The sequence below is a fragment of the Pagrus pagrus genome, assembly GCF_965226575.1.
Source record: "Pagrus pagrus genome assembly, chromosome: 22".
Lineage (NCBI taxonomy): Eukaryota > Metazoa > Chordata > Actinopteri > Spariformes > Sparidae > Pagrus > Pagrus pagrus.
In genome coordinates, this window is record NC_140204.1 from 24693702 (window position 1) to 24765790 (window position 72089).

Consider the following 72089-nt stretch of genomic DNA (forward strand, 5'->3'; position numbering starts at 1 on the left):
GAGCTGTTCCCGAACTTGTTTGTTGTGTCATGCTGAAGGGATCTGTTCCTCTTCTCTCGTCGGTTGTTGTAGAGTTGTATGGTGGTGGAGCTGAAGGATGGGAGGGTGGGTTGCCGTCGAGGTCTGGGTCCAGCTTCAAAGCCGCCAACTGTGGAAACAAAGAGGAAGAAACCTGCGAGTCTGATGTTCTTTGTGTGTGTAAATCTTGCTTTTCATTGGTTTCAGTTCTTTCCAGTGGGAAAGGAAGTTGTTTCTGCATTCTTCTCCTATTTCTTGCATCTGCTTCCGTTTTCCAAATCTGTAAACATTCTCTTTGATCTTCTATAGTTTCCACTTTTTTTTTTTTTTTTTCTTCAGATAATTTCTTTGTCCTTCTCATGTCTAGTTCTTTTTTCTTTAGTTTTTCCTCTAATAGTAATATAGTTTTTAAACTGAGAGATCCCCCTATTGGGAATCCAAACTCAGCTGTCCAGACATTTAAATATTTTAGAGTTTTATCCCCATATTTCTTTCTCATTATATCCACAATTGCCCCCTCTGGAGGTCCCGCCTCAACAGAGCCTTTACTCCCCATTCCAGCTGTGGAGGTTGTGCACGACAATTTCAATACAGACGTCTCCGTAAGGACCACTTCGTTACATATATCAATATAATAAAATATTAATATACCCCGCACAAGTGATAAAAGCGAAACCCAAAGTATTTAAACTTTGATCCCTGAGTCATGGACTCAGACACAATTGTGGATAAAACGAAAATTAGAAATATTATGTCAAATTAAATCCCAAATTTTAAGAGAAAAGGAGTTAGAATGTCAATATTTCAAAGCTCACCAGATAAATTTCGCTGACTTGTTCGCAGAATTCCAGCGGTGACGATCTGGGGCGTCTGCGGACAGTCCTCCCTTCTCAGAAGAGATTTTGAGGTTGGAGGCTGGAAAGCTTTTTTCTTCCAGGATGGCCTGTCACTGTCCGCGTTCCGTCCCAGACGATCACCCGAGGAATCCCACTTCTGACACCAAATTGTCGTGGAAATTTTCTGCTCTTGGTGGGGAATGAAATAGAGACTTCTTGCCGGCCGACAAAGTTTTATTTTCTTTGCAAAGAAAAGGTCAATCAACATGCGAGTGGTTCAAAATGAAGAAAGACCCTGAACATCAGGAAACTTGAACATTTATACCTGAGGAAAAGCCCACCCCTTGGGTGTGTTTTACATCCTTTGTCTGCTGTGGGGTCGGCCCCCTACTCAGGGTGTCTTATCACACTTTTGTCTTTCACAGGTATAGGCACTGACATCCTAGAGTGTGATTAAGAGGTCTAATCAACACAATTTCAAATACAAAAGGGTTTGAGTATATCATGAGAAAGTGAGAGGTTGGGTGTCTCAGAAACTTGAAATGCAATCACAAGGTCTAGACATTAAAATACACAAATGGGTAGTAAACAAAAGAGATCTGATGACTTGGGGGAAGCAGGGTGTGGAGTCGTCTCAAGTAAAAAGGAATATTCAAATTTACCACTACAGTCTCAAACACGGTGTGTTTACTTCGAAAATCCCGGAGATTATCTCTCTCAGTTGTGGGAAAGTGGCGGAAATATCAAGTTGGATAAAGGAACAAGCAGCATTACACGTCTTACGACAATGAAATAGGAAATACCCCCCCAAAATGGGATGTGTGTTGCGTTGTCTTCTGTTAGCAGGCTCCCAGCATTCCCCGAATTTTCAGAATATCAAAATAACAAAACAATAAACATCAAAAACTTAATTTTCACGTTATTCTGTTTTTGTTTTAAAACAGAATGACAGGCAGAAAATGTGGTTTTGTGTTATTCTGTTTTTCCCTGTTTTTTCGTTCTGGGTTTAAAAGAGAAAACAAACTTGTTTTTCTGTTTTTTTAATTTGGTTTTGAAACGAAAAAAAGAACGTTGGGTACATGGATTGTGCTCGGCCCGAGACTTTCGGAAGTCGATAATCATCTCCATCGTTTTGTCAGCATTGAGCTGCAGATTATTTTCTCTGCACCAAACCTCTAGGTGTTTAACTTCTTCTAATTTCTTCTTCTTTTTCTTTTAACTTCTTTTAATCACCCGCTGCAGAGCCTCCCTGTCCTCGGTTGTGCACGAATCATGCCAGTTTGTGATGTTTCCAGTCAGAGTGCTTTCTCTTGCTCCACTGCAAAGTTGTCAAGAATTTGGCTTCGAATTCAGCCTTCTTATGTCTCCGTAGGAAGCAGAGCCTTTTCTGTGCCTTTTTACAAAGGTGATGATATTGATTCCCAGAAACCTAGAACTGTTCACCTGCTCCACTGATGTAGACAGGGGTTTGTGTCTTTGCCTCCTTTTTTCTAAAATCAACAATCAGCTCCTTGGTTTTGCTGACATTGAGCAGTAGATTGTTCTCTGTGCACCACTCTGTAAGATTGTTGATTTTCTCCTGACATGAACTCTCACCGTTGTTTATAAGGCGGCCGATGATGGTGGACTATACAGACGGCATACTTCACAATAGACTTCTCCTGATGTCTGGGAGTGCAGTCATGGGTTTACAGTGTAAACAGGAGCACACAGTCCTGGGGGCTCCAGTGTTCAATATTATGTTCCTGCAATAGAGTTGGCTGCAGTTTCAGGACTGCAGTTCTAAAAGCCTGCAACTCCCCTTCAGTTAGTTAGAACTGAGGAAGCCTCTTGGATGAGAGGTGAAACTTGTCTTGTGTCTTTTTTCCTGTGCATGAGTGTAGCTTCAAGGAAACATGGCCAACACTAAGACATTAATGAACACCTAAGCAGTGCACTGGTCTCTGCCACGTTATTACATTATCATTGTCCAAAGACATGAGAATTTCATTGTGCACATGAGCACGAATGCCTCCAGATGCTTCTGGGTTAAAGTGCTCCTGAGTCAGTTTTATGAATTTGCTGTTGAGAAACCTCTCTCACAGGCTACTTGTGTGATGGAGAGCGTTAATAGTAACTTGTAGGCCAGTCCATCACATGGTAGGCATCAGTTAGGATATTGTACAGGGATGAGATGAACAAAGATGACATAGTTTTTACACCAAACAAGTTTTCCTCTCTAGTTCCACATCCTGCTGTCCATTGGAAAGAACCTCATTATGTCCATGTGGCATCTCACTGGCTGTCCTGACAGTGTAAACCTCCAGAGGGGACATATTTAGTCTGTCCCATGGGGATGCAAGGCTGCACAGTCCACCACATAATGTGCCAACTTTAGCTGCACTTGGCTTTGTGTACCGTCTTCTACAATGGAGTCTAAAATCATGTGCACGTCAAAAAACAGGGATCCCTGAGGATTGCCGAAGCACCCAAACAACACATTGCAGAAGTGAGAAGAGATAAGTCAAGACAAGCATGACAGACAACTATGCCATACGCTTGTATGACTCTCGAATGAAAACTGCTATATCAGTAAGCAGAGAAAAAAGGTGATGCATTCTCCACAACAGTCTGTTGTGTCTGCCAGTACAAGATTCAAAAGTTGTGCATTACACCATATGTGAATCTGAGGAGGAGACTGCTCAGAGAGTGTAGAGTACCCCCAACACTGTCCCTGCATATTAGCTGCATCATCCGTTGAGTTGCCCACACATGTGCAAACGTTTGTATTGAGTTTCACTAATACTTTATTTAGCAGCTCAGAAAACTGTTGCCCTCTATATGATGCACAGTCCCCTATAGATATTAGTCTTTCATGAATGACATCTGTGACATACAGTATGTTAGCATGATGGAACACTGGTCTTTGCAGAGGATATCTTGAGTCATATGTAGTTGGACTGAAAACATACCAGCCTGTCTAGCTTCCTCTGCAACAGTCACCTTAATCAGTTGGCTGATGGCATCCACAACTTTGTTGAATGTGTCTTTTGATGGCAGGGTAATAAGTGACCCTCTGCCCTTTGTGCACGTGTCATGCTGCTTCTAACTATTTTCTACGTGTTTACATGCTGTTGGAGGCAACTGTCATATTTGCTCGAGAGTAGAATCACTTCTAGGATGTTGCCATGATTAAGAGCAATGTTTTCCAGGCTACAAGCAGCCTCTTCTTCATCTCCCCTGTAGCTAAAGCCATATTTGCCTATAACTTTAATGACATCCACTATGCACTCCATCACATGATCATTCTTTTTCACTTGCTTGGCACAGAATGACATTCGGTTGCAAGTCAACAGACTTGAAAGTAAGCATCAGCACTATCTTTGTGTGTCATACGTTCCACTATCTTTTGGTGTATGAGTTTCCAGGCTTTTATGCCTCCGTTTATGAAAAGGCTATCACTAACTGTAATATTCAGATCGTGCCAGTCGTCTGAATTAATGTTAATGATTACCATAAGCTTGCACATACTGCTTATGTCGTTACTGTAGTAGATACGCCAACCAGATGTGATGTCTTAGGGGCGGGTTCTGTTAGTTCGGGAGCAATAAAGCAACATAATGTGAAGCTCGGTCTCTTCATTCTTTAGAGTAAGCTAAGTAAGCGCTAACGCTACTCATAAATACCACACTGTCGACGAGGATCCAGAAGAACTACTACACTGACGTTTCCCCGGAGAGTGGAATACTGCGTGCGGAAAAGTTCGCAGCGAGAGAGACTACGGTAACAAGCTGCTAAGTGTGCTAGTCAGTTAGCAGCCAGACAGTCAACAGGACGTTAGCACACGGCCCGTCCATACCACCGTTTGACACCGAGAGCGAACCTAGCTCTATCGGACCGCGATGGACTAAGTGGCTTCAGAGATTCGAGAACTACATCACGGCTATGAATATAACCGGAGATCCACGATTGAATGCCCTTCTACTGCATCTAGCCGGCGAAAGAGTGCATGACATTTACGACACGGTGGCGGGGGAAGGAGACAAGTATGGAGACGTGAAAACGAAACTCACCGACTACTTCTCGCCGAAAAAGAATGTCCAGTACGAGGTCTACGTTTTCTGGAAAGCCACACAACTGCCTGGTGAGAATTTAGATGTTTATAATACCAGACTTCGAATGCTAGCAAAACACTGCGAGTTTGGCGATGTGGACAATGAAATAAAATCACAGATCATTCAAAGCTGCACGTCCTCCAAGGTGCGCAAATACGGTTTGAGGGAGACAAATAAGACTTTAAAAGAACTCCTTGAATACGGCAGGACTCTTGAACTGTCTGAATTACAGTCAAAAGGAATTGAAGAGGGTTCCAGTCTCGCTGTGGCAGTGAATCAAGTGCATAGACGACCCCAGAAGAAGGCCTACCAAAAACGTCCAGCAGGTGGCAGCAACACCCTATGCAGGAACTGTGGTGGCGAGTGGCCACACAGAAATGAATGCCCTGCAAGAGGCAAACAGTGTAAAGCGTGTGGCAAGCAAAACCACTTTGCAAGACAGTGCAGGTCGAAACCACAACACACTGAGCAGAAAACAGACACAAGGACCTACAAGAAAGACTACGGGAAAAGAGTCAACCAGGTAGAAACACAAAATGAACCAGCTCAGCGTGAGTTATCCTCAAGCAGTGATGAATGTTATGCGTACACTGTTTAAAGTAGTAGAGACACTAAGCAGCCACTGACAAAAATCAAGCTGAATGGAGACACAGTGCCAGCCCTGATCGACTCCGGTGCTGCAGTAAACATTATCAGTGAAAAGACATTTAATAAACTGAGTATCCAGCCCCGCCTCCTGCACACAGATCTCAGGATACTAGCCTATGGATCTTAAGACGCGCTGCCCATCCTAGGGAAGTTCACAAGCAGCGTGGAGGCGAGGAACAAGAACAAAACAGATGGAACGTTCTACGTGACCAAAGGCAATGGCTGCTCCTTACTCAGCTACCAGACAGCTGATGAACTGGGTTTGATCAAAATTGTACACTCTATCAGCCCTCCCCCAATGAGGCTCACAGTGGCGGATGAGGTTGTGAACAGCCACCCTGAGCTGTTTGATGGCATCGGTAAGCTCAAAGACTTTCAAGTCACACTGCATATCAACCCAGACATACAACCAACATGTCAGCCGCATCGCAGAGTCCCTTTTCATGTACGTGAGAAAGTTGAAGCTGAGCTACGTAAACTCGAAGCAGAGGACATCATTGAGGAAGTCACAGGCCCAACGCCCTGGGTCTCGCCCATCGTAATGCCACCAAAGCCCAAGGATCCAGACAAGGTGCGCATATTTGTCGACATGCGCCAGGCAAACATAGCCATCCAAAGAGAGCGTCACCTGACTCCTACTATGGATGACGTCATACACGAACTGAATGGAGCAACTGTATTCTCAAAGCTGGACCTGACGTCGGAATACCACCAGCTGGAACTACATCCCAATAGCAGATACATTACCACATTCACAACGCACCTGGGACTGAGGAGGTACAAGCGCCTCAACTTCGGCATCTCCTCAGCTGCTGAGGTGTTTCAGAACGCCATCCATCAGACACTTCAGGGCATCGCCGGGGTGAAAAATCTCAGCGATGACATCATCATTTACGGGGCAACACAGGCTGATCACGACAAGAGCCTGACTGCCGTGTTCCAGAGACTAAAAGAGCGCGGCCTCACACTGAACCGTAAGAAGTGTTAGTTCAACAAGACTCGACTAGAGTTCTTCGGGTTCATATTCTCAGATGGCGGCGTCTCAGCTGACCCGAAGACGGTTGACAGTATACGCCACGCCGACAAACCCAAGGATGCAGCAGAGGTAAGAAGCCTTTTTGGCATGGCAAACTACTGCTCACGCTTCATTCCCGACTTCGCTACAGTCACGGAGCCGCTGAGAAAGCTCACAAGGAAGAACACTCCCTGGCAGTGGGGTGTGGAACAGGACGCAGCGCTGAGCACACTGAGAGAGAGTCTCACCAGTGAGACCAAAATGGCGTACTTCGACCCAAACATGGAAACAGAGCTCATTGTCAACGCTAGTCCAGTAGGCCTAGGCGCAATACTGCTGCAAAAGAACAAAGAAAAGAAACACATCATCGCATATGCAAGCAGAGCGCTGAGTGATGTAGAGAGGCGCTACTCTCAAACAGAGCGTGAAGCGCTTGCAATCGTATGGAGCTGTGAACATTTTCACCTCTTTATCCATGGTAAAGAGTTCACTATGGTGACGGATCATAAGCCACTCGAGCTCATCTGGAACAACCCGAGGTCCAAGCCGCCCGCCCATATCGAAAGATGGGGACTTCGACTGCAGCCGTACAACCTCAAGGTAGAATACAGAAAAGGGTCTGATAATCTGGCAGACTACATGTCCCGTCACCCAATCCCAGCACAGGCACCTACCAAAAACACCCGTGCAACAAAAGTAGCTGAAGAATACGTGAACTTCATCATGCATAACAACACACCAAAAGCAATGACTCTGGATGAAATCAAATGTGAGACACTCAAAGATGAAACACTACAAAAGGTCAGTACTCTCATACGCAGCAATACGTGGCACACAGTCACAAAAGACACTGTACTGAGACAATATGAACATGTGAAAAGCGAGCTTACAGTGTCATATGAAAATGACATGATACTAAAGGGTTCCAGAATCGTCATTCCCTCCTCACTCGAGCACAGGGTCCTCCAGCTCGCAGACGAGGCACATCAGGGAATCACAAAGACAAAGGCACTCCTGAGAGAGAGGGTGTGGTTTCCAAACGTCGATCGACAAGCTGAGACGATGGTGAGAAACTGTATGGCATGTCAAGCTAATACACCAGAAACACACAACAAACCTCTGCAGATGTCAGACCTCCCAGACACAGTCTGGCAAGATGTCAGTGCAGACTTCTACGGCCCACTGCCGACAGGTGAGCATTTGCTAGTTATCGTGGACGAGTACTCCCGGTATCCTGTAGTGGAAGTCATGCACTCCACCTCTGCAAATTCCGTCATCCCTGTCATGGACAAGACCTTCTCGATGCTTGGCATCCCCAGAACGGTGAAGACCGACAACGGCCCCCCTTTCAACGGTGAGCAGTTCAGCAAGTTTGCAGCCTACATGGGGTTTCAGCATCGAAAAATCACACCACTATGGCCTCAGGCAAACGCAACTGCAGAGAGGTTCATGAGAACACTTGGAAAGTGCCTCCGTGTTGCCCACATGGAAAACATCCCCTGGAAGCAACATCTCTACACATTCCTACATGAGTACCGTGCAACACCACACAGCACAACAACATCACCCGCTGAGTTGCTGCTCAAACGCAGGATGCACACAAAGATACCTTCAATGAGCACACTTATCAGACCAGACAAGGATCTTCGCAGGAGAGACCGCAAGGCCAAAGCCAAAATGAAGGCGTACTAAGACACTTGCCATCACGCTGCGCCTTACCCTCTCCAACCTGGTGACATGGTGCTGTGCTCTCAACCCAGACACATAAACTTACTTCAGCCTACAATCCTAAGCCGTACAGAGTGATCACCGTCAAAGGCTCTATGGTCACAGCTGAGCGGACTGGACACAGAGTGACAAGAAACTCCTCCTTCTTCAAGAAGCTCAGCCATGGCCTGCGCGACACATCTGCAACGGAAGAAGAGGATGAAGAAGTCACCGCTGACACAGTCAAAGTGTTGGGAAGGTACCCTGCTAGGCACCGACAGCCTCCACAGTACCTCAAGGACTTTGATACGGCCTAAAAAAAAAAGAAAAAAAAACAAAAAAACAGGCAACATGAAAAAGAAATGGACTGTGAAATGGACTGAATTTGCTAAAGTTCGTAAAGTGCACTCCTAGAGTGCTCAAAAAAAAAAAGAGAAAAAAAAAGAGAGAGATTTATCTCTAGACAAATTTTGAATCTGAAAGTGTTTACAAAGTTGATCCTATGTTCTATATGTGAAATGACATTTGAGAAAGCACTTATGTGATGTATTACACCAAAGTTACAATTGTTTGCTTAATGGTTTATTGTTGTTTACAGACCAAGTGGATGTTTAGTTAATGAATATTCAAAGTAACCAGAAGTGGAAGTAACAGACAACGTTGAGTTCAGGTAAAAAAAAAAAAGAAAAAAAGAAGTGATGTAATATTCAGATCGTGCCAGTCGTCTGAATTAATGTTAATGATTACCATAAGCTTGCACATACTGCTTATGTCGTTACTGTAGTAGATACGCCAAACGGATGTGATGTCTTAGGGGCAGGTTCTGTTAGTTCGGGAGCAATAAAGCAACATAATGTGAAGCTCGGTCTCTTCATTCTTTAGAGTAAGCTAAGTAAGCGCTAACGCAACTCATAAATACCACACTGACCAAAAGGTGCAAATGATTCAAATCAAGCTGCGCAGCAAGGCATGCACAGTGGCATAAACAGGCTTCTTCAGGGTTTAACCCTCAGCACACAGTTTTCCCTTTTTGTAGACAGAAGATAATTGCAAACACCTGAGCAGAAAGCAAATCAGGTGAGTGTGAGTATGTGTAGTTTCCTTTCATGATGTGATTATGTTAAGTGTCTTTAAGTATCATGTACAGTACTGTATAAATAAAATGTCTTATTATTATTATTATTATTATTATTATTATTACTACTACTACAAGTAAAAGGTCTGACCACCAGATGGCTCTTCATCATTATAGAGATAAGAAAAATTAATATAGAGAACAAAATGAGAAAAAAAAGATCTACAAACAACACAAGACAAAACAATGACTACATTTATATCAAGGGTATAAATTAAGTAATGCATGACACAAGATGATTTGTATAGTTAAAGAATGGATCTCCCATAGTGGCCATGAACTTCAGTTGTCTGTCTTTGCTTCTGTCGGTTCCCCTCACTGGATCTGAATCTTCTTCAGCTGCATACTTCTGTACTGTAACATTTAGAGAGATGAGAGTGAGTCTGTGTCATCCACTGCCTCTCTTCATGGATTTCTGTGGAGGCAAACTAAACATGATCCTCAGTTGCAGGAGTTCAGCAAATGTCACAACACAACAGAAGCCTTAGGACTGTAACAAAACAAATGTCTGTGCAGGTGTGTCATGAAACTAATGGTTTCAGGTGCCCCTCTCTACGATTGGCAACGGTTGCCACAGTAACAGCAACAGGCCTTTTAATCCATGATGTTTTATGCAGGATGTTTGGCATACCAAACCATTATGAGCTCTCCCTCTCTCTCTCTCTCTCTCTCTCTCTCACACACACACACACACACACACACCCACCTAATATCACATTAAGCACCTAGTTACCTATAGGAAAAAATATAATAACACTGTTGCACCTGCTCAGCTCAGAGGTGAGCCATGTACATATTATAGCATTAATAACCATACCACTGTGCAAATGCAATCTGACACTGCAGGTTTTATTTAACATTCAATTTGAATCACCCAGAAAAATGTTAGAAATACACAATATTCATATGTATCCATGAGAGAGCAAAATGTTCTGTAATTTACAATGGAAGTTGTAAACAAGCACAAGATGGTGCAGAGAGAGGGATCGTTCAGCAAGGTGACAGAAGAGTATGGGAAGCCGTTTAGGCCATAACCACATACTTCACTTGCACATACATACATGCTATACTTGCACATACATATATACTGGCAATGAGCACTTGCACATACATACATACTACACTTGCACATTAACTATAGTCCATTCCTAGATTTAAGAAGAACAGCAACACTGAATACTGCATAACAGGTAACATTGGGCTGATCTAGAACACTCTTAAACACAGTTACTCGGCTTTCAGTCCAAAACGCATTGCCTCAAGGCATGCCCACCTATTCCCCAACTGCGTCGAGTCTCAATGTAACCGGATAATGATGATGACATTGGAGGTCATCAACCGGAACTGGAAGTTGCATCTTGGCGCAAACGTGAAGCATTGCATGTCATTTTAATAGTTTGACTAGCCTCTGTCACAACGCGGTGAGGGGTGTCTTGTCCTGGTTTTTCTGTCTTGTCATTTTCATGTTTTATTTTGAAAAATAACTCTCTCGTTTCAGGTCACTTGCCCTTCCTCTTGTGTCACCGGTCTGGCGTCTCCCCTGATCCCTGATTGTTTCCACCTGTGTCATCCCTCCTCATGTGTATATAGTCTTTGTCTGTCTGCGTTGCCAGAGTGTCTTGTTTGTTTCGCGTGCCTCAAGCCTCACAGTCACAGTCCAAGAGTTGATCCGAGCAATCACGTTTGTATTTCTTTGTTTCTCTTTTTCCCTCGCAAGTAGAGTGATTTTTTGTTGTAAGTTTTTCCTGTTTTAGTTTTGTTATCTACCTTTTCATAGCCCTGTTATCCTCCCTTGTTGGAGCGTCTTATTTTCATAGTTTTTATAGTCAAGCAGTAGTGTAGTTCTTTGTGAAGTTCGTAGACAGTTTTTTCATAGCCTTGCTATCCTCCCTCGTTGGAGCGACTTTATTTTCTTAATTTTGTAGTCAAGCAGCAGAGTAGCTTCGTTTTATAGCACCTGTTTGTTTTCCTCCTAGTGAGCGCTTTTCTTTGTATTTTTTCATAGTATTCCTCTAGTAGAGTAGACAGGTTAAGCCTTTTCTTTTCCCTCCCAGGTGGAGCGATTTTCTGTTTGTGTTTCTATTGTTTTTTAGTCATTTTGAGAGTTAGCGTTTATAGCTGGATTTGTTATCACTCTGTCTTGGGAACAAAGAAGAGAATTTCAGAATAAAAGCCTGTTTGCCTTTTTGAAACCTCTGCATCTGAGTCCTCATTTTGCCCAGGCCTGACAGCCTCCAAGCAGTGTGCGAAATACGGGGGGGTCCGGGGGGGCTTGACCCCCCCGATTAACCCATGAGACCCTCTGAAAGCCTCAAAAGCAACATTTGAAGGGGGTCTCAAATTTTGTCAAAAAAATAAAAAATAAAATATTTTATTGTCACTAAATGGTCACTAAAATGTGTTTAAGCTCACCATGTCCAGTATTCAGAATCCAAAACATTTATTCACAAATATGCTGTATTTGCAGCCAAGCGGAGCAGCCGGTCCTGTGCACGTATGCAAATTAGCCATGTGTGCCAAACAGAAGAAAGAGGTAACATTGAGAAGTCATACTAAAAATGGCTAGCAAGCCAAAGCTAAACCAGAGTGTATCACTCACACACTTTGGGCTCACATCCAAAAAGGTGGCACTCAGAGACAGGCATGTGCACACATAGGGCCCAAGGGGTGCTTGAGACCCTGCCCTTTTTGCCTCGTATTAAAAAGTGCCCTTTTTGTGTGTTGTGCATAGGGATGTAAAAGAAAAAACGGCGGTATAAAAACGCCACGTTTGTCTACCTTACGCATTTCCTTGTAATACGGTGTTGTGCCTGTGTTGAGCCTAAAGCCGCTTCTCTGTCCACTGCGGCTCCGCTCCGTCTCTCACAGAGGGGCGAGAGAGAGAGAGAGAGAGAGAGAGAGAGAGAAGCTCGTCCTCGTCCAGAACATGCACATAGATGAGACGTGACAGTGGAGCGACTTGAACCTTTGTGAGTTATAAATCCATTAACATAACCTCCTTGTGGGGGCTAACAAGTCGCCCTCCACTTATTCAACATGCTTAAATATGAGTCATATTTCAGAAAAGCGCCCATTTGTGCTTGTTAAGCTAACTGCTTGTTAATGAGAGTTAAGAATAATCTAATATGTCAGCTGTCTGTGTAGGCTGTTTATCTTGCCACAAATCTTAAACTTCTTCCAGATATTGAGTTTATTGTGACTTTGCTGTTGTAAACATTGCTGTTCCTGCTAACATTCACAGCAGTCACAGTAGTAATTTCTTGGTTTTGTCACATTTTTAGATGTGTAGTCTGTATTTCTAGTTTGCACTTACCCTCCCATGATTTTCTTTTTGTTATGCAAGCTGTGTTAATGTGCAACCTTGGAAAAAATATCATATTAGTCTTAGCCTACCAGTTCGGACGTCATGACTCGTTTTCGGGAAGTCGGGAAATTGGTCTAGCTTATTGTCTAGCTAATATAGGTCTCAGGCTACGTTAGCTATGTGTGTGTGTGTGTGTGTGTGTGTGTGTGTGTGTGTGTGTGCATGTGTGTGTGCGTGCGTGCGTTCGTGTGTGTGTGTGTGTGTGTGTGTGTGTGTGTGTGTGTGTGACAAGGCAGTAATGATGCTGTACCATTTTATATGCTGGCTTACTGTAGGGTTGCTTTAGTAGTAGTAGCATTAGTAGTAGTACTAGTAGTTGTAGTTGCATGAATGCCTCTGCATTTATGCAAATACAACTACTACTGCTACTACTACTGTAGGCTAATAAAATAATAATAATAATAAAATAAATGATTAATAAACCAGTTTTATTGCTTTTAAGAATTGCAGCTGAATTGCATGTCTTCCAAACCTGTCTTCCGAAGCAGGTGGTCGAATGGAAAGACCGCAAGTTATGTAGGCCTGGTGGTTGGTTGTGGTCTTAGAGAGAGCACCCTCTGTGGTGATGTTTGGCTTGTTGTATCTAGCTCAGTTTCAGCAGCAGCAGGTTCCTCATCCTCATCTCATCCCTCATTAAGTGGTGACTGAAAGTTATTATTGCAAGTAATCGTTTCACATTGAGGTCGCGGACCTTGCGGTAAAAACAGTTCAAATTTGGAGCGCTATTTAGCTCCTTTCCCAGTAAGCTAGCATGACATGTTTGGTATCAGCGGATTCATTTCAATTTCAAGATTTCTATGATGGTCATGGCTTAAAAACATCTTTAAGACTAAGCCCGCGACAGCCTTCAGAAGACAGTAATGGTAATGCCAGATGATTCACCATCATTTTCAGAGGGTTAAAAGTAGGCCAAGAAAGCCAAGAACTGAGGTGGAGAATAATTCTAACTTTAAGATCATGGTGATCAATGAGGTAGAGTATAATTAAGATAAACATGTCGTTCTGTTTTTCACATTTGGATGGTTAAATTATGTTAGAAAATAGACCTACCATCAGGCTGCAGTTTAATTTCTGGCCTATTCAAACAAGACAATTTCATTTAAAGATATCGCGTTACCTTGTTTTTTCAGTGTGTTATTATTACTGGTGAATTCTAGTCAGATTTAATTCTTTTCTTTATAAAAATAAGATTTAGTCTTCAAACAAATGTTTCAAAAAGAGAAAAAGGGGGGTGTCTCATAATCAAGGTCTATATGTTATATTATAAGCAGGCTAAGAGGTTATGCCAATCCTGTATCACAGCTTGCTAACACTGTTTAAGACTGGTTTAAAACTAATATTGGTATGTTGCTTTGGAGGCAGTCAACCAGGATAGCTTGGAGCATGTATTTTTGCATAACATGAATTAATCAGCATCATAGCAACAATGTCATGTAACATTATCTATCAATATTACCTAGCAAAGCTTAACATCATGAACTACATGACCCTCAGTTTCAGAGACAGCCAGGGAGAAAGACATGCACATGCAGACTGTGTGACTCAATACAACTCTCAATTAGGGCTGCCACAAACGATTATTTTGATAGTCGACTAATCACCGACTATTTTTTCGATTAGTCGACTAATCGGATCATACGTAAATTGAATGTATAACATACAGTTTATCGCACCAGCATGCAGCTGCTCTTATATAACAATCATTAGCTTTCAGCTTGAAGTGTTTAAGGTATATGCTAACTAAAAATGAAGACAATTAAGATGATAGTTCATTAAAACTTTAATGAAATATGCTTGTAGCAACAAACAATTGTAGCATAAAGTGCAAACAGCTGAGTAAACGGATAAGGCACTAGCTGACCTAAGGAATTATTGAAGTTGCATACATTTTGACAGCTCTACTTTACACTGTTTATTTGTATAATCCCAACAGACATGTCCAGTGATTTTCAGCTTTCTGTGTTTACATGTGTCTGTTTTGATGATACAAGTCAGCTCCTGAAATGTGTGTTTCTCTTCTATAAAACACATTCTACATCGCGGAGGCAACGTCTTTCCACTGAGGGCTTCCTTCACCTTTGAAACGGGGCAGAGCTCCGTGGGAAACACCTGCCTGACACAGCAACGTAGGGAACCGTGCACGTCCGTGGAGCTGTGCACGGGGGGAAAAAACAGCGTCGCTGTCGCACCGAATGCACGCGGCTACGCGCCGCTTTGGGTTGTGGCAATCATGAATGAGTTCGCCTCAGTTTCACGTGATTTTCACTGTCAGCCTGTTAATTTTACTGACCCGAGCTGAGACGCACCCCCCCAAAACAAAACTCTTCGGATCTGAACTATTCACACAAGTCACCTAATTGGCCACGAAAAAAGCGAGTTGCGCTTTTCGGCGCGCTGTTTGCATCCCTGAATATAACAACAGTGCATTTTGTGCTCAGTGCTCACAACTGTATTCAACTTTACTACACTCTGACTCTATATAATCCCAAACTGCACAAGGCTCTTGTTCCTAAGGCTAATGAATCAAATCGTCATCGCTAATGTTAACGTTTACAGCTATCAATATGAGTAAGTAGTAAGTTAGCTCTGTTTACACTAATGTTAGCAGCTAACTAGCCAGTTAGCTTAACGAGACGACGGTCCCTCTTCATCGTCGTTGTCAGCCACAACGTGCTTCCTTTTCAGGAGCTCGTGCATCGCACTTGTGCTGCCGTGAAAGGCAAGTTCTGTCTTGCAGATATTGCATTGCACACTTTTCTCTTTTGTTTTCTTAAAATGCTCCCACACTTTTGAGCTCCATTGCCGCCGGGTAGCCATGATACCAGAGAGCCCGTCTGGTGTAACTTCAGGTGACACCACGGCTGACCCAGATTACCACTACTGCGCATGTGTGTCAAGGACAGAAAGGCAGACGCGGCAGTGGAAGGTGCCGCAGCAGTTTTGAGAGAGAAAACAAAGTTTAAAAAAAAAAAAAAACGACGCGTCGACTATTAAATTAGTTGTCGACGATTTTAATAGTCGACGTAATCGTGATTAGTCGACTAATCGTGGCAGCCCTACTCTCAATACAATCAGAGAAATGTTTATATTTTCTTGAAATCAGAAGATTAAATCGCAATGACCATATAGCCCCATATATGTATTTTTTCACCCCAAATCCAACGCCACCACCTGTGAGTCTACAGTTGTGGAGATGAATTAGACCTGCATGTGGGACTACAAGGGAGACAGTGAGCAGTAACCAAGTAACTTTCATGTTGTTCTTTTCGCAAATATGGGAATGATAGTCATTCCCCCCCCCCCGAATAGTGACGGGTATTTCGCACACTGCCTCCAAGACTATCCCCTTGAATGGCAACAGAGACAATGGTGTTCAGAACGGAAAAACGAAGGCAGCACCATGCTGCTGCCTTCCTGTGGCCCAGTCGCACCGCAACACAGCTGCTTCATCAGGACAGGTCCGGCGTCAACGTGAGCTGTGCACCATGAGTCCTGTTTTCTAATGCTTGCCAACCTCCAGATTATTCAGCAGAATGAATTCAATAATTAGACACTACACGTAGGATGCATTTATTGTTGACGGCAGTGTAGCTATCTTGTAAAATCCACCAGCTAAGAAGGCACAATTCCTAACTTAAGCTAGCGTTAGCATCCTATTTTTTTTATCAAACCACACGAAAATGCATAGGGCAATCTCAGTTCGCTGACATTAGAGCCATGGAGTGTAGTTACAGACCAGTGACTGTGTTTGTAAAGCAAAAACATAAATTATTTATTTTCATGTCATGTAATGTCCATGTTTTATCACCTTTTGGGAAACAAGGACCAATGCACCTAACGTTTTCGTGTTTGTACACCCAGAACAAGAGGCCCTCCTTCCACTGGCCCCTTAGTCAACACCTGTGCTGCTCACAGTGTAACCTCCAGCTTTGCCATCGTTTTCAGGTAATGTACTCTTTTGTCTTGCATTAGCTGTGTATGTTACAGTATAAAGCCAATATAGCCACGGCATTTACCTAATGTAGGTGGACATATCAGACACACCTCAGAATAATGCTGTCTGGTAAAACTTAACAGTGTGACTGTGACCTCCATAACTGACATATAATTAAATTAACACATCCAGGACTGAATATCTGCAAAGCCTGAGCATTGTAAGCTTCATACAGGTAGTTGTGTGGCAGGGCTGTCACATTTTTATTGTCTGTTAGAATTACATTTTAATTTAGGACATTTTATTCCTGTTTTTGTTTCCAGAAAGCTTTTCATACTGCTGCAAAGGATGTCAGGATCGTGTTTGTGGATTTCAGCTCTGCTTTGAACAACATCATCTCAGCTCCTCTGCAGGACAAGCTCTCCCAGCTGAGTGTGCCTGACTTGAGTGCCTGCAGGTGGATCATTGAACACCCATCTGACAGGAGCCAGCACATGAAGCTTGGGAAACATGGTTGTGACTGCTGCAGCAAGGGATCCCCCAATAGCTGCACCCTTTCTCCTCTGCTCTTCTCCCTGTACACCAACAGCTGCACCTGTAGTCACCAGTCTGCCAAGGTCCCATCGAAAAAACTGAACCTTGAACATCAGCTGAATTACCAAAAAAGCTCTGCAGAGGATGTACTTCCTGTGACAGTTTAAGAAGTACTACCTGCCAAAGACAGTGATTGTAGACTTCTACACTAGAATGAAGAGAGGGTAATCTTTGCACACTAATTCCATGCCTCAAATTACCTTCATTTCATTCGACAAGATTACCTGACAGCCTTTCACGTCCATGATGTATGTATAACAAGCCTATTCTCGCCTGCGATCATTGAGTCCAACAGATAAACGGACAACTAAAATTATCTTCAACAGATTAGAAGCTGCAGTCCAGTACAGGTGGATGGTCTCAGTTTCTGGTCCGTCACTTCGTCCACTACCAAGGACGTTACATTAAATCTGGACAGTGCTGGAGACAGATTCCCATTCAATCCTATGAAAGCTGCTCAGTGGCGTTTTAAAGACAAAATGGCCAGACATTCCGTCTGTACTGTTAATTGGATTGTAAGGCTCAAATTATGATAGTCAAGCAAGTCATTTAGCCCCCATCAACACATCTCCGGAACAAAGAAGTGAAATGGATTCAAGTCGGAATTCCAAGCAATACGAACCTCAAAAAATATGCTACGCTATGACAGGTAGCCAGGCATCGGTGCCCAAAATATTTCTTATTACCAAGTGTAATAATAATCCTAAACTTACTTAACAAAATTTCTGATTTTACTGCTGTTCTCGTTCAACGAGAACAGTACTTGCGCATGCGCCACTGGGCAGCCACTCATGGTGCGTTCAAATGCAAGTCGGAATTTCCTGAGTATTTCCAACTTCCAATTTCAAAGTATTCCAGTGCCTTTGCTCGGAAAACGTGAACGCTCCATGCAAATGGGTGTTTCACTGAAAAGTCTGTGAACTAGCTACTACAGCAGCTGATTTAACAGTCTGGGTCACTTAAAAAAACAGTACGAGTTTGCTCCTAACTTGCACGCCCAACGACTTCTACTAAGCACAGATCAACTGAATGAAATTGAAAATGACAACTACAGATTGTAGTCACTGCATGTTTTATAAACACACAATATATAGCGTAAGTTCAAATTACACACAAACACACTAAGTAAGTTCAAATTACTTGGAATTCTGACTTGAATCCATTGCACTTTTTCCGTTTCGCTGTTTGCCTTTCATCCACAAGGCATTCTACCTTAACCGGAAGTTGCTACCACAATGTGGCACTGCCTGAAACACAAGGTTAAGTTGAAGCTTAGATGCGCAAAAACAGCATGCATTATGGCGGCAGGCAATCCGACTCCGGCTGAAGCCGTGTCTTTGCTCCACAATCTACTTTCATCACCTTCGGTTATCATTGCAATTACAACAGCTGTGGGGCAAAACTGTACTCCAGTATCCAGTGCTCTTTTTTTTCTTAACGTTGAGAGAGAGCTAACAGGGTTATTTCGGCCTGCAGGTTTGGTAAGCACCATGCAACCCAGCAGCTCCCAATCCAGCAGGGAGTTCTCTCATTCTGCCAGCCACTCAGCTCGACACAACACGCGTCAGTATTTCGGGGCATGGCGGTCCAGAAGAAGACAAAGGTGAGTTGCATTAGTCTGCTAAAACCCAAAGTTAACGCTAGCAATAAGCTAGCTTGTTAGGTATTAGCCAGTGACAATAACTAAAACATAGTAAGGCCACATGGTAAATTTTTATTTCATTTACTCATACAGAATAAGCAATGGTTAAAACAGTAAGCCCTACCACATTGCACATTATTAAAACATCCTCATAGTAGGGACAAGAGGTAAACCAGATTGTTTTCCCTGTCTCCCCTTAGTTGGTGGGAAGTCAATTTTCTGTTCCCACCAGCAGTTAAGGGATAATTTTGCGTTCCCTAGCAATCATTTTTACCTTCCATTCCCTCTGAGCTGTGTTGTTATGCACAGCCTCCGGCCTCTCCCCCAGCCTTCCACTGCGCTTGTCAGGGTGACAGATATTCACTGTCACAGTGTCTGTGGGGCTTGTTTGCTAGAGCTGACAGGCCGACCACCTTCTGTCAGCTGCCGCGACATTTAAATTGTCTGTGTGGTATCGGTGAGGCAACTAGCCACACCTCATTATCTATAACCACTGAACGGACGGTTAGAAAATAATGCGTCAGTTAGGTTGACAGATTCTCGTGGACCTGGTAACAATAGTCTACTAGATGTCAAGAGGGAGGAAGATTAGTGGGAACCGCACACACTGATGAGAGCCTTTTATAGGCTCCACTCCCAGTTTACACCCCGAGTCGTGGCCCATGATGAATTTACAGTTTAATCAGATCATGAGAGCTATCTAGCATGCTATTTCCTTACTGTATGTTCTATGGTTGTCTGGTGTCAACCGTGCTTGAGTTTTTCTAGTGGCTGGTTAGTAAAAACAAACATCATGAACAGTAGACTTCTTGAACAGATGAGAGGAACAATATGCTCCATATACTTGACGCGTTATAAAAATTACATAAAAAGAAATTAACAATTGCATTTAAAATACATTAAAAAAAGTAGGAAGACATCAAGAAACAAAACATTAAAACAAGTTAAGAAATAGGAAAGTAGGCTAAAATAGAATAGGTTTAAAAGAGACGACGAAAGAATTAAAGTCACAGTGCAGTTCAAAGCCTTACAATTGCTTCAGTGAAAGGCAGTGGCAAACAGAAAGGTCTTCAGCCTTGATTTAAAAGAGGTGAGAGTTGGAGCTGACCTGCAGTTTTCTGGGAGTTTGTTCCAGATATGTGAAGCATGATAACTCGCACTCTAGGGACTGAAAGCAGACCTGTACCTGACTACCTCAGAGGTCTGGATGGATCAGAAACCATTCAGTGCTTTATAAACCAACAGCAGGATTTTTTAAATCTATTCTTTGACCGACAGGAAGCCAGTGTAAAGATCTGAGAAAGAGTGATGTGATCTACTTTTTTGGTTCTTGTTAGGACTCGAGCAGCAGTGTTCTGAATCAACTGCAGCTGTCTGATGGATTTTTTAGAGTCCCGTAAAGACACCGTTACAGTAGTCGAGTCTGCTGAAGATAATCAATCAATCAATCAATCAACTTTATTTATATGGCACTTTTCATACTGTACGGTAACACAAAGTGCCTCACAGAGGTTAAAAACAAAACAGAACAAAACAGAACAAAACAATACAAAACACCATGAAGACCACAAACCTCCCACCCCCACAAACATACACACAGATACACATTTACATACACACTCACACACATACACAGACATACGGACAGACATACACACCCACACACAAACATACACACACCCACACACATACACTAGCTGTTGCTAAGGAGACATGGCTGGGCACCGAAATCACAGGTGAGGAAGAAGCTACCTTTGGGGGCCATGCACACCGAGAGGAATCATGGTCCATGACTGCAGGGGCGCCACCACATAGACCCCCCGAGCCCAGGCAGACAGGAGGCTCCACACCAAGGTGTAGAGCTCTCTAGCCACCCGGGCCAGGGCCATCCACGGGACAGCACCCCCATCAGTGGACCAGAAGCAACTCCCGGTGTTGTAGGCCCCCAGGAGGAAACACTGGAAGATCGAGGGGCTAAAACAGTAAAATAAGATAAAAGGTATAGGAGCTAAAACTGAGGGAATAAAACAATAGAATGTATAAAATAGACCATAAATAACGACTAAAACATTGAAATAAAACATTGAAGTAAAACAATAAAGTAATAAAACAGGATAGACTAAGCTAAAAATAAAAATATAATAATAATAATAATAATAATAATAATAATAATAATAAATAAATATGTAAATAAATAAATAAATAATAATAAATAAATAAGGATAGTAATAAATAATAATAAAAAATGTAAGAACTTAGAAAGAGTTAAATGAGTTTAGTTAAAAGCCTGATTAAAAAGATGGGTCTTGAGCCTCTTTTTAAAAACATCAACATTCTCTGCGGCCCTGAGGTTCTCTGGGAGGCTGTTCCACAATCGGGGGCCATAATAACTGAATGCCGCCTCCCCGTGTGTTCTAGTTCTAACTTGTGGTATCGTTAAAAGGCCAGCACCAGAGGACCTCAGGGTCCGCGAGGGTTGATAGGGTAAAAGTAATGCAGATAGATAAGAAGGACCAAGACCGTTAAGACACTTAAAAACTAGTAGAAGAACCTTAAAATCAATCCTGAAGCGCACAGGGAGCCAATGCAGCGATTTTAAAACAGGTGTAATATGCTCCCGCCCTCTGGTCCTCGTCAGCACTCGTGCAGCTGAGTTTTGTAATAATTGTAAGTTATGCATGCTCTTTTTGGGAAGACCAGAGAGCAGGGCATTACAATAATCTAAACGACAAGAGATAAAAGCATGCATCAGCACCTCCGTGCTGGCCTGAGAGAGAAACGGGCGGACTCTGGCTATATTCTTAAGAGGGTAAAAACCTATCTTTGTTATGTTTTTGATGTGTGGAATAAAAGTGAGCTCAGAGTCAAAAATCACGCCGAGATTTTTAACTGATTTTAAGGGTTTAAAATCCTGTAACTTTGGTAAAAGTTTCTCTCTCTGGCCTTCAGGACCAATGACTAAAACCTCTGTTTTGTCCTGGTTGAGCTGTAGGAAGTTTGCTGCCATCCATGACTTAATGTCTAAAATACAGTTAAAAAGGACATCAATTGGCCCTGTGTCATCAGGCGACACGGCGATGTACAGTTGCGTATCATCAGCGTAACTATGGAAGCTGATGCCGTGCCTCCTGATGACGTCCCCAAGGGGCAGCATGTAAAGATTAAAAAGAGTTGGACCTAAAATTGACCCTTGGGGAACCCCACACTTTATCTTATGGGTTCCTGAGGAACATGTATCCATACTTACAAAGAAACTTCGATCAGTGAGGTAGGATGTGAACCAGTTACCAGAGAGGCCGACCAGGTTCCTCAGTCTATTTAATAAAATGTGATGGTCTACTGTATCGAAGGCGGCGGTTAGATCCAGTAGTACCAAGATTGTGAGTTTGTTGTTATCCAAATTATACCTGATGTCATTTAAAATCTTTAAGAGTGCTGTCTCTGTACTGTGGTTCATCCTAAAACCAGACTGGTGAGTCTCTAAAATATGTTTTGAGTTTAAAAATTTGTTTACTTGATTAAAAACAAGTTTTTCTAAAATTTTACTTAAAAATGGTAAGTTGGATACAGGCCGGTAGTTATTTAAAACATTGGGGTCTAAATCACTCTTCTTCAGAAGGGGCTTCACCACCGCTGTTTTAAAGGAGGTGGGGAAGACACCCGTCTGAAGAGAGCAATTCACCAAATACAGCAGCTGTTCCTCAAAGAATCCATAGAGTGTTTTAAAAAACGGTGTGGGAATGGGATCTAAAAGGCAGGTTGTGGGTTTTACCTGGGAGAAAACTCGACCAAGTGTCCTCGCATCAACCAGGGCAAAACTCTCCAGTGTTTCCTCGGGTAAAAGCAATGATCCAGGTGTTAAAAGCTGTTGGGATAAAAGACTGGATCTGATGTCATTGATTTTTCTTCTGAAGTGGTCTGCAAAATCCTCGCAAAGGGCGTTATCTGGTGTCTTGGAGGATTTTTTAAAATTTTTGTTTGTTAAAAGATCGATTGTGGAGAATAAGAATTTGGGGTTGTTTTTATGGTCATGGATTAGGTTTTGGAAGTGGGAGATTCTTGCCTGTTTGACTGTGTTATTGTAAATTTTGAGGTGTTGACGTAGTATGTCATGGTGAACTGTCAACTTTGATTTTCTCCATCTCCTTTCAGCACTCCTGCATTCCCTTTTGAGTTTTTTAATTTCCTCAGTTCTCCACGGGGGTGTAGGTCTTGTTTTAATCGTTTTGATAAGAAGTGGAGCCACTGAGTCCAGTGTTGACTTTATTTTATTGTTAAAGTTGTCAGTAATAAAATCGCAGGGTGCTGGTAGAATTTCTGCAGGAGTGCTCTGTAAGATCTGGATAAAATTTGCAGCCACTTCAGAAGTTAGGTAGCGTTTCCTCACTGTTCTCACAGGGGCCTCCCGCTGATTAAAACTGGTGATTGTAAAAAACACACAAAAGTGGTCAGACACAGCCAGGTCCACAACAGAGGGCGCACCAACGGACAGACCATAAGATATAACCAGGTCCAAGGTGCGTCCCCTGCTGTGGGTCAGCTGCGTGACGTGCTGCTTAAAATCGAGGCAGTGTAAAAGGTTTAAAAATTCTCTGGACATTAAGTCTGAGGAGATGTCGACGTGTAAATTAAAATCACCGGTAATTAAAATTCTGTTAAAAGAGGTATGAATAATTGATAAAAGCTCTGAGAATTCACTAATAAAAGAAGTGGAATACTGGGGTGGTCGGTAGACAGCTATGCAGAGGATGGGTGGACTGCTAAAAACGAAGGCATGGTATTCAAAAGAAGAGTATTTGTTAAAATTGACTTCGTTTGTGTGCATGTTGGTCTTTGTGATTGAAGCAGTACCGCCCCCTCTTCTGCACCCCCTAGTAGAAAATAAAAAGTTAAAATTTGGTGGGGAAGCCTCGGTGAGAACAACAGGTGCGTCAGTCCCAAGCCATGTCTCTGTTAGGAGAATGCTGTCCAGGTTATTATCTAAAATAATATCATTTATAATAAAAGATTTGTTTAAAAGAGAGCGCACGTTCAGCACAGCCATTTTAACATCTGTGCTGAACGTGCACTCATCACTTTTTTTCAGTGGAATGTTAAAAACACAGTTTGATCTAAAAACAGTCCTGGGTCTCATTTGTCTGTGTGATATTATAGTTTCTATTGTGTGAATATTGTCCTGTGCCACTGGGGTCACTGAGGGAGGGGTGTGTATGGTGTAGGTAGGGGGGGGTGGAGGTGAGTGTGAGTGAGATGCAGGGGGCCTGTGTATGGGTGTAGTGAGTCAGGAGGTGGTTGTGGTGCGGACAGTCAGGTCAATGTTGACTGATAAAAGCCTTGACCCCTCCTGATTTGGGTGTAGGCCGTCTGGTTTAAAAAGGTGGGGTCTGTTTAAAAAGGGTTAGGGTTAGGGCCTGACCATCGAGGTCCCGACGACCAGCACGGAGGGGGTGCGCTGCTCCACGGGCTGCCTGGAGGTGCGCTGCTCCGCGGGTTGCCTGGAGGTGCGCCGCTGGTGGTATGGGACCCGGGGTTGGTGGCGCCGGCCCGCGGTTGTTTCTGGCCGAGATGGAGAGGAGGGGCCAGGCTGGACGCGCGGACCCCGGCTCCTGGGCTGGCGAGAGCCACGACCGGCTGGGTGGACAGGTCCCGGAGGCGAGCTGGAGCACGCTCCCATGGGAGGGAAATCCTGCAGGCTTAGGATGTCGTACCTGTTTTCCAGCGGAAGATCCGGAGGCGGAGCAGGGGGAGATGGACGAGCCCCGGCGCCTCTGGTCACCACTGACCAGGATTCCCTCGGCTTCAGTGGCGTTGAGCTCACCGGTGCTGGAGCCGCTGCTCCATCCTCCCTGATGGAGCACTGCCACTCCGCGGGGCGAAGGCAGGAGGTGGAGGGTGCCGATGACTTTGGCTTGGCTCCCTGGTGGTGCCAGCGGAGCTCGGCGAGTGCTGGTGCCGGAGATCCGGTGGTTATGGAGCCGGTCCACGGCAGGGTGGTGTTGTCCGCGGCCATCATGCTCCGGTCACCAGCGCCGGATGCCTTCAGGTGGGCGATCAGTTTTGACTGGGTCGTGGCGACGGTGGAGAAATCCATAAGGATCTTGTCCCTCTCCTTGAGGTCAGCCTTCAGACCACAGACACTCTCCCTCAGTTTTGAGAGGGTGGGGAGACAAGATTCACAGACTGCCATCATGCTTCCGCCTGTGCTGGGGATCCGTCACCCCGGGACACAGTACCACCACAGGGGAGGTGAGTTGGACCCCGGCCCTGGTGCCGGCAGATAGTCCACTTGTTGGTGGAGTTAAAAAGGTTTTTAAAAACAAACAAACTGGTTTTTAAAAACTGGCGCCTCGCTAGTGCGGTTTCGGCGTCACTGCTTCCGTGTTTGCTTTCGCTTCTCCGGTGAGGGAACCATAAGCCCGATGGTTTAAAAGCTATAGGCCATGTTTTTAAAAAATAAATACAATAAAAGCTGGGCATAGATGATCCAACATATAAAAACGAGGAACTGTGTTAAAACTTAAGTTTTTCCGGAGCCGATGTGACAGGAAGCAGGAAGCCTAAATGCATAGATAAGTTTTTCCAAATCCTGCCGAGACAGGGGTCCTTATATCCTGGATATATTCTCAAGGTGATAGTAGGCTGACTTTGTAATTGGCTTAGTGTGGCTGCTGAAATTCAGGTCCGAGGCCATGATTACACCAAGGTTTCTGGCTTGGTTTGTAGTTTTCAACATTACAGATTGAAGCTGAGCAGAGACTGTTAGTTGTTCTTCCTTGGCTCCAAAAACAATTATTTCAGTTTTATCTTTGATTAACTGAAGAAAACTCTGACACATCCAAAATTGATTTGTTCAATGCATCTACTCAGCGTTTGTAAGGGATTATAGTCCCCTGGTGATATGGTTATGTAAATTTGTGTGTCATCTGATACATTTTGTCGAGGTGAAGGAAGCTGAACTGCTGCTGGTGAGTAAGGAGAAATTGTAGATTCAGTGTTTAGGCATTCTGTGAGGAAAGTTAGCTTAAATATTTAATCTTGTCTAGATACTTTTTGTGTCAATATTTGTGTGACCATTGAAGTTAAGTAGCTATCAAGTGAGTTTCTGCCAAGCCAGGTGTGCTGAATAGGCTTGATTGCAGGGTGGAACCAAGTCTGCATGAGGTAAATCTAGCACATAAAGGCTAGTCACTACAGCGTCAGGACAGCCAATCGAAGACTTTCTCTCCCAAGACTCCCCAAGAGTCTCTCTGTGGGAGTCTATCGAGGAAGTCCAAGTAACTCACTGTCCACCACAAATCGCAGCCATGGGTCCCTGCCAATCCCAGTCAGGACATCTAACTGGAGGAAATTTCACCGGAGACCCATTACTCGAGGCTGTAACCCAGCCAATCTCTGGTACCCAACATTTTTCACCGGTACTGAACTTGAAGTACTAGGGGGGCTATGGAACCGCCAGTCTGCAGTCAAGAATGCAGACATCATTTCAGCCTATGCCTCCCTGCAGACTCTCCACTTCCTGGCCCTTACGGAGACCTGGATCACTCCAGATAACACTGCCACTCCAGCTGCCCTCTCAACTGCCTACTCATTCTCACACTCCCCAAGACAAACAGGTCGAGGAGGAGGAACTGGACTCCTCATCTTACCCATGTGGTCCTACCAGGTCCTTACCCTTGTCCACCTACCAAGATCTGCATTTGAATTCCACGCTGTCTATGTCACCCTTCCTTTCAAGATCGCCATTGTGGTGATCTATCGCCCCCCCGTCCTCTCTGCAACTTCTTTGATGAGATAGACGCCCTCCTAAGCTGCTACCCTGATGATGGCACACCGCTCGTCGTCCTGGGTGACTTCAACATCCCCCCTGAGAAGCTGCGCTCAGCTGAATTCATCAGCTTCTTCCTCACATTTGACCTCACACTCTCCCCCTCTCCTGCTGTTCCCGGCCGGGTGGGTGGGTACCCGACCGGCCGGGAACCAACTTGACCTTGTCTTCAGAAGGTCCTGTAGTACCTCGGCACTCTCTGATACCCCGCTCACTGTGTCCGACCACCACTTTGTCACTTTCTCTCTCCCCTTGAAGTCCTCCGCTTTCCTCACCCCTACACCTTGCATGGTCACCACCCGCCGCAACCTGAAATCCCTCTCTCCCTCCATTCTCTCCTCAACTGTTCTCTCCTCACTACCATCCACAGAACAATTCTCTCTACTGTCCACGGAGGGAGCCTCCTCCACTCTGTTATCCTCCCTCATCTCCTCTTTAAACGCTCTCTGTCCCCTCACCTCCCGACCAGCACAATCATCTCCCCCCCCCTCCCTGGCTGTCTGAATAGCTGCAAACCAACAGATCGATGTTACGAGCAGCAGAGAGAAAATGGAAAATATCACATCATCCTGATGACCTTGCTCGCTACCACCACCTCCTGTCTGATTTCTCATCAACTGTATCAGCAGCCAAATCTGCCTTCTACCTGTCAAAGATAAACTCCTCTGCCTCCATCCCAGGAAACTATTCTCCATATTCTCTTCACTTCTCACCCCTCCCCCTCCATCCTCCCTCACTGCTGATGACTTTGCAACTTTCTTTACCAAGAAAGTAAAAGACATCAGCTCCTGACTATACCCTCCCAGAAAGCACCTCCCCCAACCCTCACAGATGACAGCCTTACCCTGCTTCAGCCCTCTCTCCTCTGAAGATGTTCACACACTAGTGACGTCTAACCTTGCCACCACCTGTTCCCTCGACCTGATTCCCTCCTCTCTTCTCAAAAACATCTCACACGACATTTTGCCTTACCTCACCAACCTGATCAACTCCTCCCTCACTTCAGGTCATATTCCAGCTCCTTTCAAGACTGCTACAGTAAAGCCACTCCTAAAGAAACCCACTCTAGACTCGGCTGACATCCGAAACTACAGACCTGTATCTCATCTCTCATTCATCTCTGGAATGTGCCGTCTACAACCAACTGTCCTCCTACCTTTCGCAAAACGACCTCCTTGACCCTAATCAGTCAGGCTTCAGGACTGCTCACTCCACTGAGACTGCCCTGCTCACAGTGACTGAGTCGCTCCGTGCCGCCAGAGCCTCATCCCGCTCATCAGTCCTCATCCTCCTCCTCTGCGTTTGACACAGTCAACCACCAAATCCTCCTCTCCACTCTGGCCAAACTTGGCATCGCTGACTCTGCTCTAACCGGGTTCGCATCATACCTGACAGAACACACCTTTCAGGTCATGTGGAATGGCTCCTTGTACAAAACCCTGCTCCCTGGAAACTGGTGTCCATCAAGGCTCAGTACCAGGACCGCTTCTGGTTTCACTATACACTAGATCAATAGGCTCTGCAATCACATCACATGGATTCTCTTACCACTATTATGCTGACGACACCCAACTGTTCCTCTTCTTTCCCCCATCCTGTTACACTCGACCTAGGGAGCCGAGCCTAACATAAATAACCGACACCCAACACGGTGCAAGTTAAGTGACACAAAAACAATTTATTTATAACAAGAGTAATAAGTGCAATTATGTACAGTGAAATAGGTGCTCTATATACAAGTGGTGAAGCGTGGCTTCGGGGTGAGCTCAGGCCTAAACCAACAAACAAAACACAGGTCTAAACTCTGGGGTCCGAATCTATCTAAGCCCTATGAAAAAGAAAAGAAACAAAAAGACAAGTGCTGAACCTAACTCCCTAGCCTAATCAAAAACAGGAGAAAACTGGCGTAAAGAAAAAGGCAGCTCACCCCTACTGCTTCCCTAACCGCAAACACTCTTGCTCTGGTTTTACCCAGAGCACACGCACACTCGCAGACACTCTCGCACTTGGGCTCACAAACACACTCTGACGAATTTCAACACTAGTTTCACAGTACGAAAGATGCTCTCTAAATCGGGTAGATGCCGGCACAATAGCGGCATTGCCGGCTCTTATAGTCCCCGCTTCCCGGAACAGCCAATCCCTCGCTGCCACAGCAGGGATGCGGAACCAATGACGTGCGGGAGCCACACGATCCTCTGGGGAGACAGGAGCTCTCACTCTGTGTACAAAAAGGAAAAAAAAAACACATACACACACCTACTAAACGGCGCGAGCTGTAACAATCCTCCAACACCCACGTTGCCCTGGCATCTCTGAATGTCTGGCAGACATCTCCGCTTGGACAACTGCGCATTATCTCAAGCTCAACCTTAGTAAAACTGAACTCCTCTTCATCCCAGGGAAAGAATGCCCTCACATGGACCTGTCAGTCACTGTCGGGGACGTCACGGTATCGCCTTCATCGTCCTTCACAAAGGACGCGACGCAACTCCTGGTCCAATCGCTGGTCATCTCCCGCATGGACTACTGTAACTTGCTCTTGGTTGGACTCCCAGTCTCTGTGACTAAACCATTGGATGTTAAAATTTTGTTAAAATATTACGCAAGAGGGCTGTGGATAAAAAGAGGAAGAAAGACAGATTAGACATAGTATAAAATCCATGTTCAATCTAATGCAATCTACTGAAGTATATAGTACACAAGATAATAGTGTCACCATTCTTACAGATGACCTGATAATCTATTTATCTAATCTTAGCAGAGAAAGCATGTGTGAATACTCACAAGTTTGCAAGCTGGATGTCTGCTGTGTCTCACTGCTGGTGTGCCTTGGAGCACAGATCTCACTGCTGGTGCGCCTTGGTGTATATGTCTCACTGCTGGTGCGCCTTGGTGCACAGATCTCACTGCTGGTGCGGCTGTGTGGATAGATCACAGGCTCAGGATCAGGATCCGTTATAACAAAATAGATCATGATTTAGATAGGGATTGATGCTTCTTACCCCTTTCTTGACTTTGTCATGTTCCTGATGCCTTTCATCTCATTATTCTGATCTTCATCGTCATCATCATCATCATCATCATCATCATCTTCCTCTCCAGGGAATAAAATCTTCTTGCGACAATTGAATAATTAATTAAAAATTAAACAATTTTCAAATATTTTGCACCACATTTTAAAAAAACAACAATTAAATTGCCTACATCCTTTTTCTTTTGAATGAAATTGGAGAGTCCCCTCCATCACTTCCAAGGTCAGTGTGATCGACAACTTGAGGGAGTTTAAGCCTAGCTACATTGTAGTCATCTGGAAAAAAAGAAAAAGAAAGAAAAAACAGAGATATTTTAAGTAATACACAACATGACATTAGCTCAAACTAAAAGGTGAAGTTGACAAAAATTTAACTTACCTGAAGTGAAGATCATTCTGGCCTTATGGGGCTTCCATCCATCTCCAGGACATTCTTGGGACTTTACAGCTTTTGCCACATCAGTTTTATTTGGAGGCCACAGGCACTCTCCATTTTTTATCCAAACTGAAGGCACAACTTTAACCTCATTTGTGTTGCCAAATACAACAATATGATACATCTAAGAAAAAGCAATGAGAACATTAATATACTCCTTAGCCAACTATATTACAAAAGTAACAGGGTTATTAGTTACAATGCATGAGTGGAACAACAACAAATTTGTTTTGGAATGGTAATCTCACATACTTTTGCAGATTCTTTCCAAATATGAAACACTTGACACTGCTGGAGAGGTTGGAAACCACATAAATTCCCAACTCTTTTGAGTCAACTGGATATGTAAAGAAGTGTTCCACCTGTTTATATTCATTTCCTACAGTGTATACTGTTCCTTTATCCTCAACAATGTTTTGGACTAAAATCAACTTATCAATTCTGGTACAAGAATCTCTCTCCTTGGCTTTCACAACTATTCCATCAAAAGCAAGCACTTTAAACTGGCGAACCCGTCATGAGAAGCACTCTGGCAGTGGCCCATCCATATGCTCTTTATTCAGGTTTTGAGTTTGTTTAAAATCAGGACTGTAGTCGCTATTTTCCATCTCTGATAATCTACGTATCACCTGAGTCAGAGGACTGCATGGCCCCCGAACCAATTTCTTTAATTCACTGAGATGCACTAGACCATGAATATTATAAACCCAAAACTCTTCACCATAAAGCTGGCCAAAATGTTCAAAAAAAATGAAACCAAAAGAGCATTAACAAGGTCATTCATCTCCAAACAATACTTTGGACTTGCCAAAATGTACACACCTACAGACAAAAGCATGAAGTTATCATAGATCTGAGGCTTTAGCACACCCCTTAGCACAACCGGACCAGTATATAACAAGTGTCAACTGTCAGAATTCTGTGGCTTTCCACCTACATCGTTCAGCCAGTATCCGTGGCCTTTGAGCAAACTCACTGGGGATGTAACTTCTCAGTGAAAGAAGTCTATCTGAAACCATGGAAGCAAGACTAGATGAAATACGACAGCGCAGGGGGCCAGTGGTGCTGATCCACAAATCTAACAAATGCTTCATTACACCCAGACAAACCAGATGCATATAATCATATGTGAAGCAAGCAACCATATCAATGCCTACTTCTGCAAGAGGTGAGTGATGGACATGGTGTTCTTCATCCACTGCTTGTCTAAAAGTGGCATCAGTTCTGCGCCTCGCATTGACCTCAGGAAATGTCATTCGATTGGATTTGCGGACACCCTTTCGGTGACACTTGTCGCAGCCATGGTATGCATTGTGTGACTTCACACCACTTATAAAGGCTCTGGCTGGGGAATCACACACAACAGACACAACATTAACAAAGAAGGTTTTCTGCTTGTACAGAAACCAACTTTTCAATGTTTTCAACTCCTGTACCAAATCATGAAGATACTCAGCCAATGAATTTGGCTTAGAGGTACCACAAAACAGTCCAATCAAAATTGTTTTCTTTGTGTATCCTTGTAACATACCAAGGATTGGCCAGAACTGAGTACTAGTACTCTTGCAGAGGGGTAAACCATCAAAATTCAACTGCAGTTTAAAGGCATGTCTGTCTGGCACAGTAGACCACACTTTATCTAGAATTTTTTCAATAAAATTTAAAATTCCTAGATAATGGAACATGCCACCTGCTACACTGTTAATTGTATAGCTTGTTTTTGTTTTCAGCAACGTTCGTCCATCTTTGGGCAGGGAGGGATGGAAGATTTTAAGGATGCTCAGAAGCGCTGATAAAGCTATCAGAGAAATGCCAAATGAAACTGCCCAATCTGCCAGTGAGCTCTGCAGATCACCTCATTCTGAGACTGATCTCCAAGACCAGGCAAATCCTCATCAGAAACTAAAGCCTCTGCATGTACTTCTAGATCCTCAATGTCAAGACCCTGATCATTTTCTTCGTCACTGATTTGCATATCAGATTCCTCTGAATCATCAATACAGACACTTAACTCAGAATTGGCAGCCCCCACCCCCTCTTTATTCTGCTCATATTCAATCAATTCACTGACTCTCTTTAATGCCTTTCTACGGGTGTTGCCCCTATCATTGTACATCCAAGCTTTTTCCATACCTTTAAACACAATTTGCTTGAAAATTATTTATATAAATTAGGGCAGTCAAAGTTAACGTGATAATAATGCGTTAACTTTGACAGCCCTAATATAAATACTTCATTGAAACAGAGGCAATGCAACACACCACAGCAACCTTGTAAAAGTTTTCACATTGACATAAATCAGTGTGAATCTAGGATCATGAAGCTAAAATCACCCAGTTCATCCATTCAATAAGTTTATATGGCCTGAGCTTTCAAAGACTGCATTACCAACTGCATTATCACTAAACTTATATGCACAGTAAAACAGACATGCAAAGACGGCCTCTGTACAGCAGGTTAAAACCACGTCCAACCCGCCTGTCCCATTTCGACTGTTGCTGCACAGAAAGATTTGATGCTCCACTCTCATGTTTATGTTTAAAAATGCGTGGGACAACCTGACATGAGACCATTACTTCAGTCTCACAATTTGATATAAACCAGACACAGCAAGTGGCACAAGTGACAAATTTAAGATATTATAGCCTGCATTTGAATCATATAAATGCATAGTCTTGGACTAAATGTTGGAGTTGAAGCAAGATATATTTGTCATTGCCAGGCCAGCAGAAAAAAGAGCCAATGGTCATGCTAGCAGAAGCTAGTGGCCGTACTAGCCGTAATGTTGGTACTAGCCAGAAAAAAACCCTGACAGACCCCTGCTAGCGCCCACGACAAAAAGTTTGCTATTTCAGGTTTGTCTACATCACTTATTCAAAATGAATAAGCAAATTTAACAGCAAAACAGTGCAGTCCATCCATTCCTGAGCCGCATTTTAGGCTAACGCTAATCGTTAGCCACATAGCTATAGCCATTTTAGGCTAACGCCAATCGTTTGCGGTAGCCTAAAATGCGGCTCAGGAAAGGATGGACTGCACTGTTTTGCTGTTAAATTTCAAATCATATATACAGTGTATATATGATTTGAATCTCAAATGCACGATGTATATATTTTATATATATATATATATATATATATATATATATATATATATATATATATATATGGAGCTATCCAGGGTTTTAAAAGACCGACTTACAACCCCAAACACAGGATGACTTTAAAGTTTTCAGATGACAAAGGCATGAGTGAAGAAGCTGTGGATCTTGTTGGGCCTACAAGGGAATTTCTCCATCTGCTCATGGAGGCCCTTGTACAGTCTGAAATGTTTGAAGGAAGAGATGGAAGCGTGAACTTGGCCTTATCTAGTGGTGAGGCTAGCCCTTTTTGGGGGGGGCTCAAGCCTATCCAAAACTTGCCTTAGCCCATCCTATCATTTAGTCCTCAAATCGTATATCCTTTTTTTTCGCAAACCTGTTTTGTTTGCTGTGGAAGAAAATTGCCTCTCATTGGTGGGTAGGCACCTCCTGTTTTACAAAACAAAAAGTGCAGCCCGAGCACACCAAACATGGTTCCTAGAGGCAGAGCAGAATCAGATAACTTGCGGTGCAGCTACCATATGAAATCGACAGTGTGTTGTAACACTAATGGCCAGGTAATGCTTCATTTTAGAACCTTGACATAATCAGACATAGTCAGATGTCTATTAAACGGCAGTTGACCACAAGACGATTTTATCAATGCCTCTTCTTGAATTGTGTTACGTTTAAGTTCGCAGAATAGGCTTGTAATGATGGGTAGCATGATAAGCTAGGGCGCTAAGAGCTAGTGCTAGCTATTCAATTGCAAAGAGTTAACTTGTTGCCCAGCGGCAAGATATGAAAGATGTAAGTTAATGTGGCACACAATAAGCTATAGCCTAGTCTCTATAGGAGGCAATAGGAGTAGCAGCTATAGTGCTAGTAGACTAAACATAGTGCTAGCGTTTGAATGACATGAATCTTCTTTTTTTTACACTACATGAGCCTGCTTTTCGTACTGGCTGTTGATAGAAAGGGGATTCATGGTCGCTATATCGTGTGTGTGTATGGCGGTAGAATCGTGTCATAATGCGTGCGCACCTATCAACTGAACGTGTCACACGCGCGTGCTCTGACGCCTGTGCAGCGAGCAGCGCCTGACGTGTAATGTAGTTTCCTCATTGACTTATAATGGTCCCCCGTTCACACGCACGTTCACGCGTGATGACTGCTGCACGCCGGTAATCACACGACGCGTAGTGACTACGCGTAACATTCATGCGTTTTTATGCGAACGCACGCATTAACGCTCGCATGAAGATAATTGAACATTTTTGTCACGCGCTCATGCGTAGGCGCAAATGACGTGCGCAAACTATGTCACGCGTAACAAGAAGCTGCGTGCGTATGAAGTAGCGTGCGCACGTCTGTCTGTCACTGTTTGAGAAATGTTGTCACACGTTCACACACACGTGCGGTCGCAGTTTCTGATGTGCGACCGGAAGTCGATCTGCACCGTGCGCAACACTCCGCGTACTTTGACGCCTCGCGTAGTTGTTCTGTGTTCCATGTTCATCCAGTAGATGGAGCAATCGATCCAATACGAGATACAGACATACAGGTTTCTGGACACGCACTTTTATTAATGATTAAGGATTTGATTTGAAGTTATTTTATAATGCAGTTATAAGAGAGCTAGAATGGATGAACACGGCATCTTTATTGTTAAGAAAATGAAACTTTGATCACTACATCAGGCCATTTAAGGAACATAACAGCATCATTTGTACCCTTGAATGAAAAAAAGAAAAAAGGAAAGTCTGCACTCCTGACTCAGGGCTTTCATGCATTTCCAAAAGTGGACCTTCTCTCAGTTGACCTACTGATGAAGGTTTTAAGCAGGGTCGAGACATCGCTTTCATCCATAAGGTCACTGTGAACGTTCATAACGGTCAAATGTGTTAGTCTCTCCTGCGTCATGGTGTGCAGCAGGTTTTCAGCCTGCGCAGGGCTGAGAAAGAGCGCTCGGATGCCGCGACACATATTGGCAGGGCCAGACAGCTTAATGAGCTTCTCCACCTCCGACAGCATGGAGCGGGGTGGGGCTGCAAGGTGTGCAGGATGGACACAACAGCTTAGCCGCTCTGGTGGAAAGGGGGTCAGTTCCGGGCAACCCACATCCACTCGTTTCCCCTGAGACGCCTCAAGAACTGCCTGCTCTCGCCCTGCAGCTATGCGGAGTCCTTCCTGATCAAAACGCTGCTCCACCTCGGAGCGCACCAGGGGCCTCATGTATCAATGTTGCGTACGCACAAAAAAGTGGCGTACGTCATTTTCCACGCCAACGTTCAGATGTATCAAAAGTGAAATGACCGTGGAAATGTACGGTGCCCCACGCCAGCTTCATGGCTGGCGTACGCACGTTTCTACAGCTATTGTTCCTTTGGCGACACTCTGAGGTGATGCTGGGAAACTGTTAATTATGTGAAAACAATTTGTCCTCAGAGTAATGTGCACATCAGAGACACGGACAATTAACACACACGTGTTTGCAATCATATGGATCATAAATCATAAATCATAAAAACATGCGCAAAGTGATGAAAAAATGCCATTAACAACGGCAGCCTTGGCCTTGTTAGAAGACATCGCAAATGTTAATATCGGACGTGAGAGGGTGTTTAGAGAACGGGAAGATCTGTTGGCAAATGACGACAACTGGCTCATGAGTCGTTTTAGGTAGCCGAGGCCAGTGTTACTGGAGCTGTGCGCAGAGCTGCGGCCGGCCCTAGAACGAAACACAGCCAGGAGCCAGGGGTTGTCCGTGCCCACACAGGTGCTGACCACTCTGGGGTTCCTGGCAACAGGAGCCTTCCAGAGGGAGCTGGCCGACCGGTCAGGAGTGTGCCAGTCCACCCTGAGCCGAGCCATGCCAGCTGTGTGGGACGGGATCATAAGAATGTCATCCTGGTACATCAAAGTCCCACACAATACTGTTGAACAGGCCAACATTGAAGCGCAATTTGCAGCAAGAGCCGGTTTCCCTAATGTAATCGGAGCTATTGACTGCACACATAAAAGCGCCATCACAGGATGAATTTGTTTTCGTCAACAGGAAACATTTTCATTCAATTAATGTTCAAATAATATGTGATGCGCAAATGCAGCTCACCAACATCGTGGCAAGGTGGCCTGGTTCAACGCATGACGCGTTCATTCTTACCAATAGCATGGTTGGTAACAGGCTGGAGGCTGGCACGGTGCGCGATGGGTGGCTTCTCTGAATAATGTATCCGTTTAATTGCGCCCCGAATGTAAACCAGCACAATGCCCATTTGGGCACGTGCATTCAAATATGTGCATTTGTTTTTCCCCGGTGAAAATAGAGCGGTAGAGCTATCTGAGAAGCCCTTTATTGTCTCCTTGTGTTCAGGATTTGTGTCATTGAACGCGTGCGTAAAGTTGGAGATGTCACACTGCAGTAGCCACGGCCACGTCATTAATATAAGTGTGATCCGTCTCGTCAATCCTTGTAATGAAGTTGTTTTGTCCTTCTGTTTGTTTCCCACTAACGTTGGCACTTATATTATAAAATAAATATATAAATATATATTATTCCTTTTGAAAAAAGTAATAGTGATTCAATCAGGTGGTGCATGAACGACGGAAACCAAATCTATTTCACATGTTATTGGGCAGAAATCCTCCGCTTCACCTCCACGTCGGACCATTTTTTATTTTTAATTTTAGTGAGTGTGCGCTGCTCCGACCCCACAGCGTTCACTGCCTCACACACACGCTCCCACTCAAATCAAATCAAATCAAATCAAATTTTATTTGTATAGCCCAAATTCACAAATCACAGTTTGCCTCAGAGGGCTTTACAATCTGTACAGAGACGACACACACGACTCACATTTCTTTTTTTTTTTTTCTTTTGTTTTGTGTTTGTTCCTGGCGAGAGGCTACCAAATGATACAGATCTTCGTCTCGACTTTATTTAATAGCGTTTCGAGCTCAGACTCGGTGAAGTTGCGCTGATCTGATGGTGCAGAGAGGGGAATCCCCGGTGCAGGCCCTATTTAAATTTATTTGCATATTTAAATGAGGGCGTGGACAGGGAGGAGTTTAGCACTTCTACATGTGCGCTCAATTCCACGTTGATTGGGATGGACAAAGGGAAAGTGCTTGGATCGATGCTTACGCATACTTTGATACATCTGATTTTTTTTGTGCGTACGACAGTTTCTGGATTCTAGCGTACGCCATGTTTCAGTAGGAAATCCACGCAAGTCTTAGTACATGAGGCCCCAGGTCCATATGCCCCCCCCAAAAGCCCTTTTAACAGGGAAAAAAAATGCGGAAGAAACCTCAGGAAGAGCCACAGAGGAGGGATCCCTCTCCCAGGACGGACAGACGTGCAATAGATGTCGCATGTACAGAGCAGATCAACGAGATCACGATGTATACAATTATAATAGATGATTGACAGGAATGAAAGTACATAAAGATGTATTACAGCAATAATAATGAAATGCACATAATGGAAATGTGATTACTAGTGATAACAGTAGTAGTGGTTAACGGTAAGGATAGTATGTAGTAATGCATTACAATAATAGTAGTGAAACGTATGTAACAGAGATATGACTAATATTAGTCAGAGTCTTTATTGTTTTTAAAGCGTAATGCAGTGGGTAGGGAGGCTGATGGGGTGCGGGGGGGCGGATGCGGCCGACAGACAGCGAGACAGTCCAAAGATCTGATGACTGGAGAGACACGATCCTCCCTCCTGGTCCCACTGAGGACTCGAGCAGCAGCGTTTATATATATATATATATATATATATATATAAATCAAACTCTGCTTCTTTGATCTTCTTCTCCTCCTTCTCGTTCTTCTTCTGGCAGCAGTGTGTGGCTCACTGCTGCCTCCCCTGGTTGACTACACTTCAATAAAATGAAAAGGCCAACTACGCGAGGCGTCAAAGTACGCGGAGTGTTGCGCACGGTGCAGATCAACTTCCGGTCGCACATCAGAAACTGCGACCGCACGTGTGTGTGAACGCGTAACAACATTTGTCAAACAGTGACAGACAGACGTGCGCACGCTGCTTCATACGCACGCAGCTTCTTGTTACGCGTGAAATACAATCTGCACGTAACAACGCACGCACGCATAACAAAGTTATCATGCATGCACACACACGTTGCTGCGCATCTCTCTGGTTGTTTTGACATCGATATACCTTCATAGTGTGTGTGTGCGCGCGCGCGTGCGTGTGTGTATGTGTGTGTGTGTAAGTGTGTGTGTGTTACTCATCAATGACATATCCAAGACTAATAATTCCGATTTGCATTTAGTATATTGGAATTAATCCCCTTTCATGCTTTTTTAACCTTTTTTTTTTTTTTTTACCAGGGACTCTATTTTCTGGCATTGAAGGGGTTAAAAGTCTGAAATTAATTAAATCAATGGTTTGGATCAATGGAGGAGAAGTGGATTAGAGGATGCAAAAAACTGGAGAAAAAAAAATCTCAAATATGCCTTTTTTATGCCATCAAACGCGTTGGACACTTTTGTCCAATGTGGTAAATGTGCCAGTAACATGATTTTCTCAGATTTGGAAGGTGTTATACAGGATTGGGTTTGGAATTCAAAAATATGTGAAAAATTATTAACCTTTACCAATTTTCAAGGCTCTTGCTAAAACCACTATGAAATAGTCACAAAATGAAAATCGGAATTGGACAAAAGTGTCTGTTGTCAGACACGAAGGTTAATCATGTACCTTATGTGTCTAATTTATAAAAAGTGTGTTTGAAGTTTCACATAACTTACACGACAGTTTTTGTTATAACACTTTTAATGTTAATCTTTAATTAGTCTTAGTTACATGGCTAGGCAGAAGGCTTTTGAATTACTTAATTTAACTTGTTTTTGTCTTGACAGACAGGTCCAACATATGGACGAAAATTCATGACAGGATACCTGTCATCAGTTGGAGTTAGGGCAGGTGAACCTCGAGTGGGCAGGATTCTTAGAGAGGTGCACAAGCCATATAATGAGCTGCGTCGCCAGGTAAGTCATCTACATTAATTATATTCGTGAACAAAAAGATGATTTTTGACCTCATGCAAAGTTAAATTTAGTCTTAAAGTATGCATATTAGCAGTACATGCATGTATTAGATTTGTAAATATTTTGAATATCTTAGCTGATTTAATGTTATTGCACTTTTCATTGATTGAATTTTATTTGTTTTAGGGAGCACGCAATCTAAATCCAGTTCCTTACCACGCGGAATACATGGGCCACAAACTCCACCTAGATCAAAATGAGAAGCTGGGAATGTTTGGAGTGACACATGTCTTGGCCATTGATGGTTTCAGCAGCAAAATTGTTGCTGAATCCACAATGCCAGTGAAGAACAACCTTATTATTTATGAGGAAGTTTACAGGCAAGTACAGTCAAGGTTTGAAATAAAGTATAATAAGCACTACATAGGGTTATTGTACTGTGTTTACTTCGTGCATTTGAATGTGAAATAAATAACTAAACAAGGGATTGTATCACCTAGTCCTAAACAGAACTGAACTGAATCTATCATATCAACATATATATATATATATATATCCATATAATTTACACATTTTTCTATTACAGGAAAGCAGTTGCCAACAATGGAATGTGGGACCAGATCAGAGTGGATCATGGCAGGGAGTTTTATTTGACCCTGTACATGCAAGAAAAGCTGTCTCAACACAGACATAATGTCAACAGGCTACCTTATGTGCAGACAACTTCTTCAAGGGTGAATTTTGTCCTATTCATTACATATAAAGATAATAAGTGTTTTCCATTTCATTTCATTTGTGTATGAAACAAGGACCATGCACAAATACATTAATCTCAAATGAGAAGAGATGATGTATGCCAGATCATCGATTAATTGAAAAAATAACCGACCAATTAATCGTTTATTAAAATAATCGTTAGTCGCAGGCCTACACAGCAGCCATGATAAAGATTTGATTGCAGGTGATGTTAACTTTTATCACTGCTGACATCAGCTGTTTACCCATTACTTCATTATTCTGTTTCACCTCATCATTTGTCCTTAATTATCCCATCTGTCCCAACATTTTCGGTTGAGGTGCACACTTGCATGTCAGGAATTGATAGATATTTACACATCAATTGAAGCTCAGATATTTGGACTTCACACTGTCTACAACAAAATTCAAGATCAAAGGACATTTACAAATCACTGCTGTCTGCTACCTGTGTTTTACATACCAGAGCAACTTTTTCTGATTTTTTTTTTTCTAAAAAACATTTTTTGATTTTAAGTGTTTTCAAACACTCCTTAAGTTTTTCTTGTGTTTAAACAGAACCTGAGAGTGGAGAGAATTTGGCCAGAGGTCAACAATCGGGTAAACTACCCCCTAAAACAGGCCCTGGTCCACCTGCTGGATCAGGAGTTACTCGACATGCAGGATAATCTAACCAAATTCTGTGTCTCCAACCTGGCATGTCAAGTGAGTCAGATAGGACTTGGCAGAGTTGTGCAGTCCTGGAATGCCCATAGGATACCAGGTAAGTCATGACAATATTTGTATGTATGTAGTTTTAAAACAACTAACAACATTTGGTCCAAAACTAAACAAAAATCTTCACACCAATTTTAGGCAGAGGGATCCCAAACCAACTTGCAGCTGCTAGTTGTCCAGCAAGAATTCCCACAGATCTGCTGGCCAGTGCTGCTGAGGCAGCACACATGTACGAGCAGGAGTTGGGGTCCTCCCTGACATGGGTATCTGCCTTTGGCTCTGACCCATTTTCATCAGAGGAAGACCGATGTCGTGCTGAGCAGCTGTTTGGAGAGAGGTTCCCAGACATGTCTCTTCTTTTTGGAACAGCGGTTAACCATGACTATAGCATGTTTCAGGAGGCACTGTTCTACCTGATAAATGTTACTGAAAGACATGCAAGATAAATGTAAATAGTAAATGGAGATGAATAAATAAGAAGTTTGTTCAGAACACTGCATATTCTTTAATGTCCAAATACAAGCACAACAATTGCAAAATCTCATAAGACCTGTACTTACTGAACAAAAGTGCTTTTTAAGCTTTAACATTAGACACTATTACATTAAAACAAACTCTTCCCTGAAGAACTGGTATTTGTATCATACCGAGTGCAAAATCTCATAAAAACTCAACACTCAATACTGTATAAAACCGTATAAAAACTTGATATTAAACTATATAAACAAACATTTGTTGCCATTATAACAGACAGAAATTATGGCAGGAATAACTTCTCCAGTGCTGCCAGTGCCTCAGAGAGTCCAGCCACTTCGTGGATGCTGCCCTCCAAATCCACAGCACGACACTTTGGGCAGTAACTGCATCCTTTGTTCCACTCCATAATACATGCCTTACACCTGATAAGGCTTCTGCAGCTTCTTCTTGAGAACATTGGCTCATCTACAGGACCTGTAGATCAAAAGAAAAACTTTGGCATTTATTTTCATTGTGTTAGAAGAGGGGAAGGAGGAAGGAACTCCTGACAGGAGGGAGGAAGAAAAGAAGGAAGGAGGGAATGAAGCAAGGAAGGGAGGAAGGAAGGAGGGAGGAAAGAAGGAGGGGGGGAGGAAGGAAGGAGTAAAAAAGAAGGAAGGAGGGGAAGAAGGAAAGAAAAAAGAAAGTGAGGAATGAAGGAAGGAAGGGAGGAAGGAAGGAGGGAGGAAAGAAGGACAGAGGAAATGAGGAAGAAAGGGAGGAAAGATGGAAGGAAGAGGGACAGAGGGGAAGAAGGAAGGAAGGAAGAAAGGAGGATGGAGCAAGGAAGGTAGGAAGGAGGGAAAGAGGGACGGAGGGGAAGAAGGACGGGAGGAGGGAGAGAGGAAAGAAGGAAGGAAGAGGGACAGAGGGGAAGGAAGGACGGAAAGGAGGGAGGAAGGAGGAAAGGGCGACAGTGGGGAAGAAGGAAGTAGTAAAACAGTGCCAACCTTTGCAGACAAGACCATTCTTAAAGAAGCTACTTCAGCCTCTGAAAGAGACAGGGTTGCTGTCATTGCGGAATGTGCAGATCCACTTAAATCCCTGATGATCTTCGACACTTCACGTAGTCCCTGGGCTGCTTCAACAACCTCCTCAATGTTGGCTATAACCTCTTGAAGGCCAGTATCTTCTTTTCGACTGAAAACAAAAACATTTAAATTTTTTACAATGTAACATTTCATTAGACTTTAATAATTACTTCACACATAATGCATACAGTAGTAAGAATCATTGTAGCTTTGCTGACATGTTGTCCAAAAGAAACCACATGGTGTGCAAAAATGTAAAAAGTGATAAAATAATAACATTCAGTTCAGTTACCCCAGCCTCCTTCTTTTGTTGGCTTGTAGCAGCTCCATCTGTGGTTCAGGCACTGCAAATACCTTTCTGGAGTTTTGCTTCCAGTATGCTGACCCTGCCATTGGAAAATTGGACATGATGACTTTCTTATCTTTCAACCAAATATTTTCTGTGTTGTTGAAAATGTATATCCTATAGGTTGTTTAAGAACTTAAAAACAGGACACTAAAAACAGATTTGAAGTGCCAAAGCTAGCTATGAATGCAAAATGTACTTTAATGTGAGAATTACACTTAGGTGTATGCACCTCATTTAGCTGTTAAGTGTGTGAACTCTTTGTGCAGAAAATAGCATTTACACAGAAATAACTTCAAACATACCCCTGGTTCCATCAGAATCAACTATTTCGTTGCCCTGACTATCTGTCAAAATAATTGACTCCTGCTGTCCAAGGGCTTCCGTCACTTTATCAACTATTGACTGCACAAAAGCCTGAAACTCTGAGAAGCGGACTGTCACCATCTTGTTGGTCTCCAGCTTTCCATTCACAACTCCAGCAATGAAGACATTCCTGAATATTGATGAGAACACACTTTATTTTGATACATGCACAGCCAAGTATATATCAAATAACCAATATGAAACATATGAAACAATATGTCATCTGATGCAAGGTACAATGTCACATGCTGTTTTCATACTAGGAAAGACTATGTATTACAAGTAATTAATCTGTATAATGAAGCAGGTAAGGCTTTTATTAATTTACTGATGTTATTTTTAATACTACTCTGTCAGAGGGTGTACAATGCTGCTCGCTGACATCATCCCACTGAAAATAGCCATGATTTTAGAATGTTAAATTCATGATGGTAATTGAAATGAAAGGTCATTTTTACATTTATTTTTACTGAATGAAATACAAAACTGATGATTATGACGTTGTTGGCCTCATGTTCCTTCATATCTTTAGGATAATCATTTTCAAAGCAGTGTAACAACCCTTCATCCAAAAACTGCAGCTCCTGTGATTTTGATATTGCACTTAGCCATATAACAACTACGATAATATTTGGATTAACTATTGAACCATAATATACAGCAATAACAATAACTCCTTAAAGGATAACTACCGTTTTTTACAACCTGGACCTTATTTCTAGCAAAATATATGATCATTTACTCACCTAGATAACTTTGGTGTCATTTGGCGTCGTTCGGACGAAATTAGATCCAGTGTAGCGCCGATATATCGATATAATGCGAGTGACGGGGCACCGAGCGCAGCCTCTATGAGCATTATCTGCCACGAAACTAGTTCATTTCACCAATATTTTGTTATGATAAGCTAGTGCTATTCCCCTCTGAGTCCGGGCTCGTCTATTGTCAACATCCAGGGTCTGTAGGTTGACCTACTACCTCTGACCTGGAAGATGTCGTCTCTGAGATGCGCGCGCACCCGCGACAGCCCGGCTGCTACTGCTAGTTTGACCCCGGATGTTGATAACAGACGAGCCAGGACTCAGAGGGGAATAGCACTAGCATATCGTAACAAAATATTGGTTTCGTGGCAGATAATGCGTTATATAGAGGCCGTGTGTCGATGCCCCGTCACTCGCATTATATGGATATACCGGCGCTACACCGGATCTAAACTTCAAATGACACCAAAGTTATCTGGGTGAGTAAATGATCATATATTTTGCTAGAAATAAGGTCCAGGTTGTAAAAAACGGTAGTTATCCTTTAATGTAGGGTTGGTGCCATCAAGCCCTTGGCTTAAGAAGCTTAATTTGGCTGATAAATTGTAAGTGGAGCAGTGAGAGATGATTAATATGCAGGAGATTACCAGCAAACAGAATTGGAAACACCTCTGCAAATAATGTAGCACAAAAAAGTAAAAGAAGTAAAAGTTTTCTTTCATCACCTCACAAAAGTTTTAGTGGTGGTGCTCCTTGGAATTGGACAGGAGGAGCTTGTGGCTGTGCTGGTTGGGCGGTGAAAAGAAAAGCGGGCAGGCTGGCCAGTGGGAAGTGCCCCTGCCAATTTCTCTACAGTGGTGCTGTCCCCATGCACTTCATAGTGACTTCTGGTGTTGAGGTCAAAGGAGCAGAAGTCACTATCAGGTCGGGGAAATATGGCCACGTTGGTGTCGTCTGTCAAATAGACAGTTTCCTTTTGGACCTATGACAGGTGTGTAGGTTAGAAGAGGCACTGTTCTTATTCATATGAACACACATGCAACCACACATTGATATTGCCAGTTTATAAGTTATATAAGGTCATAATGTAACTTTTTAAATACATCATCAAAGTCATGTAACCTAGCTCTGCAGATTCCCCATAAACAACTGTTTCGGAAAAATATATATCTCCATGGTCCAAATGATAATTTTGACAAAACAGCTGTTGTAGTATGACCATGAGGAGACCCCTTGATGTGTGTGGTGATTTTGGAGTCTCTGCACTGTATAACAGTGGAGTTATTGATTTTTGTTTGCAGCGTCTCTGTTCTTGTATCGCAATTTGCAGACGGTCCCTGCGCACTCGCCCGGCTGCCGGCTGCGCATAGAGATGAATGTTCTCCGTCCAGCTTGGAGGACGGCTTATTTTTGTAAAAAATCTGGGTTTTAGTCCTTGTAGCTCTTGTCTATGCTATTACGGTGGGATAGAGGCATCATTTGTGTTTGGAAAACGTTTCACTTCAGATTTATTGATCCCGGAAGTTCGAATCTGTGAATATCTTTCCAACTTTACTTAACTGTCGTAGACCCGGGTGCTATGGCACAACAACCTGCTGCTACTAGCTTAAAATGACTGTAAAGACGGCAAAAGTAATAACTCAGTAACTCAATAATCAGTCCATGAAAAAAGTGTGTTTTCCACCGAATTAGTCACAACACGATTGAGCTAGCAAAGCAGTTGTGTGTTGCTATGTGTGGTATTTATTCAGCTTTGGGAAATCACGATGTCTAGAATGCTAGAAACTAGTTCATTTCACCAATATTTTGTTACGATATGCTAGTGCTATTCCCCTCTGAGTCCGGGCTCGTCTGTTATCAACATCCGGGGTCAAACTGGCAGTAGCAGCCGGGCTGTCGCGGGTGCGCGCGCAGCTCAGAGACGACATCTTCCAGGTCAGAGGTAGTAGGTCAACCTACAGACCCCGGATGTTGACAATAGACGAGCCCGGACTCAGACGGGAATAGCACTAGCTTATCATAACAAAATATTGGTGAAATGAACTAGTTTCGTGGCAGATAATGCTCATAGAGGCTGCGCTTCGGTGCCCCATCACTCGCATTATATCGATATATCGGCGCTACACTGGATCTAATTTCGTCCGAACGACGCCAAATGACACCAAAGTTATCTAGGTGAGTAAATGATCATATATTTTGCTAGAAATAAGGTCCAGGTTGTAAAAAACGGTAGTTATCCTTTAAGGAGTTATTGTTATTGCTGTATATTATGGTTCAATAGTTAATCCAAATATTATCGTAGTTGTTATATGGCTAAGTGCAATATCAAAATCACAGGAGCTGCAGTTTTTGGATGAAGGGTTCTTACACTGCTTTGAAAATGATTATCCTAAAGATATGAAGGAACATGAGGCCAACAACGTCATAATCATCAGTTTTGTATTTCATTCAGTAAAAATAAATGTAAAAATGACCTTTCATTTCAATTACCATCATGAATTTAACATTCTAAAATCATGGCTATTTTCAGTGGGATGATGTCAGCGAGCAGCATTGTACACCCTCTGACAGAGTAGTATTAAAAATAACATCAGTAAATTAATAAAAGCCTTACCTGCTTCATTATACAGATTAATTACTTGTAATACATAGTCTTTCCTAGTATGAAAACAGCATGTGACAATTTCTGTCTGTTATAGTGGCAACAAATGTTTGTTTATATAGTTTAATATCAAGTTTTTATACGGTTTTATACAGTATTGAGTATTGAGTTTTTATGAGATTTTGCACTTGGTATGATACAAATACCAGTTCTTCAGGCAATTGTTTGTTATAATGTAATAGTGTCTAATGTTAAAGCTTAAAAAGCACTTCTTTTCAGTAAGTACAGGTTTTATGAGATTTTGCAATTGTTGTGCTTGTATTTGGACATTAAAGAATATGCAGTGTTCTGAACAAACTTCTTATTTATTCATCTCCATTAACTATTTACATTTATCTTGCATGTCTTTCAGTAACATTTATCAGGTAGAACAGTGCCCCCTGAAACATGCTATAGTCATGGTTAACCGCTGTTCCAAAAAGAACAGACATGTCTGGGAACCTCTCTCCAAACAGCTGCTCAGCACGACATCGGTCTTCCTCTGATGAAAATGGGTCAGAGCCAAAGGCAGATACCCATGTCAGGGAGGACCCCAACTCCTGCTCATACATGTGTACTGCCTCAGCAGCACTGGCCAGCAGATCTGTGGGAATTCTTGCTGGACAACTAGCAGCTGCAAGTTGGTTTGGGATCCCTCTGCCTAAAATTGGTGTTAAGATTTCTGTTTAGTTTTGGACCAAATGTTGTCAGTTGTTTTAAAACGACATACATACAAATATTGTCATGACTTACCTGGTATCCTATGGGCATTCCAGGACTGCACAACTCTGCGAAGTCCTATCTGACTCACACATGCCAGGTTGGAGACACAGAATTTGGTTAGATTATCCTGCATGTCGAGTAACTCCTGATCCAGCAGGTGGACCAGGGCCTGTTTTAGGGGGTAGTTTACCCGATTGTTGACCTCTGGCCAAATTCTCTCCACTCTCAGGTTGTGTTTAAACAAAAGAAAAACTTGTGTTTGACTTGACTGTTTGAAAACACTTCAAATCAAAAAAATGTTTTTTAGAAAAAAAAAATCAGAAAAAGTTGCTCTGGTATGTAAAACACAGGTAGCAGACAGCAGTGATTTGTAAATGTCCTTTGATCTTGAATTTTGTTGTAGACAGTGTGAAGTCCAAATATCTGAGCTTCAATTGATGTGTAAATATCTATCAATTCCTGCCATGCAAGTGTGCACCTCAACCGAAACTTTTGGGACAGATGGGATAATTAAGGACAAATGATGAGGTGAAACAGAATAATGAAGTAATGGGTAAACAGCTGATGTCAGCAGTGATAAAAGTTGACATCACCTGCAATCAAATCTTTATCCTGGCTGCTGTGTAGGCCTGCGACTAACGATTATTTTAATAATCGATTAATTGGTCGGTTATTTTTTCAATTAATCGATGATTTGGCATACATCATCTCTTCTCATTTGAGATTAATGTATTTGTGCATGGTCCTTGTTTCATACACAAATGAACTGAAATGAAAAATACTTATTATCTTTATATGTAATGAATAGGACAAAATTCACCCTTGAAGAAGTTGTCTGCACATAAGGTAGCCTGTTGACATTATGTCTGTGTTGAGACAGCTTTTCTTGCATGTACAGGGTCAAATAAAACTCCCTGCCATGATCCACTCTGATCTGGTCCCACATTCCATTGTTGGCAACTGCTTTCCTGTAATAGAAAAATGTGTAAATTATATGGATATATATATATATGTTGATATGATAGATTCAGTTCAGTTAGGACTAGGTGATACAATCCCTTGTTTAGTCATTTATTTCACATTCAAATGCACGAAGTAAACACAGTACAATAACCCTACAGTAGGTAGCCTACTACTTCAAAGTGGCCATTTCCCTCGCGGGGAGCGAGATTCACGCAACGCGTGAAATGTAAGTGACAACTGTAGCCACTAGGTGGAAGCATAGTACTGAATTGCAGCTCAAATGATTTTGGGACAATTCCACATTTGACCACAATGTAGCTGCAATAGCGAGTGGCGCTGTTTTAGGCTACAGGTAGAGTGAATGGAGAGGGGGACTGCTAAACCGTATCAGATTGATTCAGACTGATTGTTTCACAGCGGTGGGACACCTCAATTATCTGGGTGACCTTGAATAATCACAAAATATGGACATTATGGACATAAAATATGTCCCTAAAATATGGACATTAGTTGTTTTTTAAGGAACATTTGTTTACTGGTAAAATTGCCGACCTGAATTATTGTCCCAGTCCGCCCCCGTGAGCCTATATCACGGCCTGACTGGATGTTGCTTAGATATAAGAATAGCCTATAATAATACCTGATACCCTAAAGACATCTGAGGTTGTGATTTTGCTCGCTCGCTGCAGCCACGGCTAAGCGGAGGCAGAAACAATTACGCACAGCCTACAGAAGTTTCAGCGTCCATACAAGCATTTAAGAAATGATTCTTATCAGTTCCATAATTCAGAGAGGATTTTTACTCAACGAAAAAATTTATAAAGATCAGTTTTTAGGTTGAAGACACGACAGCAGCACGTATGTCCAGACGCTGATGTGTGTCAGCTGGGGCAGCGGGTCGGTGATCCATAAGACACATGAGAGCATTATGACTGATGTATAGTTCCCCTGGTAGAGCAGCTCCCTCAATAAGCAGAATCATCTGCTAGTATGGGTTCGAATCTCAGTATAGGTTGTACCTTTAGTTAATGTGTTTTCTTTTCTCATCATCATTATGATCACATATGGCTACAAGTTTGAGCAAATAAATGAGCAAATGAGCATTAATTCTCCGCCGGCCGCGGCACCAGCTTTCCTGTTTGTGTACATAAAATACATTAAATTCTGACACCACAACTGTAGCGTACCGATGATAAATGACACCAAAGATGATAACCAGGAAAAAAAACGTTCTATTGATCTGATTCACTGGCTTCATGGACGTCGGAATTATTTTCTGAAAGGGGGGGCGGGATTTTTGTTGGGAGGGGCGGGGGAAGCACGCACTTTTATCAATGATTAAGGATTTGATTTGAAGTTATTTTATAATGGCGTGCAGTTATAAGAGAACTAGAATGGATGAACACGGCATCTTTATTGTTAAGAAAATGAAACTTTGATCACTAAATCAAGCCATTTAAGGAACATAACAGCATTATTTGTACCCTTGAATGAAAAAAAGAAAAGTCTGCGCTCCTGACTCAGGGCTTTCATGCATTTCCAAAAGTGGACCTTCTCTCAGTTGACCTACTGATGAAGATTTTAAGCAGGGTCGAGACATCGCTTTCATCCATAAGGTCATTGTGAACGTTCATAACGGTCAAATGTGTTAGTCTCTCCTGCGTCATGGTGCGCAGCCAGGTTTTCAGCCTGCGCAAGGCTGAGAAAGAGCGCTCGGATGCCGCGACAGATATTGGCAGGGCCAGACACAGCTTAATGAGCTTCTCCACCTCCAACAGCATGGAGCGGGTTTGGGGCTGCAAGGTATGCAGGACGGACACATCCTGGATGGTGCTTACTTCTCGTCCCCTACACACATCCCTCAGTATGTCCAGTTCAAGGCTTGGCCGCTCTCGTGGAAAGGGGGTCAGTTCCGAGGAACCCACATCCACTCGTTTCCCCTGAGCCGCCTCAAGAACTGCCTGCTCTTGCCCTGCAGCTATGCGGAGTCCTTCCTGATCAAAACGCCGCTCCGCCTTGGAGCGCACCAGGTCCATATGCAGCCTGACTCCTATGCCAGATGCCTAGGCTACTGTATGTAGTCAGGATGCGGCCGCACCCCCCGCACCCCTAGTTCCGACGTCTATGACCGGCTTTCTTTCTTTCAGTTGTGGTGTCAGAATTTAACACAAATATTTGTGCTTTCTATTCCTTATATGTGATGTCTGTGGGAATAAAAAGCACTGATAATTACATTATTACATTATGTCATTTTAAGTAGTTAAAGTCACTGGATATAAAAACGATTCATCAAAATCAGTTAAATGTAAAATGTATTGTAGGCTAATTATCAGTGCTTTTTATTCCCACAGACATCATGTCAGGATCTGGTTATTATAGATTCAATATTTATCATCACAGTAACAGAGTTACATACATTGGCAGCTGTAAACACTCATAAAAACATTAGAGAAATAGGCTACATATGTGGGTTTGTTGCCTACCTGTTTACTAAACATATAAGGAGTAGTTAACGTTTATAATCATCAGAGAACGTTACAGACATTGTTTTTGGTACGTCTGTTTACCAGATATATTTGTACATGTGTGAATGTGTAAATGAGAGGCTTTAACTTAAATCACTTTGTAGAAGGAGCTTTATAAAGTTCACTCCATGACTTCGACGTACGATTCACCGCTCAGTAAAGCGTCTATGTATATAAATATGTATATCTATGGCTAGTTCCCGATATATCTAACACAGCAAGAGAGGCGGGACTTGAGGCAGAACAGCCAATCATCAGCCGGTCACACTGAAAGCCAGTGTCATGTTTGAGGCAACAACAGGAGAGGGAGGGGGAGAGGAGGCATCCGCAGCGCAGACAGAGAGCGGACAGAGAAACTGAGCGACTGTAGTAAGATTTGAGCAGGAGGGAATGCTAATGTTAAGGCATCTGGAACAAGTTCGCTTAACTGGAAAGACCACATCCATCCCCCACACTTTTGAAAAGCTTGCTACGCCAGTGCCCCCACCCCCACCCCGGTGCGCTGAGGACAGCAAAGAGGTCTGCAACAAATACATTGATCACTTGGGCAAAGTCCTCAAGCAAGTGATAGCATTAAAGGGAGCACCAACTGGCATGTGACTGGCAGACAGTGAACATTACGGCCAAGGGATCTCCTCCTGCAGGGAGACTGCTTCAGGGACTCACTCCGCTTTAAATAACCTTCTGTATATCCGACTACTGTGAAGCTGCTGATTATGTATTTTAATAAAGCTAGAGAAAACTGTCTGACATGACGTGGCGTCGTTCTTCTTTCTATAAGCCTGTTGTAGAAAATATAAGGAATAGAAAGCACAAATATTTGTGTTAAATTCTGACACCACAACTGAAAGAAAGAAAGCCAGTGAATCAGATCAATAGAACGTTTTTTTTTCTGGTTATCATCTATTGATATTCGGTACGCTACAGTTGTGGTGTCAGAATTTAATGTATTTTATGTACACAAGCAGGAAAGCTGGTGCTGCGGCCGGCGGAGAATTAATGCTCATTTGCTCATGTATTTGCTCAAACTTGGAGCCATATGTGATCATAATGATGATGAGAAAAGAAAACACATTAACTAAAGGTACAACCTATACTGAGATTCGAACCCATACTAGCAGATGATTCTGCTTATTGAGGGAGCTGCTCTACCAGGGGAGCTATACATCAGTCATAATGCTCTCATGTGTCTTATGGATCACCGACCCGCTGCCCCAGCTGACACACATCAGCGTCTGGACATACGTGCTGCTGTCGTGTCTTCAACCTAAAAACTGATCTTTATACATTTTTTCGTTGAGTAAAAATCCTCTCTGAATTATGGAACTGATAAGAATCATTTCTTAAATGCTTGTATGGACGTTGAAACTTCTGTAGGCTGTGCGTAATTGTTTCTGCCTCCGCTTAGCCGTGGCTGCAGCGAGCAAGCAAAATCAGAACCTCAGATGTCTTTAGGGTCTTTGACGTGTGCACAAAAAAAGACCACAGTTAAACATAAAAGCAAAACGAAAACAGATAAACATAAAATGGGAATATCACAGATAAATACAAAATACAAAGAACAAGACCTTAAAAGACATTTAAAAGGCTTCATAGTGAGTTGTTGATGATGATGATGGCGGATGAATGTTTTTTTTTCACTAAGTTTGTCCTTACTAGAGGGACCCTGTAGCGACAGGCTGAAGGAAGGAGTTGGAATGAGGTGTGGAATGGGTGAGGTATTATTAGCTACATTCTTGTATTTAAGCAACAACGAACAGAAACATAAATCAGGCAACTCTGTCCATTCCCCGTTCATGGTCACTGCTCCCTGTTGCTGCATGTTGTCGTCCTCCTGCTCACAGATGCCACCTGGTGGTTGTTTGGGCACATTGCCGCTTCTCATGAAAACACAATTGATCCTCCACTAAAAAGGTGCGTGATTCTCGCGTGAATCATGCGAGAATCACGCGTGAACTCGGCCACAACGAAGTAGTACCTACTGTATGTAGTGCTTATTATACTTTATTTCAAACCTTGACTGTACTTGCCTGTAAACTTCCTCATAAATAATAAGGTTGTTCTTCACTTGTGGATTCAGCAACAATTTTGCTGCTGAAACCATCAATGGCCAAGACGTGTCACTCCAAACATTCCCAGCTTCTCATTTTGGTCTAGGTGGAGTTTGTGGCCCATGTATTCCGCATGGTAAGGAACTGGATTTAGATTGCGTGCTCCCTAAAACAAGTAAAATTCAATCAATGAAAAGTGCAATAACATTAAATCAGCTAAGATATTCAAAATATTTACAAATCTAATACATGCATGTACTGCTAATATGCATACTTTAAGTCAAAATTTAACTTTTCATGAGGTCAAAAATCATCTTTTTGTTCACGAATATAATTAATGTAGATGACTTACCTGGCGACGCAGCTCATTATATGGCTTGTGCACCTCTCTAAGAATCCTTCCCACTCGAGGTTCACCTGCCCTAACTCCAACTGATGACAGGTATCCTGTCATGAATTTTCGTCCATAAGTTGGACCTGTCTGTCAAGACAAAAAAAGTTAAATTAAGTAATTCAAAAGCCTTCTGCCTAGCCATGTAACTAAGACTAATTAAAGATTAACATTAAAAGTGTTATAACAAAAACTGTCGTGTAAGTTATGTGAAACTTCAAACACACTTTTTATAAATTAGACACATAAGGTACATGATTAACCTTCGTGTCTGACAACAGACACTTTTGTCCAATTCCGATTTTCATTTTGTGACTATTTCATAGTGGTTTTAGCAAGAGCCTTGAAAATTTGTAAAAGGTTAATAATTTTTCACATATTTTTGAATTCCAAACCCAATCCTGTATAACACCTTCCGAATCTGAGAAAATCATGTTACTGGCACATTTACCACATTGGACAAAAGTGTCCAACGCGTTTGATGGCATAAAAAAGGCATATTTGAGAAAAAAAATTCAGTTTTTTTTTTGCATGCATCCTCTAATATACTTCTCCTCCATTGATCCAAACCATCGATTTAATTAATTTCAGACTTTTAACCCCATTCAATGCCAGAAAATAGAGTCCCTGGTAAAAACAAAACAAAACAAATGGTTAAAAGCATGAAAGGGGATTAATTCCAATATACTAAATGCAAATCGTAATTATTAGTCTTGGATATGTCATTGATGAGTAACACACACACACTTACACACACACACATACTTACACACACACACACTCAGAACTCAGATCTTCCAACACCACATGAATGCAGCATTAAACTGCGCTTGTCAAACTTTTTGGCGATCATGTTTCTTCGCACTTCAAGTGTTAGCAAAATAAAACTATTTTCATAAAATAATGACTATGAAAATCATATATGTTTGTCAATGTTAAAAATGTGAACACTTACCTCTTCTATTGATGATAGGATTGCCGTTTCCAGTTCTGCGTCTGACACAAGTCTTTTTCGCCTGAGTTGGTGTTGAGCACAGAATCTTCTCACTGACATTTCCGAGCATCTCTGAACACCTAACTGCTGCAGCGCGGTGGAAATCTCGGCATGCGTTTTGCTATCCTCAAAAAGCTGTCCGATAATGTCACAATGATCCTCCAGTCCGGCCATGATACTAGCCACTTTGGTTTATTTTGCCGTCTGCTCTGTGTCTTCCCCAGCCTCGACGGACAGCAGGTATTAGCCAATCAGGGGCAGAGTAGGGCCGGTCTCTGGGCGGAGAGGAGTCCATAGCAACCTGATAGCAACGGTCTGGTCGAAAACGAGTAACGACCATTATCCAATTTTTAAATTTTTCATGTGAGCACAAAATCGGAAATCGAAAACACGAGTCGTTATCCGTTTTTTTCATTTTGGTTTTGGAAACAAATACTGAGAATAAGAGTCGTTTTTTTGTTTTTTTATTTTTGTTTTTTTTTGGAAAACGAATGAACAAATGATACACGGATTCTCTGCGCCTCCTCTAGGCTCTGTTTTCAGCCTGCAAAGAATCTGCCCCGTGATGGAAGACTTTGACCAATCACAGAGCAGCTGAGAGAGCGAGCCCTGTGATTGGCTGTTCTACTAAAGCAGATACGTGTTCACGTCTCTTCGGTGGAATCCCAGTCTGCAGCAATGGCGGATGACCGGACAGGAAAGATTGCGAAGAAGAGGAAGACGGATTTGTCAAAAAGGGAGTCTAAAAGACTCTGACAACAAACGCAATAAAACGTGTATCAATATCAGCATTGCGTTTCAAAGATGGAAAGGACTTTGGGATAACATTGGTTTGAAGTTGGACTCAGAGCTCGCTGTTCTTCTCTTGGACAGGTAAACTGCTAAATTATTTTTCCTCTAACAACTACAGTTGCTGTGATGGTGGTTAAGTTGTGTGGGCTGATTTACCATGTAAACAGCCAGGTGACAGCAGCTACCGATAACACATTGTCGGAAGTTGCTAATATGTTAGCCTTCTGCTAACCGTAGCCAAAGGCATACGGCTGCTGCTAATACAAGATGAAGTTTATGTTGCTACGTTAGAGTCCTGAATCATACTATTCCACCTCAAACGTGCTTGTCTGGTGGGAGGAGCTCGGGTCAGAGCTGAAGAGATGAGACCTGTGTAGACTCAACGATCACCTTTTTTCTAGGATTCCTGCCTACCGAGCCTTAAATTGCATTTGCCGATATTTATTTACTCAATCTTTTAAAACTGCTCTGTCCCACTGCACATTGAAAGGTTATAATGTAGGCCTACATTTGCTGTATTTACCCCAAAAATTGGCCCACTGGGCTTGTTTGCTTTATGTATTTCTTTAAAGGTTTATAACTACTTCCTTATAAAACTTTGTATGTATGTAAAGAGGGAGAGAGGAGGATGGAGAGAGAGAGGACACACAGAGGGTGCAAGACCTGGAAGAAGCAGTTGAGAAAAGGGCATTGATTGTTATAGGGGCAAACAACCTCGCTAATTACCTATATAAAGAAAGTACATTATATATAGAGTAATTTCATGGATGACTCTCTAATCTCCCTTTAAATATTTATTTATTTTTTTCATATTTTACTTTGTCTTCAAATTTCTACCATCCATTTTCCATATTTACCATGTGTATTTTACATTGAAAACCAATGTGTTTCAGTACTGTGTAAATATGATACAGAAATACTGTACTGTCCATGGCATGGAGGAAGGTGGTTCATGTCTCAATGCATATTAAATCCCATTTAGAGGGGCATAGGCTTTTAAAAATAGCCCAAAATAGGCTATAGTTCAAGATGATCTTTAATCCCTTAATAGGCCAAAAAAGCTGAGACACAATGTTATAGACAAACAACTGTGGTCAATTGAGCCTTCTCCTCAGTTTATATTACAGTTTTTTTCGATTGCTAAGAGGCATTGGTCGAAACTGAAGCGGCATGTTCAAAACTCTTAACACAGTCTGCAAAACAGAAATGCATGTGGGCTAAACTGTGTCTCACTTTTCACTGCTTTCAGACAAAGTGCATTCAGTGACCACAGTCACCGAAATGGATGAAGTCTTTTCTCATTCACTAGTTCACACCTGCAAAACACTATGCTTTAACAGCACATTTTTCAAATGCTAACACACTTTGTTCAAAACAGTTAAAAACACACTCAAAACAGAATGATGATGAAAACACGGGGAATTTCTGCTGCAGCCACATTGAAATCTATTGAAAATGATATCAAAATATTGACAATAAAAATAAATAAAACGAAGATGCAATTCCAAACAGCTGATGGTAGTTTTCAGCTGAAAACTGATTCAGGTGATCTGTGTTTGGCCTCATTAGAAAGCATACACAAAAGGAGTGGCTTCTGATTCTTTTTCCTGTGCAAGTATGGATCAAAGAGCAGCGGGCGAAGTTGGTAGAGAGAGAAGAGCAGCCAGGAGAGGAAGGAGTTTAGTTTTATCTCTTACTGTAATTTGTATTCTACCCCTGGAATTCTGAGATTCTGCATTATTCTGTTTACGTAATCTTTATTTTTTGTATGGTCCTGAAGTACTTATGCAAAAGCACAAATGTTCTTGAATAAATCTCTGCATTCCTGATTCAGTGTTGTTGCAATATATTACAGCATATACTATAATTTAGAACCATTAAAGTGCAAAAGATCCTATATAAAATACTGATTTACCTGACAAAAATCATTCAAACTTGAAATATAAGATGTATTTGATGTAATGTTCTTTGTTGTTAGTATTTTGTCGTTCCGTTTGTTAAGAGCGATTGTGTGTGTTTCCAAAGTGAGACAATGTGCTAGTGTTTTGTTGAATGAGCTTCTCTTGAGACAAGTATGAAGTGTTTTGTTGGTGAGACACACTTTTGGGCATGAGATTAACTGTTGAGCTGAGCTGCAAGATGGAAATGCAGACTGTGTTAAGAGTTTTGAACATGTCGCTTCAGTTTCGACCAATGCTCCTTAGCAATCGGAAAAAACTGTAATCATTATTGTTATCATAGGTTTAGGAAGATATTAGACTCTCATCCGGTGAAATGACTGATTTGGTGGGGGGATTGTATGTCAGTGGAACGTGTACATAGATCATGGTTGGATAATCAAAGATTCTTGCTTTTATGAAAAATCTTGGCCTTTTCTAAGAAATTTAAAAACTGGATTAAATTCGGTAGCCTCATAATTCCTAATCAAGAGTGGATGTCAGCTGCTTCCTGGGGGCTGAGCACCCCCAATGGTAAGATCCTAGAATCGCCCCTGCTGCCACATTTCCAACAGCATGTGGATTGTGCAACTAGGGGAGTAAATACATTAGACATGGCTTACACCACCATGAAAGATGCATTCAGAGCATCCGGAACTCTGCCTTCAAGTCTGGCAACGAGATGGCACTGATGCTGCATTCCAGTTACATGGGAGACCACTCGCCCGAGTTCCTCTTATGCGAGAACGTGACGTCATTTCCTGGCTTGTAGTACAAATAGTGTTCCCGTTTGTCATCGCTACACGACGAGTCGTAAGAACATGGACGCCACCAGGGCAGCAGCTATCTCGGCAGTGCTGGACGCTTCCCTAGAAGAGGATAGCAGGCTTGTGGCTAATCTAAACAAGCTCCGGGATGAGGAGACAGAAGAAAATAGAAAACGCAAATGGTATGTCCACATTCCAGTATGTTTGGTCGTGTATAGACGTTTTTGCAGCATTATAAAAAAGCATCTTTAGCTCGAAGGCTAGCAAACTAGCTGCCGCTGTGCTAAAAACAATAGCGACGTTGACTGTTGTGATGCTCTGTGCTCTGTACTTCTATACTCTTCTAAACACATTTCTTGTAACAACTTTAGAAGAAATGCATTTTAGAAGCTTAAGAAGATAAGCTTAATGTGAATGTTTAGAAGCTTAATGTGAATGTAACCTGTCTAATGGATCTTCATGCTAATGTGAAATTTTTTGTTTATGGAGAATTCCAGTTAAGGATAGATCCGTTGCCTTGTGATGTAATGCAATAGAAACACAAAACTGAACATTGTTGCTGATATGAATAAATTGTAGTTATCTATATTAATCACAGTTTTCCTCTCATTTTCTCTCTCCCTCACATAGGGCTGAGGCTGTGCTGTGGTCCAGACATCAGATCATCCTCAAGTCTGGCACAGAGTGGCAGATAATGCTGGACATGGATGATGACACATTTGCCTGACATTTCAGAATCCCAAAAACCCGGTTTGAGGTCCTTCAAAAGGTACCTACAGGAGGGTGGCCTGCAAAGTGACCACTACCAAGGGATGCCTCCCCTGCCTATTGCCAAGAAGATGCTCATGTTCCTGTGGTACATGGCCAACCAGAACTGCTTCCCGGAGATATCTGACAAGTTCAAAGTCTCACCTTCATCAGCACACCGCACCATACTCCAAGTGCTGACCATCATGTCCACCCTCGGCCGGGGGCCACAGTGGAGGCCCATTGAGGGACAGCTACAGTGAACTTACTCAACACGTCAGTCAAGACCAAAACATTCTCAAACCCACCCCGAGATGGCTCCAGCAAAGTGAAGTCTAGGGCCAAGATCTCATTTGGCCTAGACGCAAGCAAGTGACCCATAAAGCTGTGCGGCACATGTCCCGAGTCCTTGGCCACTTGGCAGCGCTCACACTCTTGGACCCATTGCTTTATGTCAGAAAACATGCCCGGCCAGTAGCAGTGCTGCCGGACAAGTTCGGTGGTCTGTTCAATGCCATGATGACCCTGTTCTTGGTGAAGCTGATTCAAAATCTCCTGCTTAAGGACTGCAGGCAAGATAAGTTGGAGAAATCTTTCTCCCCTATCAGGACGGAAACCCTGACGAAAAAGCACACCATCTTCCTCCACTAGGCGGTCCCACTGACGCAACAGTGCAATCGCTGGTTTGGAGAACTGTCGCCTTTCAGTGGAGGTAGGCTGAACCTTTCGCCGCCAAAACTTCAAGATGTCCTTCAGGAGGGGATCAGGCTCCTGTAAGGACCGGAGATCAGAAGCAGAGTGTGATGGAAGAACTGAGACCATGGACTGAGTTGCCAACACCACAGGGTCTGAGTGTAAGAGTTGCTGAAGACTGGTTGGAACAGAAGTACCAGGCAGGGAATTTTTGACCATGTCTGAACCAGGTACATACTGCCGTGACAGTGCGTCAGCGTTCCTATTGCTGTGGCCCGATCGATACCTTGTCTTAAAATCAAAAGCAGCGAGTTGGGCAGCCCATCGGTGCTCGGTGGCCCCCAATTTGGCAGATTGAAGATAGCTCAGTGGGGTTATTGTCGGTGTAAACCAGACACTTGTGCCCCAACAGGTACTCACGGAATTTTTTCCGCCATGGCCCACTTAAGTCCAAGAAATTCCAGCTTCATAGAGCTGTAGTTTGACATATTGCGCTCAGTGGGCCGAAGGCCTCTACTAGCATAGGCCACAGGTCTCACACCACTGTCGGTCTCCTGGGAGAGGACAGCCCCAAGGCCACCATGGCTGGCATCGATTTCTAAAATAAAAGGGCATGAAAAGTCAGCGTAGGTCAGCACTGGGGCTGAAACCAACCTCGACTTTAAGGCCTCAAAACTTTCCTCACACTGAGAGGTCCATGCCTCGCCTAGAGTCTGCTCCGACCCCTTCTTTGACTTGGTGCCTGCCAGCTTGGCCACCAACTGATGCAGAGGGGCCACCAGCATTGCAAAGCCCTCTACAAACCGGCGGTAATAGCTGGCAAACCCTAAAAAGGAGCGCAACTCTGAAACATGTTTGGGACGCCGCCACTTAGCCACCGCTTCAATTTTCGCCTGGTTTGTAGAGACTCCCTTCCTGGAGATGACATGCCCCAAACAGCCAACCTCTTGTTGGAAGAACGAGCACTTTTCGAGCTTCGCCATCAAGCCTTCCTGTTGGAGCCAGCCAAGGACCAGTTCCAGCCGCTGGAGGTGCTGTTGAATGGAGGGTGAGAAGACTATTATGTCATCAAGGTAGAGGAGCAGGGACTGACCCTGCTGAGCACCAAACATCCTCTGCATCAGCCGCTGGAAGGTACTTGGGGCGTTGCATAGACCAAAGGGCATGCAATTGAACTCGAAAAGGCCAAAGGGTGTGCAAAAGGAAGTTTTGGGCTTTTCCTGCTCGGACACCGGGACCTGATTGTAACCACTGACAAGATCAATCGTGGAGAACCAGCGAGCCCCAGTGAGTGCATCCAAGCTTTCCTCAATGCGAGGCAAAGGAAACGCATCCTTTTGGGTCTTGCTGTTAAGGAGGCGATAATCTACGCACAAGCGTAGGCTTCCATCCTTTTTCCTGACCAGGACTATGGGAGAAGCGTAGGGGCTACTGCTCTCTCTGATGACCTGGGACTCAAGCAGCTGGTTAATGTGAGCCTTCACCGCCTCGTACTCCGACGGAGGGATGCGCCAGTACCTCTGACGGACTGGAACATCATCAAGCAGAGGTATATCGTGAGAAAGTAGGTTGGTGCACCCCAAGTCGCCGTCATGAGCTGAAAAGACTGACGATATTTCTGTAGCAACAATCGTACATCTGCCTGCTCCTGCTCAGCCAACGTAGACAGATCCAGTGAGTCAACCCGGTCTAGCACTGGGGTGGTGGCTAGGTGGCAAGAGACAGTGGCCACCTCAGACCGCACCTCAATCACTCCAGCGGGCAGGCTGATGACCTGGGCAGCAGCTAAGACACCAAGACCAGTCCGACCAGTGCTCACTATCTAACAAGCACCTTGTAGCCTTGATATGTTTGTATGCTCTGTTTTGATTGTCATCTGGATACTGCCTTGTCTTGCTGCGGGAGATTGAAAGGGAGGGGGCTGGATGGAAAAAATGCCCACTGCTATTTATTTCTATTTTCATATTTATTTTTTATTTACTGTACCTACAGTACAGACCAAAAGTTTGGACACACCTTATCATTCAAAGAGTTTTCTTTATTTTCATGACTATGAAAATTGTAGATTCACACTGAAGGCATCAAAACTATGAATTAACACATGTGGAATTATATACTTAACAAAAAAGTGTGAAACAACTAAAAATATGTCTTATATTCTAGGTTCTTCAAAGTAGCCACCTTTTGCTTTGATTACTGCTTCGCACACTCTTGGCATTCTCTTGATGAGCTTCAAGAGGTAGTCACCTGAAATGGTCTTCCAACAGTCTTGAAGGAGTTCCCAGAGATGCTTAGCACTTGTTGGCCCTTTTGCCTTCACTCTGCGGTCCAGCTCACCCCAAACCATCTCGATTGGGTTCAGGTCCGGTGACTGTGGAGGCCAGGTCATCTGGCGCAGCACCCCATCACTCTCCTTCTTGGTCAAATAGCCCTTACACAGCCTGGAGGTGTGTTTGGGGTCATTGTCCTGTTGAAAAATAAATGATGGTCCAACTAAACGCAAACCGGATGGAATAGCATGCCGCTGCAAGATGCTGTGGTAGCCATGCTGGTTCAGTATGCCTTCAATTTTGAATAAATCCCCAACAGTGTCACCAGCAAAGCACCCCCACACCATCACACCTCCTCCTCCATGCTTCACGGTGGGAACCAGGCATGTAGAGTCCATCCGTTCACCTTTTCTGCGTCGCACAAAGACACGGTGGTTGGAACCAAAGATCTCAAATTTGGACTCATCAGACCAAAGCACAGATTTCCACTGGTCTAATGTCCATTCCTTGTGTTCTTTAGCCCAAACAAGTCTCTTCTGCTTGTTGCCTGTCCTTAGCAGTGGTTTCCTAGCAGCTATTCCACCATGAAGGCCTGATTCACACAGTCTCCTCTTAACAGTTGTTCTAAAGATGTGTCTGCTGCTAGAACTCTGTGTGGCATTGACCTGGTCTCTAATCTGAGCTGCTGTTAACCTGCGATTTCTGAGGCTGGTGACTCGGATGAACTTATCCTCCGCAGCAGAGGTGACTCTTGGTCTTCCTTTCCTGGGGCGGTCCTCATGTGAGCCAGTTTCTTTGTAGCGCTTGATGGTTTTTGCGACTGCACTTGGGGGCACTTTCAAAGTTTTCCCAATTTTTCGGACTGACTGACCTTCATTTCTTAAAGTAATGATGGTCACTCGTTTTTCTTTACTTAGCTGCTTTTTTCTTGCCATAATACAAATTCTAACAGTCTATTCAGTAGGACTATCAGCTGTGTATCCACCTGACTTCTGCACAACACAACTGATGGTCCCAACCCCATTTATAAGGCAAGAAATCCCACTTATTAAACCTGACAGGGCACACCTGTGAAGTGAAAACAATTTCAGGTGACTACCTCTTGAAGCTCATCAAGAGAATGCAGAGTGTGTGCAAAGCAGTAATCAGAGCAAAAGGTGGCTACTTTGAAGAAACTAGAATATAAGGCGTATTTTCAGTTGTTTTACACTTTTTTGTTAAGTACATATTTCCACATGTGTTAATTCATAGTTTTGATGCCTTCAGTGTGAATCTACAATGTCAATAGTCATGAAAAGAAAGGAAACTCATTGAATGAGAAGGTGTGTCCAAACTTTTGGTCTGTACTGTACATGTAATGTATTGTTGTTTTTTTTTATCTTCTGTCATGTCTGAGCAGTTCTGTGTGTTTTGAGGAAATGTAATAAAAGATATTTTTAAAAAAAAAAAGTTAATTAAAAATGAAATACAAGAGGGGACCTTGCTTCATTCAGGAAGTTGATACGTGGTTTCTTTCTAATAAGCACGTTGATATGGGTCTACACAGAAAATAAAAATCGACTGGCATTATAAGCCAACCTATTGGAAAAAGGTATTTATGGAGGCGCAAAGTTGGATAAAAATTGCATTGCATTGGTGGGTACATTTTTGAAGGTGGGTTTAACCAGCAATCTATTACACAGTTAACTTTCCACAACAAAGATGACGGTGATACAGAGGGAAATCAAAAAGAAAATAGTGGATTAACAAGCAAAGCTGTTTGGTTACCTTTTTCAGAAATTGTGATGGAAAGTTATGTAATACCACTGAAATATTCAAATTATGATATGCTGTCCTACAAAAACAGACACATAGATGTGTTTTTTTTTCTTTTTAAACAGCGCACACAGGAACCATTTCAACAGGCAGAATGCATTTATATATCTATTCATTATATCCCTCTGTATTCAGTGATATTCTGATTGTGAAATCATCATTTAATAACCCAGAATGTGATTATGGTGTCTTTTGAACACTGAAAACTGTTTTTAATTTGATACGCACGCATTTTAGTAACACTCGTTTTTTTTTTTTTAAAAAGAAGAACACGTCCGTGTCACCTTGCGGGCTCTGTAATAACCGATGCCTGTGCTTGTGTCACGAAGCTCTAACTTCACGAGCACTCAAAATCAGGTTCTAGATCCCCCAAATCACACAAAAAGTAGGCGAGGTCAGGTACGAAAAATACAACAGCTTTCAATGCAGGGTTTCCCCCAGTGTATTATAAGCCTGGCGGGCCGCCAGGTCTTACTTGCCCCCCCCGCCAGGCTAAGCATCGTTTATTTATTTTCTTTAAATAATTTTTTGCGCTCCATCAACACGTTAGCAGGTGTCTTTTTCATCACCTGACAACGTCACAACTTCGTCACGGACCGCTGCTTCACCAGCTGACCGAGAGGAACGGACCAGGTCGACGTCGACCTCGTAGCGGTTAACGTGAGCTGAACCGCGGCTCTGGAGGCTCAGCCAGCTGCTGCAGCGGCTAGTAGCTGTTAGCTGTTAGCACGTCGTCCCCTGCAGCGTCAGAGCTCCGGACTTCTGTGAGCCGAGGTGCTTTCCCCTCGGCTCACTTTTTCAGCTCGTACGGTTCACGTTTACACACGTTTGTTTTCTCTGGTCCAAACAGTAGATCACAGAATATCTTTGGTGGATCTGTGATTGTCACGTTTCCATGAGTACTGACCGGAAGCAGACGCGTGGTCATGTTCACGTGACTCCAGGTTGTAAAAACCTCTGAGGAAAAAAATAAAAATCTCTGGAGACACCAGGCAGTTGTTTTCTAGTTTTTAGTGCAGACAGTTGATATTATTTATCTAAATAGTATTTTTATCATTTATTTATTTTTGTGGTTGGTTGAACAGCATTTCAAGAGTGCGATCTGTAAGACCTGGTGTTACATAAATGTCTTATAATAACACATGATAATGATAATATTTTCAAATTCACTCCTTCTAAGTTCTACTACTCCATTAATGAATCTGTTACCTATAGGGCCCTGCCAACAGTCAATGGTCAGGGTCAGGCCCCTGACACAAAAGAACACGCTTGGGCACCGTGGGGCCGCTGGTGGGCCACCCTACCACCGGGCTTAGCAAGTTTTCTGGGGGAAACCCTGCAATGCATTAAAAATAGTTACACAATCCCACCTGCCCAGTCACCTCCCCTCCCAGCTCCCGACCAATAACAAGACAGGTAAGTTTACTATAGCCACTCTAACGTTGTATCCCAACTCTCCCCTTTCTTCCTGGCTAAGGGTGCTTGAGGAGTAGCACAGGAACAGACGCTACAAGAAATTAACCCACACTTTTCCACTACACACACTCATTGAAGGGAGGACATTTCACAGCAAACACTTCCTTTAAATTAATCACTGCACACGATTGTCAATCTTATAACCCACACAAGGGGTGGGACACCCCCTTTTTCAACGCAAACAATACCCAGTGAAACACCCTTATGGCACCCCCTGACCACTAGAGGGGAGTATAGACAGTTACAAGCGAGGATGGAATTTAGCAAGAGGTGGCACTAATTACCTATGATATAAACATTGTCATGACGAGGTGCAGGGATAGCGCCCGCTGGCTGCACAGCGGGATAAGAAAATTAAATGTCCGCTCTCAGTCGGGAGCCACGACCGAGAGAAACTAAACAAATACTGTCTCTCACCGCCCTGGGGCACCAGCAGCAGGGTCCCAAACGGCAGGGCGACAACACGGCTGTCTCTGGTGGCGCAGCGTCTCCACACTCCACAAGCAGGCCGACCAGATGCTCTTCCAAGGCGTCCCGAGGCCGACGGCTGCCAGGGACAAACAAAAGGGAGAATCAGCAATGATTTCTTTATTAACGGGGCTTCACTCACACAAGCCACGGAGGTTGACGTTTCAACTTCCCTTCACCCATGAAATAGCGAGCGTCGTAAAAGGGTCTTTCGGTCCTCGCCACGATCGCCTCCGGCTGGTTGGAGTCCGTCCTCGGTCCTATTCTTCTCCAAAACAGGTGAACAGCGGTCCCTCACCCCCTGCCGCCTGTACGGATCGGTCGATGGCTTCCTTTGGACTCTCGACTCCTCGTCCCCGTCGTCACCGCTGGCCTGCACGAAAAGCGCAAATCCGCCCGTCTCTCACGTTGTTGCTTTTTCTCCTCAGGTGAGCCCCCCGGCACACCCCCCGCTCCGCCAATCACCACGGCCCCCTAGAAGGCCCGCCCTGCGGCCGACCAATCAGCAACCAGTCCTAATCTTTAGGCTCATCCAGATCAGCTGTGAACGAAGAAGAGTACACACCACCACCCACAGTCTCAACAGTCCCCATGCTTCCTCAATGAATGAGTTCAAGTCCCAATCAGCATCTGTCCATGTACAAAGTTATTATAACAATGCCAGTCCACAACACATCAGTCCATAAAACAGTCACTTTCTCATTTCGGTATCAAGCCTCAATCTACTGGTGACAGTTGCACTACACTATATCAAGTACTTCATTTTGTAGCTTCTTACCTCAAACTTCCAAAAATTTATCTTTCACCAGCATTTAAAAGACTAAAATTTGTCTAATAACCGTTCTTCAGTTGGTTATCGGATAAAGATATGTACTCCAGAGGTTAGATGCCAAGACGCTGCCTGTGCCTAAAAAGAGTCCTGTGGCCAATGCCAAGAAAATTAGCCATGCCTTGCCAGTTCAATCCCAGACTCAAGCAGTGGTGTATTTGTGCCGATGTGACATTGTATCGTGGGTGACCTGGAACAACGTATCTTGGCGGTACTGGGGAGGAAAATGTTTCCTTCTTTTCAGCAACATAAAATTCCATTAACATTTCATGTAAACATCTATACAGAGACTCTAAAATTGCAATGGTCTCTCGAATCTCACGACCATCTTCTGCTTCCCATTCCCTCTGAGTGGCAGACAGGATTGAACCGAGGGCTTGGGTGTACTCATTTAGCAATCTAAAATTTCTGTCATTGCTACCTGCATCATTCTGTGTGCTTTCAACGCATCTCAATAAGCTCTCGAAAAAATTTCACAGATAAGGTGCGTTCGAAATGAGCCAGTTCTGCGCAGAATCGATCAGTGGCGATCGCCGCACAATGCATGCAGGTTAGGTAGAGCACTAGGCTCTGAAGCTAGTTCTCGCAGTGGCCTAACTGTGTAATTACATCGTCATGTGGAGATTACTGGAGATAAATGTACATGTGACTGTGTGTGTGTGTGTGTGCGTGTGTGTGCGTGTTAAGTGTTCCTACTGAAACAGAAATAAGGATAAGAGGACACTCAAAGTGATTCACTGTGTTACATTCCTTAATATCAAACACACTTATAAAAAATGCAAAAAAGTGCTGCTTCGGCTCGTCCGAGCAGATTATTGTTATATTCCTTACTGCAGCGGCCGAATTCCTGCTTATAATTAAGCATGTACTAGTCCACTAAAGCATTCAACAATACTCTGTGTTTATAGCTTGGTCGCTGGGCTTGCTGCTGTTTATAGCTCTCCTAGCTCTGCTGGCTAATCTATCGTGTCCTAGCTTAGCCACTATCAGCTAGCGATGGCTTCTCTCTCTCCCTCTCGCTCTCCTCTTTTCTCTTGCTCGGTGTGCCAGATGTTCAGTTACACCTCTGCCTCCCTTAGTGATACTGGTACATGTATTAAGTGTAGTTTATTTGTAGCGTTGGAGGCGAGGCTCAGTGAGTTGGAGGCTTGGCTCCGCAGCATGGAAACTCCGACTGTAACTGCTGCAGTTAGCCAGGCCCCCTTAGCTAGTGCGGACCGAGCAACCGTAGCTTCAGCTAGCCGTCCCTCGGCAACTCCCAAGCAGCCGGGAAAGCAGGGCGGCTGGGTGACTGATCGAAGGAGGCATAGTAAGAAGCCAAAGCCCACGTTACACCATCTGCCGCTTCACGTTTCAAACAGATTTTCCCCACTCAGCGACACACCCGCTGAGAAACCAACTCTGGTTATTGGCAGCTCCATAGTACGAAACGTGAAGTTAGAGGCACCAGCGACCATAGTGAAATGCATCCCAGGGGCCAGAGCGGGCGACATCGAATCAAATTTGAAACTGCTGGCTAAAGCTAAACGTAAATATAGTAAGATCATAATACATGTCGGCGGTAATGACTCCCGGCTACGCCAGTCGGAAGTCACTAAGATTAATGTTGAGTCGGTGTGTAACTATGCCAAAACAATGTCGGACTCCGTAGTTTTCTCTGGGCCCCTGCCAAACCTAACCAGTGATGACAGGTTTAGCCGCATGTCATCATTCAACCGCTGGCTGTCGAGGTGGTGTCCAGCAAACGATGTGGGCTTTGTTGATAATTGGCGGACTTTCTGGGGAAAAACCTGGTCTGATTAGGAGAGACGGCATCCATCCCTCTTTGGACGGAGCGGCTCTCATCTCTAGAAATTTAACCCATTTCATTAGCCAACAACCAGCCTGACAACCCAGAGTTGAGACCAGGAGGCAGAGCTGCAGTCTTACACGCTTCTCTGAGCTTCCATTAGATCAGTTGCACACCCAAAACTTCATTGAGACTGTGTCTGCCCCCGACCACCTAAATTAATTAAATTAATCAAATCAAAAGTCCACAGAAGAGGAGTTGTGCGTGAAAATCTAATAAAAATTAACAGCAACTCTGCAATTTCAAAACAAGACAAGAGAATTAAATGCGGACTCCTAAATATCAGATCCCTGTCATCGAAAGCTGTATTAGTAAATGACTTAATTTCAGATTATAATATTGATTTATTCTGTCTTACTGAAACCTGGCTGCTTCCTGAAGAATATGTCAGCCTGAATGAATCCACTCCCCCTAGTCATATTAATACTCACATTCCTCGAGGCTCCGGCCGAGGAGGTGGTGTTGCAGCTATTTATGACTTAAGTCTGTCAATCAATCCTAAACCTAAATTAAATTATAACTCATTTGAAAGCCTTGTTCTTAGTCTTTCACATCCAATGTGGAAAACTTTACAGCCAGTTCTATTTGTTGTAGTGTATCGAGCACCTGGTCCTTACTCAGAATTTTTATCTGAATTCTCTGAGTTTTTATCAAGTCTAGTCCTCAAATCAGATAAAGTAATTATTGTAGGTGATTTTAATATTCATGTGGATGTCGTTAATGATAGCCTTAGTAGTGCATTTATCACATTATTAGACTCTATTGGCTTCTCTCAGTGTGTACATAAACCAACTCACTGTTTTGACCGCACCCTTGACCTTGTTCTAGCTTATGGTATCGAGATTGAAAATCTAACAGTTTCTCCACAGAATCCTCTTTTATCAGACCATCACTTAATAACTTTTGAAGTTCTATTACTGGACTACACACCATTAGGCAAAAACTCCTTCACTAGATGTCTATCTGAGAGTGCTGTAGCTAAATTTAAGGAAATTATACCGCTGGCACTAAATTCAATGCCATGTCTTAATATAATAGACCTCAGTTCCTCACAAATTGATCATCTTGTTGATAGCACTGCAGGCTCATTGCGAACAACACTGGACTCTATTGCCCCTCTGAAAAAGAAACCAATAAAGCACAGGAGGTTAGCACCCTGGTATAACTCGGATACCCGCAAATTGAAGCAAACATCACGGAAATTTGAAAGGAAATGGCGTTCCACTAATTTGGAAGAATCCCGATTAGCCTGGAAAGATAGCCTTAAAATATATAGGAAGGCCCTCCGCAATGCCAGAGCAAGCTATTACTCGTCATTAATAGAGGAAAACAAAAACATCACCAGGTTTCTTTTCAGCACTGTAGCCAGGCTGACAGAAAGTCACAGCTCTACTGAACCATGTATTCCTATAACGCATGACTTCATGAGCTTCTTTAATGATAAAATTTTAACTATTAGAGACAAAATCCATCATCGCTTGCCCTCAACTGGCACTATTGTATCTTTAAACACAGGAACCTCAGAAACAGTTGTAAATTCTGACTTATATTTAGACTGCTTCTCTCCCATTGACCTCCACCAACTAACTTCGATGGGTTCTTCATCTAGACCAACAGCTTGTCTCCTAGACCCCATCCCAACTAGGTTGCTGAAAGAAACTTTACCTTTAATTAGCACATCTCTGCTAGAAATGATCAACGTGTCTCTATTAACAGGATACGTACCACAGTCCTTTAAACTAGCTGTAATTAGACCGCTCCTTAAAAAGCCTAATCTTGATCCAGGAGCTTTAGCCAACTATAGTCCTATATCCAACCTCCCTTTCCTCTCCAAGATCCTTGAGAAAGCAGTCGCCAACCAGCTATGTGACATTCTTCATAACAATAGTTTATATGAGGATTTTCAATCAGGTTTTAGAACACATCATAGCACAGAGACGGCACTGGTGAAAGTTACAAATGACCTCCTAATCGCTTCTGACAAAGGACTAATCTCTGTCCTGGTCTTACTAGATCTTAGTGCTGCATTTGATACCATGGATCATCACATTCTACTACAGAGACTGGAACACTTAATTGGCATTAAAGGACCCGCATTAAACTGGTTTAAGTCCTATTTATCGGATCGATTTCAGTTTGTACATATTAATGATGAGTCATCCCTGTATACCAAGGTTAGTCATAGCGTTCCTCAAGGCTCCGTGCTTGGACCCATACTATTCACCTTATATATGCTCCCTCTAGGAAATATAATTCGGAAACACTCCATAAACTTTCATTGTTACGCAGATGATGCCCAGTTATACCTATCAATAAAGCCAGATGAAACTAATCAGCTTACTAAACTCCATGCATGTCTCAAGGACATTAAGACCTGGATGACCTGCAATTTTCTGCTGTTCAATTCAGATAAAACCGAAGTTATAGTACTTGGTCCTAAACACCTTAGAGATGCATTATCTAATGATATAGCTAGTTTGGATGGCATTAACTTGGCCTCCAGCACCACCGTCAGGAATCTGGGAATTACCTTTGATCAAGATATGTCCTTCAACTCCCACATAAAACAAATTTCAAGGTCTGCATTTTTTCATCTACGTAACATTGCAAAAATCAGGCCCATCCTGTCTCAAAAAGACGCAGAAAAGCTAGTCCATGCATTTGTTACTTCTGACTATTGTAATTCTCTATTATCAGGCTGCCCTAACAAGTCTCTAAAGAGTCTCCAGCTGGTCCAGAATGCTGCAGCACGTGTACTGACAGGAACTAAGAAAAGAGATCATATTACTCCTGTATTGGCCTCTCTGCACTGGCTCCCTGTAAAATCAAGAATAGAGTTTAAAATCCTTCTCCTCACTTACAAAGCTGTTAATGGTCAGGCACCATCATATCTCCAGGAGCTCATACTACCCTATCACCCAACTAGAGCATTACGCTCCCAGAACGCAGGATTACTAAAGTTCCTAAAGTCTCCAAAAGCAGAATGGGAGCCAGAGCCTTCAGTTATCAAGCTCCTCTTCTGTGGAACCATCTCCCTGTTTTGGTCCGCGAGGCGGACACCCTCTCTACCTTTAAGAGTAGACTTAAGACCTTCCTTTTCGATAGAGCTTATAGTTAGGGCTGGCCCAGGCCCGTCTTGGACCAGCTCTTAGTTATGCTGCCATAGGCCTAGTCCGGGGGACAAATGACACACTGAGCTTCTCTCTCCTCCTCTCCTCTCCATCTGTATACATTATGCCTGTATACATGCCCCATCTCTGCATGTCACTGACTTACTTCTTCCCCGGAGTCCTTGTGCTTTCTAGTCCTACAGGCTCCCATGGATCCTGGCCGCGCCCGGGTCGTGGATCGTGGATGCGCCTACTGCTATGGCCCTGCCTGATCGTGGATGCGCCTACTGCCATGACCCTGCCTGATCATGGATGCGCCTACTGCCATGGCCCTGCCTGACACCCACCACTACTGTCGCTAATATTAGTCATATCTCTGTTACATACGTTCCACTACTATTATTGTAATGCATCACTACATACTATCCTTACCGTTAACCACTACTACTGTTATCACTAGTAATCACATTTCCATGTGCATTTCATTGTTGTTGCTGTGATGCCTCTTTATGTGCTTTCATTCCTGTCAACCATCCATTATAATTGTATACATTGTGATCTCGTTGATCTGCTCTGTACATGCGACATCTATTGCATGTCTGTCCGTCCTGGGAGAGGGATCCCTCCTCTGTGGCTCTTCCTGAGGTTTCTTCCGCATTTTTTTTTCCCTGTTAAAAGGGCTTTTTTTGGGGGCAAGTTTTTCCTCACTCGAATCGAGGGTCGAAGGACAGAGGGTGTCGTCTCTGTACAGATTGTAAAGCCCTCTGAGGCAAACTGTGATTTGTGAATTTGGGCTATACAAATAAAATTTGATTTGATTTGATTTGACTTATATGACTTATTCAATGAATGGTGTATTATCAGATTAAATTGCAATTACCTACTGCTCAATTCAAGTATTAGTAGTATCGTACAGCTTTGTAAAAACTGTAGAAAACGTTAGTAATTCTGTTATCATTGTGTGGTGTTTGCTGCCCTCTACTGGGCCTAACATGCAACAACTACGTACCACAGACACCTGCTGTTATCACAAGCTACCTGGTAGCCTGCCACTAATCCCTAGCAAAACCTTTTGCCTTGTTGCAGCTTTTTTGGTGTGCTAAGTTTTGGCTGAGCTGGAGTCCCAGCTCTAATAGTCACGGTCTGCAGCTGGGAAATATGGACAACTTG

General features: G+C 43.1%; 2 protein-coding genes across 2 annotated transcripts; one reads left to right on the forward strand and one right to left on the reverse strand.

Annotated features, from left to right (window-relative positions):
- Positions 1 to 26291: 26291 nt before the first annotated feature.
- LOC311251332 (uncharacterized protein) lies at positions 26292 to 41304 on the forward strand (the record flags this gene model as incomplete). The annotated part of the gene is made up of 9 exons (XM_084343710.1): positions 26292 to 26382; positions 26723 to 26941; positions 29215 to 29357; positions 36141 to 36284; positions 39257 to 39385; positions 39572 to 39765; positions 39972 to 40119; positions 40700 to 40908; positions 41001 to 41304. 9 exons carry the CDS (start codon positions 26292 to 26294, stop codon positions 41302 to 41304), a joined length of 1581 nt encoding a protein of 526 aa, XP_084199836.1.
- Positions 41305 to 42479: 1175 nt separating this feature from the next.
- Positions 42480 to 48188, reverse strand: LOC311251333 (uncharacterized protein; the record flags this gene model as incomplete). The annotated part of the gene is made up of 5 exons (XM_084343711.1): positions 42480 to 42514; positions 43057 to 43247; positions 46970 to 47176; positions 47269 to 47474; positions 48063 to 48188. The coding sequence occupies 5 exons, from the start codon at positions 48186 to 48188 to the stop codon at positions 42480 to 42482; spliced, it is 765 nt and encodes a 254-aa protein (XP_084199837.1).
- Between the last annotated feature and the right edge of the window lie 23901 nt (positions 48189 to 72089).